This window comes from Panicum virgatum, chromosome 1N (genome assembly GCF_016808335.1).
Source record: "Panicum virgatum strain AP13 chromosome 1N, P.virgatum_v5, whole genome shotgun sequence".
Lineage (NCBI taxonomy): Eukaryota > Viridiplantae > Streptophyta > Magnoliopsida > Poales > Poaceae > Panicum > Panicum virgatum.
In genome coordinates, this window is record NC_053145.1 from 120,935 (window position 1) to 181,882 (window position 60,948).

At 45.8% G+C, this 60,948-nt stretch overlaps 7 protein-coding genes and 2 pseudogenes across 18 annotated transcripts; 5 read left to right on the top strand and 4 right to left on the bottom strand.

Annotated features, from left to right (window-relative positions):
• Positions 1–14,767: 14,767 nt before the first annotated feature.
• Positions 14,768–20,646, top strand: LOC120654330 (ABC transporter E family member 2-like). 8 transcript variants are annotated; one of them, XM_039931831.1, is made up of 14 exons: positions 14,768–15,107; positions 15,287–15,372; positions 16,154–16,251; positions 16,320–16,437; positions 16,524–16,613; positions 16,794–17,104; positions 17,197–17,392; positions 17,481–17,660; positions 18,386–18,485; positions 18,593–18,655; positions 19,098–19,343; positions 19,484–20,022; positions 20,115–20,243; positions 20,341–20,646. In XM_039931831.1, the coding sequence occupies exons 1-11, from the start codon at positions 15,005–15,007 to the stop codon at positions 19,118–19,120; spliced, it is 1,368 nt and encodes a 455-aa protein (XP_039787765.1). In that variant the 5' UTR covers positions 14,768–15,004; the 3' UTR covers positions 19,121–19,343; positions 19,484–20,022; positions 20,115–20,243; positions 20,341–20,646. The 8 variants fall into 8 exon arrangements, with proteins under 8 accessions (XP_039787765.1, XP_039787767.1, XP_039787766.1 ...); XM_039931829.1 differs by having other exon boundaries at positions 14,774–15,107; positions 19,105–19,343; XM_039931830.1 differs by having other exon boundaries at positions 14,774–15,107; positions 19,147–19,343.
• Positions 20,647–21,295: 649 nt separating this feature from the next.
• On the top strand, positions 21,296–23,242 carry LOC120654332. Of its 3 annotated transcripts, none has more exons than XM_039931840.1 (4): positions 21,296–21,441; positions 21,531–21,833; positions 21,915–22,785; positions 22,856–23,242. In XM_039931840.1, the coding sequence occupies exons 2-4, from the start codon at positions 21,561–21,563 to the stop codon at positions 23,008–23,010; spliced, it is 1,299 nt and encodes a 432-aa protein (XP_039787774.1). In that variant the 5' UTR covers positions 21,296–21,441; positions 21,531–21,560; the 3' UTR covers positions 23,011–23,242. The 3 variants fall into 3 exon arrangements, with proteins under 3 accessions (XP_039787774.1, XP_039787773.1, XP_039787775.1); XM_039931841.1 differs by having other exon boundaries at positions 21,364–21,833; positions 21,915–22,505; positions 22,615–22,785; XM_039931839.1 differs by having other exon boundaries at positions 21,352–21,833.
• Positions 23,243–23,295: 53 nt separating this feature from the next.
• On the bottom strand, positions 23,296–29,916 carry LOC120654331 (protein disulfide isomerase-like 1-4). Of its 3 annotated transcripts, none has more exons than XM_039931837.1 (11): positions 29,151–29,913; positions 28,509–28,674; positions 28,288–28,406; positions 28,102–28,182; positions 27,805–27,891; positions 27,642–27,716; positions 26,403–26,471; positions 26,236–26,316; positions 25,835–25,969; positions 23,785–23,841; positions 23,296–23,661 (listed from the first exon to the last, which is right to left on the bottom strand). In XM_039931837.1, exons 1-11 carry the CDS (start codon positions 29,805–29,807, stop codon positions 23,494–23,496), a joined length of 1,695 nt encoding a protein of 564 aa, XP_039787771.1. In that variant the 5' UTR covers positions 29,808–29,913; the 3' UTR covers positions 23,296–23,493. The 3 variants fall into 3 exon arrangements, with proteins under 3 accessions (XP_039787771.1, XP_039787770.1, XP_039787772.1); XM_039931836.1 differs by lacking the exon at positions 23,296–23,661 and adding an exon at positions 24,278–24,599 and having other exon boundaries at positions 23,810–23,940; positions 29,151–29,916; XM_039931838.1 differs by lacking the exons at positions 23,296–23,661; positions 23,785–23,841 and adding exons at positions 24,252–24,447; positions 24,518–24,599 and having other exon boundaries at positions 29,151–29,915.
• Positions 29,917–30,445: 529 nt separating this feature from the next.
• Positions 30,446–34,232, top strand: LOC120654333 (FAM10 family protein At4g22670-like). The gene is made up of 11 exons (XM_039931842.1): positions 30,446–30,662; positions 30,755–30,815; positions 31,153–31,323; positions 31,411–31,498; positions 31,594–31,674; positions 31,795–31,859; positions 32,041–32,181; positions 32,497–32,613; positions 32,703–32,912; positions 33,020–33,077; positions 33,575–34,232. The coding sequence occupies exons 1-11, from the start codon at positions 30,553–30,555 to the stop codon at positions 33,670–33,672; spliced, it is 1,200 nt and encodes a 399-aa protein (XP_039787776.1). The 5' UTR covers positions 30,446–30,552; the 3' UTR covers positions 33,673–34,232.
• Positions 34,233–35,189: 957 nt separating this feature from the next.
• On the top strand, positions 35,190–36,017 carry LOC120654337 (annotated as a pseudogene).
• A 235-nt stretch (positions 36,018–36,252) lies between these two features.
• LOC120654336 lies at positions 36,253–37,809 on the top strand (annotated as a pseudogene).
• On the bottom strand, positions 37,777–39,436 carry LOC120654334 (CLK4-associating serine/arginine rich protein-like). The gene has a single exon (XM_039931843.1). It carries the CDS (start codon positions 39,047–39,049, stop codon positions 37,982–37,984), a length of 1,068 nt encoding a protein of 355 aa, XP_039787777.1. The 5' UTR covers positions 39,050–39,436; the 3' UTR covers positions 37,777–37,981.
• Positions 39,437–52,368: 12,932 nt separating this feature from the next.
• Positions 52,369–53,093, bottom strand: LOC120653886 (transcriptional regulator SUPERMAN-like). Its single transcript, XM_039931565.1, has one exon. The coding sequence runs from the start codon at positions 53,025–53,027 to the stop codon at positions 52,539–52,541; it is 489 nt and encodes a 162-aa protein (XP_039787499.1). The 5' UTR covers positions 53,028–53,093; the 3' UTR covers positions 52,369–52,538.
• A 1,869-nt stretch (positions 53,094–54,962) lies between these two features.
• LOC120654338 (amino acid transporter AVT1C-like) lies at positions 54,963–60,344 on the bottom strand. The gene is made up of 12 exons (XM_039931844.1): positions 59,884–60,344; positions 59,440–59,783; positions 58,362–58,576; positions 58,208–58,231; positions 57,070–57,250; positions 56,706–56,925; positions 56,493–56,628; positions 56,283–56,302; positions 55,906–56,048; positions 55,679–55,722; positions 55,528–55,590; positions 54,963–55,327 (listed from the first exon to the last, which is right to left on the bottom strand). The coding sequence occupies exons 1-12, from the start codon at positions 60,123–60,125 to the stop codon at positions 55,232–55,234; spliced, it is 1,728 nt and encodes a 575-aa protein (XP_039787778.1). The 5' UTR covers positions 60,126–60,344; the 3' UTR covers positions 54,963–55,231.
• Between the last annotated feature and the right edge of the window lie 604 nt (positions 60,345–60,948).

Genomic DNA, 60,948 nt, shown 5'->3' on the forward strand with positions numbered 1-60,948 from the left:
CGGCGGTGGAGGAGGTGGAGGCTGAGTGTGAGCCTGCTGAAGTGCCTGAACAGTGTTGTTCAGGGTAGCCATCATCTGCATCTGGAGCTGGAAGTACTGCTCCGGGGTCAAAGGCGGAGGCATCGGGATCCCAGTACACTGGTTGTTCTGCCCCTGGTTGTTCTGCCCCTGCTGGTCAACTACGAGGCACCCAGTACAACTTGTACTCAACAAGTATAACACAAACTATGAGGCTCTAAGGTTGGCTGACTCAACTGCATTAGCTTTTAATCTTGGCAAAATTTTATTAAAGCTATTTACTACAAGTGGATGAATTACCATAAACCCAGTTACATAGTAATTAATCAAAATTAATTAAGAACTACTGAGAACCAAACCGAACCAAGCCAAGGTAACCCCGAGAGGCACCCCCCCTCATCGGAAGGAGATAACCCCACTAATCAAAAGGAGGATCTGGGCCGCTCATGACCGTGAGCACGGCTAGTATACCAGTTTTACACTCTGCAGAGGTTGCACATCTTTACCCACAAGTCGTGAGCTACGCCAGTTGTTCATCACACTTCCTTAGGTGAGATGGCTAGCGACTCACTACGAGGCCTTTACAAAGAATCTCGTTGGTAAGGAGTAACCGCGAGGGTGGATCGGCGACTATGGAGCAGGTCTAGTGGGTGTCAAGACACGAAGCACAGACGAAGCCACTCAGCACGAGGGCCATAGAAGCTTACCGCCCCTACCCCGCAGGTAAGTTACTCCATACCAAAAAGATCTAATAATTACGCCAAGTCTATCCCATTCTAGCCTTGTGGTAGCGCTGTTGTCCCAGGTTGTCGCTCTATGAACCGGTCCTTATGGAGAGTGGCCAACCAAGCACTAAGCACCGTGCTGGCCCCCTAAACCATGTTTCTAACAAAACATATTTTAACGAGACGTGAGCCACCCAAGCACGAAGCACAGAGGGTCACTCCCAGAATTAAGTTGCATAAACCATTAATCAAATTAATTAAAAAGGACCATTATGTGTTATAGCGCGGCACCTAGCACAACTAACCAAAATGCAACCCAAAGGATATATAAAGGATATAAAGTGGCTAGGAAATCCTTATAGGCATACAGTATTAAAATGCAGTATGAAAATGTATTTAAAAGTGATAGGTTGTTCATGTTATACTTGCCTTCCTCGTACTGCTCCGGCTGCTGCTCAAACTGCTCAGAAGACGGCTGCTCCGGGTAGTGGTACTGGGGCTCCTCAGATGGATCAGGGTCTACTCACGAACACATGGCCAAAACAATGCACAACAATAAGCATACAAGCAAATACTAGCAAAAGCTAAGAAACAATACATCAATACATAAAAACAGCACACTAAACAAGTCTAACACTATTCTACGCATCACAACGATCGCGTGGATATGAAGAACGCCTAAAACGGAGCTAAAACGCATAATCTAGGCTAAAACAAGATCCAGGGGCCTATTTGTATGAAAACTGGAGTTCCAGGTTGTTTCTGGGCAAAACCGAGGACTAAAACATAATTAAAGGTTAGATACAAGGGCTAGCATGCAAAATCAGCGGGCCTGGACGGTGGGTACTATTTCCAGGAAGTTCAGGGGGCTGCGTGCTAAAAACAGGACTTGGTTGGAATTATTTTTGAACGCGCAGGGACTGCGGGTTGAATCTAGTAAACTCCAGGGACTCTTTAGAAAAAATGCCTGGCCGAACCGGTATGGGTGACTATCGGCCGTTGGATCTAGATCTAAGGGTTTGGATCAAAGGGGTAAGTGAATCTAATCTCAGCCGCGCGTCTCGGATCGGACGGCTGAGGTCGAACGCGACCGACGGCGGCGGCGGGACTCGCCGGGATTCTTCTCCCGCGGCGGGGGATCGCCGGCGTAAGCCGAATCCGGCATTCTCGGGCTCTATTTGGCACGCTGTCTGGTCTAGGATGGACTACGCGTCGTGCGTAGTCCACCTGGGGTCTTTTTGGACCTCGGGAAGGCCCGGAGTGGAGAGGGCAAGGGCAACAGCGGCCCTGCGCACGGCGGCGCTACGCCGAACATCGTTCTGGGCTAGGGAAAGGCCTACGTGCCGTGTTAACAGTGCAAAAAGGGGTAGGGGGATGGGGACGTGGCTCACCGAGCTCGGAAAAGGACGGGGAAGCGGCGCAGGGAAGTCGTCGGCGAAGTCCGGCGGTGGAACTCGACGTGGTTGTTGCGGGCAGGTCGATGCGGGCGATCTCCGGCTACTGGTCCCCTCGGTTCGGCGAGTGGTGCTGCTGCGAAGGAGTTACGGAGTTCAGGGCGGCCGGAGTACCAAAGGCGGCGAGAGATTTCAACGGCGAAGGTGCTCACCGGTGGCGGGTCGGAGTGGAATTACGGCGCTGCACCGGTCGAGGTCGAGCAAGGAGGCTCCGGGGAGTTTCCAGGCGTCGAGGCGGAGCTATCGCGCTGCTTGGCCGGGGCTCTGGTGCAACGGGGCAGCGTGGCCGCGGCGACGCAGAGGAGCGGCGGCGCAGAGGAGCAGCGCGGGGCGGAGCTGGTGGAGGCGGCTGCTAGGGTTCGCGACGGCGGAATGGGAGAAGGAGAGGGCATGGGGCTCCTATTTGTAGGGCGGCTTGTTGCCTTGGCGTGCGCGCCCGAGATTGGAGAGCCGGCGAGATTGCGGCCGGGGATCTCGGGCGGAGGCCGGTGCGTGAGCGGCGGATGCGGGAAGAGGGAGAAGGGGCCGACAGGCGGGCCCGGGCTGCAGCGAGAGGAGAGGGGCGATGCGCGGGCGGTGAGCGACGGTTGGCTGACGGGTGGGCCGGGTTGGAGAGGTGGCGAGCGGGCCATGCGCGGCGACGCGGGCTGAGCGGGGAGAGCGGGGTGCACACGGGGGTGCTGGGCCGGAGGCTGGGCCGCGCGTGAGCGGCGAAGCGAGCTGGGCTACGCGTGGGGTAAGTGGGCCGAGCAGAGGGAGTGGGAGAGGGAAGCCGGGTTGGGCCATTTTGGGCTGAGGACTGGGCTGGGTTGCTTTGGGTTTTGGGTTTCCTAATCCTTTTCTATTTCTATTTCCTTAACTACTAACTCAAACTAAATTGAATTCAAACAAATTTGAATCCAAAAATTATTCACTCAAACAAATAAAGAAATGCTCCAGCATGATGCAACAACAAAATTAAACCTATGATAAAATTTTAATTACTTAAGGGACAAAATTAGATTAAATGCTAATCTAAACACAATAAATCTTAGAAATTTAAATAAAGCCAATTAAATTTATTATTAAATGCTGAAATTTAAATTAGGGTGTTACAATCTTGTTGATCCTGTCTCTGCCCTGAGATGTTTCTCTATGATGTGGGGTGCGCGTTTTACCCTAGGGATGGGTACTTGCCGGCTTGTGCTTCTTGAAGGCTGTTGAAGCCTTTGCTGGGATGCGGTAGTTGGAAGAAAGGTTGTAAGCCTCTATTTCCTCGTGCTCCTTTCTCCTTGAGATGATGACGTTGTGTGCATCACGACCGACATTGATCATGTTGCGGAGGTCGCAGTTGGAGAAGTCGTAGTTGTCACCTTGCTGCTCCTGCTGGCTGTTGGCGAGACGTTGACGCCTGAACGCCTTCTTCTGGTTAAGCAGGCGACGACGCTCGTAAAGATCTTCTGCTGGGTGCTGCTCTTCCAGTTGTACAGTGACTGTCACTGCTGGAGGTGGTGCGGGCGAATCTTGTTTGGTAGTAGCTTGGGCTTCTGTGATCGCGGGCGGGGTAGTCTCCATGTTGTCGGAGAGATACTCGTCGTAATCATCAAAATTGTAGTCGTCAAGTTTGACACGCTCCGTGGCGCCATCCTTAGGTTCGTGGACTTCGGAGATGCGAACCATGAGGATTTCACGGAAAAGATCTTGAACTTCTTGGTCTTGTTTGCTCGTGGACGGGTCTAGTGGAGTGCTCTGCTGGAAGGGTAGATCTGTTGGCTGAGAGCCGGAGGCATTAGGATCTTGTGTCTCCTTCAGGCGCACTGTTCGTCCATACGGCGTTGCATATATGATCAAGTTTTGGGAGGGGCTCCTAATCGGACTTGGGAATTCTAGTCGAGTTGGACTCGACTTGTTTGCTGTACTGGATTAGGTCATCCAACTCATCCTCTGAGTTGGAAGAGTACTTGGAATCGGAGTCGGTTAGGCCACCGATTTTTGAATATGTGTGCTTTGGGTGAGCAAGAAGCGGGATGCCCATCTCTACGCGGAGGGCGTTCTTGTTCATCCAATGTAGCCATGATTGGGTGGGAGTTATCCCTTCAGGCTCCTTGATCCAGGGTTTGTCAAAGATTGACTTGTTGGATTGTTCTGGAGCTTTGGCTTTTCCCTCTTTGAGTTTGGCCAGTTCCCAAAGGGCGTCAGCATGCTGGGGTGGATTGGCCATAGCGTCCATGAACAAGTTGATGTTATCTGACCTGTCTTTGAGATCATCGAATGGTTCAAAGTTGTCGAGGCTATTCATGAATTGATCAAAGTCTTGATCAAATGGGGACTCGGCTGATTCAGGAGTCCGAACGTGAGCAGGTTTCGGTGAAGCGTTCTGAGGTATCCTGGAGGAACACGGTCCCATCCGAACAAGCTGGGGGTTTGTCTTTCCAAATCCCCCACAGATTCCTCCTCCCGGTTTCTGCTTCGTATTCTGCAGAGTGCCTTCATCCATCTTAATGCAGTCGGCGAGCTTGGAATCTACTCGATCGATCCCTGAGAGTATGTCGCCTGCCCGTTCCTGTGGTGGGTTTAATACTTCTGGGTTCTGCTGAGACTTGGATGAGCTGAGAGCTGATTCTGCAAGTTTGATGCATCCCTTTATTGATCGTGAGACTCGATCTATCCCATCGAGTAGTTCTGAGTTGTTGATCTTGGGGCGTTTGATTGTCTTGAGATTAGTCACATATTTTCCGAGGGTTTCGGAAAAGTGATGTTTTTCGGAGTCAGAGTTTGTGTCGAACTCGACTGACCCAAGAGTTCGAGTTGGAGTTGACACGTTTTCTGGGTTATCCGAATTGAGTTCAAGTAGAACTCTTTTCCCTTCGAGATCTCAATTTTCGCAGATGTCAATGGGTTGGGAAGTGATTTTCGGTTTAGGCGAGTTGGGCGTGTCAAGGTGGCTGGAGAAGCCGCCCGATCCGTCAGCCGTGCATGCCAAGGAAATGAAAACAAGGGTTGTGCCCTCAGGCACGTTGTTGGCGTCGCTTGATCCGGCCATCGAATTCGCTGATGAACTCGCCGAATCCCCTACTTGGCGCGCCAGCTGTCGGTGTTTACCGCCAAGCCTGCTCAGTGATACCCTTAGCGATAAGGTTTGTAGGTAGGGATCGACTGCTCTAGAACTCGATGGTGCAAGGAACACAAAGATTTAGACAGGTTCAGACCGCGAGTTGCATAATACCCAACGTCCTGTTTGGTGGTTTGTATTGCCTTAGGTGTTGATTATGTTTTGAGGGGGTCCCTGCCCGCCCTTACATATCCGAGGGGACAGGGTTACATGGAAAGTCCTAGCAGAGTACAGTTGGAGTCCTACTACAACACGATCGGATAGTTTCCTTTGTACTGCAGCCAGCTCTACACCTATTTGGGTAGTTACAAGAGAGGTAAGACATATCCATGAACTATCCCTTACTCTAGAACATTCTATGCCTATAAACAGTCCTGCTGCCCCGGGTCTGACAGTATTTGCCTACTGGAAAGTATTGAAATGCTCCTAGTGTTTGATGTATTTGTCTACTAGGAAGTAATGAAATGCTTCTAATAATTGATATAATTCTCTATAGGAAAGTATTGTAAATGCTTCTACTATTTGATCAAATACCTATTGCAAAGTACTGAAATGCTTATGATGATGTGAAAAAGAATGAGCCAACCATTTCAAACCAAACTGAAGCTCCATACCTGAAACCCAAACTAATAGTGTCGCCCCTTCCAGGCTGATGGCCAGGTGTTGATCAGGACCCGCTCCCCAGCCGAGACCACGAGTCTAACGATGATGATGTTGTATTGTCCATGGAGAAGAACTACTACAATAAACTTAACTGAGGCGTGCAAAATCTATTTTCTGAGGCATTCAAAGCAAACACCTCAGACCTATTGTCAGTGTTAATCGAGCATTTAATGAGACGGTTACATAACCACCTCTGTTAATGCCGATTAACAGAGGCGGTTGGGTTACAGAGAATGCCTCTGTTAATGATAGATTAACAGAGGCGTTCGCATTATGATGACCGCCTCTATTAATGTGCATTTACAGAGGCATTCGCTTTATGATGACTACCTTTGTTAATATTTTCGCAAATTAAAAAACTCATTTCATTTGTGATTTGAATTAGAAAGAAATACAAAATTTGAATTTTAAATACATACAAAAATCAAATCAGTAGACATGCGTATAAAGGATAAAAACATATATTACATTCATTCATATGAATATCCACGATCGATGCATGCATGTCACAAAGTTCATATTACATTCACATAGTTCATAATTCACTCATAACACAAGTTTACAAAAATCAAAATAGATCTAGTACCTTGTAGTCTTTCATTTTGAGCTCGGTTCTCTAGTTCTGTAGACTCTTGTACTTCGGCTCCGTTGCGAGCTCGCTCTCGTGATTAAAGACTTTCCCATCAACAGAACAACATTCGTCAGTAACAAACTTACAAATGTCAGATATTGTATATTTGATGATTGTCGTGTCCACCTTTTGTCTTCTCCACCATCCCGTAGATTTTTTGAGTTGCCGCCAGCTGCAGCTGTACTCTCTGCGACGCCTGAGGTAGTCACAAGCATAGTATCCACACAGAACTGACCCTTCAGGTTGCTTGGCGCACTACATGCATGTAACACATAGTCATTGTTTCATGGCTGGCAAAGAGTCTCTGCTATGAATTGTTTCATGGCTGGCAGTTGAGCTTCATCGATGACCTTTTGTGTGATGAAGTTGAAGAAGTAATCGAGCCGTGTGACGACCATCTTCACGAACTCTGGACCGATAGCCCTAATTGCAATTGGTAGGAACACCGTGAGCATGACGTGGCAGTCATGTGCGTTGAAGCTGGTTAGTGTGAGGTCCTTCATCGGGACCAGACTCTTGATGTTGGAAGAGAAACCGGTCGGCACCTTCACAGCCCTAAGCCACTGGCACACGGCTCTCTACTCATCTGTCGTGAGGTTGTAGCTCGCGCCCGGAAGGTCCACTTTCCCGCTTTGATGAAATTTGTTCTCGACCGAACAAGACCAAAACAACTTGGAGCTTGTACAATGACAGGCCCCATCCTTGCTGGAATGGCACAATCATTTCTTTATGCCATTAATATCGGTGATGTCCCTATCTACAATATCTTCATCATGGCAGGTATATTAAGATTAATTACAACAATTTGGCTTATGCTGGTTCTTTCTGTTTTGGCTTACAATTTAATTGGTGCAATGTCATTGTAATAACCTGGTTGATGTACAAGTTTGTTTTGGAAATACAGTTTGCAGTATCATGAATTTGCAACTGATTTTAATTTATTATTATGCAGAGTGTGGAGGAGGAAGAATGTCGGAGGGCATTTGATTCTGTTGTGGGCATTTACAATTATTCTTTTGACCATAAAAATAATATAGAAGAGGTTGGGTTGATAATAAGTGAGTTGCTGAATGCTCTTATTTAAACTTTCTGGAATTCCTTTTGACTTGTGTTGGCATTTGCAATTGAGGTGATGTTATTATTACCATCATCTGCTTTTGATTCAGCAGGCCAGCTTACTATTTTCTTTCACATAAAACATTGCTTAATGCCTGCCAATTGCTGAAGTAAATTCTTATTAATTACAATTTATGCGTGGCTAGGCTAACTCTGAAGCACATGAATGCAGGACTACAAAAGGAATGCTTTTCTGGAGGCTGACCTGCATTGTTCAAATAAAGTACAAAACATGGAATCAAAGCTTCGAGTAGTCATCCAGATGCAAAGTTAGATGATGTAGTCAGGGTAAGGCAATGTAAGCTTTGCTGCAGTAATTAATTGTCAAGAACCTTATCCATCATTATTGCTTATGGTAACGTCCATGTTTGATTGACTGCATCTCCTTGATGGCCTGCTCACGTAGTGTTAGCACATGTAACCTCTGTCACCATTCCATGGAGATCATGTTACAGACTATTATGTTTTGACATAATATACTAGTGTACTTATGAGAAACAAAGTAATTTTTTAAAAAAAACTTAACAACACAGGGGAGAAGATGTTCCTTGGGCTATCTTAAGAGAGGGGAGTTCCAAATCTTTAAGGGCATAACCTACTAGCACGAGCATGGATGTGCCTACCTCTCTGACAAGAGGCTCTGCCAAGCTAGTGTATATACAAGATAAAAATAATTTACATATACAACATGAGGCCTAGTAATTTTGGTATACTTTCAAAGTGTGTTATGTCATCTCCTGAGTTTTTTTCAGATTAATGCCATTGATTATTATATGTTTTTTCAACAGTCTGAGTAATTAAATGTTACTAATTCGTTGTTTGCACTGCTAATTCAATCCATATTTCTATCTCACTTGTTGCATAAATATGCAAGCATGCAACATGTGTATTCTACTTGCCACCTTTTACTGTGTTTAAAAAATATATCTTTCACACCTATGATGTTCCATATACACAATACACTATTTAATCCTTGATTGATGGGCATTACATCTTGATACTTTTCCATGCATTGTTTACAGGAATTCAGGGAGGAACTCAGAGAAGGCCATGAAGCCCACGAGTGGATATCTTATCTGAAAAAGACATTGCCAATGTTATTTGCTTCACTTGGTAAGGGAGAGATTGTGACAAGATACATATTCTAGGATGCAGTTGTGTGTGGTCGTTCAATTCTTATCAAGAGCAATTTTTAAAATTTTCATTATTCATGGAGCCTCTAAAGCTAGAGGGCTAGAGGAGGTGATTAGTTGGCTACACAAGGAGAAGAGCCGGCTAGAGGAGGAGATTAGTTGGCTAAGGAGAATAATAATGCATCTCAGAATCTAAGGTTTCCAACTTAAAACTTTTTTACACACTACAAATAGCCACTAATACTTTGTCTTGAATTTTATGTTATGGAAGGGTCTAATATTAACTATAATAATATGAAGGTATTAAAGTCAGATCACCTGGAGTGTAAACAATCTTGAATATGGTATGTTTGTGATCCCAAGACATCTTTGATTTTGTTGTTTGTATTTATTGCATATTATAAACATGATATGATTATTTGAACAGATAGCCAATATCCTACTTTGGAGTGTAAGTTCAAAGACCTAAAAATAAGATATGAGGAGGAGGCAAATGAACGAAAAGATTTAAACAACAAGCTTACAGATGTGAAAGGTCTGTTCTCTATTTTTTTTCATTGCGCATAATTTCACTGTAGGTGTGATGGTAATAAAACTAATATTAATTTGTATGTTGATTAGGTAACATAAGAGTTTTTTATCGGTGCCTACCACTTAATGAAGAAGAAATAGCTGCAGGATATTTATACTCTATTGATTTTTCAAAAGATGGAGAAATTATTGTTAAAGGAAAATCATACTAATTTGATTTTGTCTTCAGCCCTCAAGAAAACCAAGGTATTTACTATACAAATGGTAGAAGTAATTCTTGTGTTTACTGCCTCTACTAGTAGTATAGAATTTTTTACTAGCTATGGACATATGTAAGTTGCTTCTTTATTTTCTTAGACAGTAAGGTAGACTGCAGTTTGTTAGACAACTAATAGTAGGAACCAATTTTGATTTTGCTAGTGTACAGCTGCTAGGAATACCAGGTTGGTTTGCAAACCATGTACTGCTATGTATGTTTTACCGCAGCACGGATTAGCAAGTCAGTTCTAGGAAATTGCTAGGAAGCCACTAGGGTTGTTTCAACAGGAGATTTGACTACAAGTCAAGGTCTTCACTTAGATAATTTCTAGGAAAGCCACTAGGGATGTTGTAACAGTAGTTAGGCCATAGCTATTGACTTACTCCAGCCTCAAGTAGTATAGAACACAGCCTACTAGAGTCTTGTACTGTAGGTGTATTTGGTCGGTACTAGTTGGGGTACCAGCTTGTGTGTGTATATTTTCTATGCCAAGGCAATAGAAGAAAGTAGTCTTTGGTTTGTGACAATTGAGACACTCTTTTCTTTAGTAGCAAGCCTAGCACTCACCCCTCTCTCTTGCTCTTTCCTATCCAACACTATCTCCTTTCATCTACCATGCTCATGGATGAATGTCATGGCAGGGAAGGGGAGGGGGTCTCTATTTATAGGCCAAGGAGGACCATGATATTAAGACAAGTGTCTTCTTTCTAGAGAGTTTCTAAATATTCTAATATTTTTTATTTTTATTTGTTACTAATTTTAGAGTGTTTCATGGAAAATATCTCCTTCTTGCATGGTGGAGAATATTCTAGAAGATTGCCTTGCTCTTTTCAACATTACCAAATTAGTTGTCGGGTAATTAGGGTACATAAAAGGATACATCTCTCACATAATTTCTTACTCCCTTCATACCTAAATTAGTTGTCGTTTAGGACAGAATTGTGCTTACCAAGAAGTGATTAATTAGGGTAGAGTTTTCCCTGTTTACCCTTATTAAATAGGTTGTCGGCTACAAAAGTAACGATGAAGTTTCATAGCTCTATTGGCTAGCGTAGGGAGTTGAAAGCTATTGCATCGTTGGTACGACCTCGACCCCTCCTATTGCGACTTTTTTTGTTTGATTTAGTCGCAGAAGGAGGGGTCGAGGTCGAACCAACAACGCAAATGCTTTCAACTCCATACTCTAGCCACTAGAGCTATGAAACTTCATCATTACTTCTTACCTGACAACCTATTTAATAATAGTAAACAGGGAAAACTCTACCCTAATTAATCACTCCTTGGTAAGCACAATCCTGTCCTAAATGACAAATAATTTAGGTATGGGGGGAGTATTTCCTTGTGAGTATACCAAAACCAAGAAAGAAATTTTGAATTTCTCTGTGTGTTCATGAATTTCCATGTGAGTGTTTACTCAACCGACAAAGAAAATCTTAATTTCCATGTGTGTTCGTAATTTTCCATGAGAGTTTTACACAACCTACAGGTAAGAGTGAATTTTCCTGTGTGTTAGGTTATTTCCCTGTGAGTGTTTCGTCAACAATCCCAAGCGAGTTGGGGTAGGCTAGAGATGAAACCCAAAAGACACAAAGGTCACGGTTCAGGCACATTGATAGCTAGTCTCCAAGTGCTCCTATCCAAAGCTAACTCCTCAGAGATATTCCAATCTTTAAGGTCTCTCTTAACTGACTCGTCCCAAGTCAATTTAGGTCTACCTCTACCCCTCTTTACCTTATCGACACGTTTTAGCACCCTACTACGCACCGGCACCTCCGGAGGCCTCCTTTGTACATGTCCAAACCATCTCAACTAATGTTGGGTAAGTTTCTCCTCAATTGGTGCCACCCCTACCCTTTCCTGAATAACTTCGTTCCGGACTCTATCCCTCCTTGTGTGCCCGCAAAACCACCACAACATCCGCATCTCTGCTACACTCAGTTGTTGGACATGTTGCCTTTTTGTAGGCCAACATTCAGCACCGTATAAGATCGCCGGGCGAATTGCTGTCCTATAGAACTTACCTTTTAGCTTTTATGGCACCCTCCTGTCACAGAGGACACCAGAAGCTTGACGCCATTTCAACCAGCCAGCTGAAATTCTATGCCTAACATCTTCATCAATGTCGCCATCCTTTTGTAGCATCGAACCTAAATACCGAAAAGTGTCCTTCTAGGCCACCACTTGCTCATCGAGACTAACATCACCACCCTCATGCCTAAATGTGCTGAAATCGCACATCATGTACTCGGTCTTGGTCCTACTAAGTCTGAACTCTTTTGACTCTAACGTGCGTCACCACAGCTCTAACTTCCTATTAACCCCTGCTCTACTCTTGCCAACTAGCACAACATCGTCAGCAAAGAGCATATACCAAGGGATATCATCTTGTATGTCCCTTGTGATCTCATCCATCACCAAAACAAATAAATAAGGGCTCAATGCTGACCCCTGATGTAGGCCTATGTTAATAGGAAAGTCAGTGGTGTCGCCACCACATGTCCGGACAAACGTCATCACATTCTTGTACATATCTTTGATGAGGGTAATGTACTGAGTTGGGACTTTGTGCTTCTGTAAGGCCCACCACATGACATTTCTTGGTACTTTGTCATACGCCTTCTCGAGGTCAATAAAGATCATGTGCAAGTCCTTCTTCTGCTCCCTATATCTCTCCATCAATTGTCGCATCAAGAAAATCGCCTCCATGGTCGACCTTCCAGGCATGAACTCAAACTGGTTTTGGGTCACACTTGTCACTCTTCTTAAGCGGTGCTCGATAACCCTCTCCCAGAGCTTCATCGTATGGCTATCAGCTTAATCCCACGGTAGTTAGTACAACTCTGAACATCTCCCTTGTTTTTGAAGATCAGTACTAATATACTTCTTCTCCATTCTTCGGGCATCTTGTTTGACCGAAAAATGAGGTTAAAAAGCTTAGTTAACCATACTATCGCTCTGTCACCTAGACATCTCCACACCTCAATGGGGATACCATGAGGGCCCATCGCTTTACCACCCTTCATCCTCTTCAAAGCCTCCCCGGTCTCTGCCTCCTGAAATCTCCTCACAAAATATCTGTTGGTATCGTCAAAAGAGTCATCTAGCTCAAAGGTAGTGCCCTTATTCTCCCCATTAAACAGCTTGTCGAAGTACTCTCGCCATCTGCACTTGATCTCGTCATCCTTCACTAGAAGTCGATCTGTCCCATTCTTGATGCATTTGATTTGGTTGATATCCCTAGTCTTCCCCTCGCGGATCCTAGCCATCCTATAAATGTCATTCTCCCCTTCCTTCGTGCCTAGTCGCTGATATAGGTCATCATACGCCTTACTCTTTGCTACACTCACAGCTTGCTTTGCAGTCCTTTTCGCTAATTTATAGCCCTCGATGTTGGCTGCACTCTTGTCAAGGTGGAGGCGGTTGAAACATTTCTTCTTCTCCTTAATAGCCCTTTGCACCTCGTCATTCCACCACCAGGTGTCTTTCCCTTCCTGTTTGCCTCCACTACTCACGCCGAGCACCTCTAAGGCCACCTTCCGGACACATCTCGCCATCTTTAGCCACATGTCGTCAGCATCTTCTCCTTCTTCCCAAGACCCCTCACCTAGCATCCTCTCCTTAAACGTTTTAGTCGCTTCCCCTCTAAGCTTCCACCACTTCGTTCTCACTTGGCACGTTTGTCCCGGTGGACATGTACCCGAAAATGAAAGTCCGCCACCACAAGCTTGTGTTGAGAGACAACACACTTCCCAGGTATCACCCTACTATCTAAGCAATCCCGTCTATCCTCCCTCCTAGGAAGGATAAAGTCGATCTGGCTCGAGTTTTGTCCACTATGAAAGTTCACAAGATGGAATTCTCCCTTCCTAAAAAGGGTATTCGCTATCAACAAGTCGTAGGCCAACGTGAAGTTCAAAACATCCTCCCCCTCTTGACTCTTGCTACCATACCCAAAACCCCCGTGCACCTGCTCGAACCCTATATTAGTCGCACCCACATGGCCGTTGAGATCTCCTCCTATGAGGAGTTTTTCGCTGATAGGCACGGTACTGACCATACTATTTAGATCTTCCCAGAACTGCTTCTTGGTGCTCTCACTAAGGCCTACCTGAGGGGCATAGGCACTGATCACATTCACAGCCGAATATCCAACTACCATTCGGACCACGATAATCCAGTCGCCTCGCCTTCTAACATCTACGACTCCATCCTTAAGGCTCCTATCGATCAGGATACCGACACCATTCCTACCCGATGTTTCCCATGTGTACCAAAGCTTGAATCCAGTATCATCAACCTCATTCGCCTTCTAACCCTTCCATTTAGTCTCCTGAACACATAGAATATTTACACACCTCCTAATTGCTACATCAACTAGCTCTCGCAACTTACCCGTTAGGGACCCTACGTTCCAGCTACCTATACGAATCTTAGTTGGCTCGGCTAGCTTCCTTACCCTTTGCACCCGTCGAGGGAAGTGCGAAGACCCTTGCTCATCTATCACTGCACCCGGGCGTAGATGTAGCGCGCCACTCAGGTGACGACCCGACCCTTGCTCATTATCATCGTACCCAGCTCACGATACGACACGCCATTGGGGGGTGGCGACCCGGCCCTTGCCCATTTAGCACCACACACGGGTTCCGATGTGGCGCGTCGCTAAGAGAATTACGCCCCCAACGAGTTTCTTATGGGTTTCATATCTATTAGAGTGGCTATTTTTTACGCTGGTTCGTCAAACCTACCGCAACCCTCCTCGTTACCGGGCTTGGGACCGGCTATGTTGAAACGACTCAAGAAAGTCTTCCAGTCAATACAGACGGAGTTTTCATGTGAATGTTTCGTCAACCGACAAAAAAAATGAAATTTTCATTTGGGCTTCTGAAAAAACGCTCAAGCAAATTCAGCACACACACAAAAATAACGGTTTCCAGTATTGAAATATTATAAAGTAATGCAATTATTATTGAATCGATTGGGATTACCTTCAATCGGCATTAGCTTATATATAGACTAGAAAAGTCGTACTCCTTCTAAATCGGTTTACATAAAATTTCTAATACAAATCTAAATCTGCTCGGATTACAACCGGGCAGATCGGTTTGTCTCGGCTCAATTTTAACCGTCAACAAAGAGGATTCTTTGGGAACGGAGGAGGTCGGGAGGCATTAAATCCCCTAAATCCCCCGCGATCCCTCCCAGTCGGATCGATCGGGCGGCCGCGAGACCGGGCGACTCGCACAGGAATCGGGAGGATTATGTGTATAGACATACTAGGTGGCTTGACCTAAATAATTTAGAAAGAGGGCTTGACGTAAAGCGTTTACATCCCCGTGGCCAATCCATCCCGTCGTCCCCGTCTCTGGTCTGCCCCTCGCCGGAGATGGTGCAGAGGTTGAGCCGCGTCGCGGTTGTAGAGGAGGACAGATGCAAGCCTAAAAAGTGTGGACAGGAGTGCAAACGAAACTGCCCCGTCGTGAAGATCGGTAAGCTCCAGCGCTTATTTCTCTTGAAACTTGAAAGTGTAGTGAACAGTGTAGCAGGCATGTCCTGAATTGTTGGATCGTTTGATTCGGTGAATAAAAATACGGCCACCTTTTCTCTAAAAAGGGTTTTCTGGCATGAAACTGCATCCTCACGAATTGTATGGTTTGTTTCTTTGCAGGGAAGCATTGCATCGAAGTCGGTCCAAAGTCCAAGTCTGCACTCATCTCTGAAGAACTGTGCATAGGCTGTGGTATTTGCGTCAAGGTACTATTATATTGATCCACAATCTCCCAATCTCCCATCGTAATTCATCAGCAAATCAAGGGACTTTGGGCGGGTTGCAAGTTTCGCTTCGCTGTGTGGTAGAAAGTGCATCATCAGATTTGTGGTCGACATAGGGTTTTTTCTGATTGGTGGAAACTATTGCGAACCTCCCTGGCGTTCCCTTATAGTGTTTCATCTGATCTCTCTTGGTTGTACCTCAATGTTGGTCAGTTCATGCTAATTGGGTGAATAATCTTGGTTTGTTCTGACTTCTGAGTTCTATCTATGGATATATTATGAGTTCTAGATTAAGATTTGTTGATTTGATTTAAGTACTTGTTGGTGCTGAAATGTTGATTAATTTATTAAGTACATTTGATTATTCATAATATCTTTGAGTCATATGGAATTGAGAAGTCTATTGATTCTCTGTGGCTGAATATTGTCCTTTTTTTTGTTAGTCTTCGGTTTAGTTCAATAGTTATTAATTCTGTGAACACCTCTTAATTTCATACCATACTTAGACAGTATGATAGTGCTGAACTTTGTCCCAATTGCAATTTATGACTCTGGAATGCTTGAATTAGGTTCTTATATGTTGTGATTTTGTATTTCATTCATAGGCAAATCTTTTTGTGGCTCTCTTATTTTCTATTGCACTTGCTAGTTTGGGATCGGCCATCAGCTTTTATGCTTACAACTTCAAATGTTGTAGTTCTTTACAATGTGTGGCCACAAAATCCTACAATAAATCTTCTCACTCTATCTGTCCTTTCTTCAGAAGTGCCCCTTTGGTGCCATTACCATCATCAACCTTCCAAAGGATTTGGACAGAGATACCACCCATCGCTTTGGCCCAAACAGCTTCAAATTGCACAGGTTCTCACCTTTCATCCCAAGAGCCCTAGTCTTTTCCAGGACTATTACTGATTCACATCTTCTTGCAGGCTGCCTGTCCCGAGACCTGGTCAAGTTTTGGGCCTTGTTGGGATAAATGGAATTGGAAAGTCCACAGCACTTAACATCTTAGCTGGAGCGATCAAGCCTAACTTGGGAAGATTCAATGTAATATCCTACCTGCCTTCACTTTCTTGTATCAGTTGCACAAATATGTCTATTTAGCTCTACATTTTTGCCTTCTTCCTTGGCAGAATCCACCTGATTGGCACGAAATCCTTGCATACTTCCATGGGTCTGAACTTCAGAATTACTTCAAGCGTATGGTCGAGAATAACCTCAAGGTGTGTGTTTCTTACTCAAATTTTTCCGGTCTTCACCCTTCATGAAGGGTTTGTTTTGTCGTTTTCTGCACTGGAAAACTGCTGGAATACATGCAAACATGCATTTTTTTTCTCTATCAGTCCACCTATGCTTTTAGCCAATAGTATGTTTCTCACCCCCTTGTGCTCCCCTCTCTACAGCCAATCATGAAGCCTCAGGTTGAGATAATACATAAAAACCGGAATTCTTGTCGAGGAATTGTAGGCCAACTACTTGATCGGAAGGATGAGAGGGGTACGAAAGATCAGCTGTGCAACGAACTTCAATTGAGTGAAATTATTGACCGAGAAGTAGCCAAACTTTCCGGTGGTGAGCTTCAAAGAGTTGGAATAGCAGCCGCTGCCCTACAAAGTGCGGAAATTTACATGTTTGATGAGCCATCAAGTTATCTTGATGTTAGGCAGAGGCTAAATGCTGCAAGAGTAATAAAGTCCCTGCTTAGAACAAACAGGTATGGATACCTCTTATCATGATTAACCCCCTGAGTCTTGACTGAAAACTCAAGGAACTTAGCATATCTTACCTCCCTGATTTTCTTTCCAGCTATGTCATCGTGGTGGAACATGACTTGAGTGTCTTAGATTACATGTCTGACTATGTTTGCTGTTTATATGGAAAACCTGGAGCATATGGCGTTGTTACACTGCCATTTTCGGTTCGAGAAGGTGTCAATATTTTCTTGGCTGGATTTATTCCAACAGAAAACCTTCGGTTCCGAGATGAATCTCTTACTTTCAAGGTGAGCTAACATCTACACATAGGATCTAAGATCCTTTTTCAGTTCTGAAACTTTATTCTTATATGTCATGTTTGTGTTGTCCTTTTAGATTGTGGATGCCCAGGAAGATGCTGAGATCAAGACATATCAGCAGTACAAGTACCCTACCATGAGCAAAACAATTGGTAACTTTAAACTCACTGTCGTGGAAGGTGAATTCACTGATTCTCAGATTGTTGTGATGCTTGGTGAGAACGGGACAGGGAAGACCACATTCATCAGGATGCTAGTAGATCTCTCTCCACCCTTTCCTCCACCTCCCTTGTCTCTCACTCTTGTGCTTAAAATGATACAAATGGATGCTCTGCACTCTAGATTTATCTACTATTATACAAGGTGGAATAAATACGGACGGTGTCTTGTGTTATCTCTGCCACCTCTAGAAATTACAGCTAAGCTTGCTAATATTGTTCAGATTCCAAATAATTAATCCTGAATCAGAGTAGTTACTGGTTATTACTATATTACATGCATGTTTTGTTAGGCCCTTCAATTACTGACGTCTGTTATATGGCTTGCTTATAGTATTGGTATGCACCATGTTCGGCCTGCCATGTCATCAATTTTATAGATCGACTTGTCAAAAATTGCTTTTCACTTTGACAATGTGAATCCAGTGGTGCTGGATGACGTAATGGTGTTCATTGTTCGTTGACAAAGCTGACATTGGTTTAATGTAACTTAATTTTCTCTTCTATATTTTCCAGGGGTCTAAAATCTTGTTACAATATTGCTAACAGCTCTCTTAATGATGTGTGAATGTTGTTTTGTTAGGAAATTATAGGAGTTTTACTTTTCTTGCAGATGACAACAAAAGTTTCTTCTGATATATCTTTATTCTTTTCTTTAACTTTGTAAGAAATTAATTTGGACATACACTATTATCAATCTAATTTGCACTCAATAGAGGGGGCTTTTGGTATCCTATGTTCACTGTTTGTTACGTCTCGACAGGCTGGGGTGGAGAAGCCAGACACTGTGGATGGAGTTGATATTGAAGTTCCTGAATTTTATGTCTCCTACAAGCCACAGAAGATTGCGTTAACATACCCGGGTACAGTGAGGCAATTTCTTCATGAGAAAATACGGGATTCATACACTCACCCTCAGTTTGTGTCCGATGTCATGAAGCCACTAAAAATGGAGCAACTCATTGACCAGGAAGTTCTGCATTTATCATGTGGACAGCAACAGAGGGTAGCAATATGTGTTTGTCTCGGAAAGGTATTTTCTACTTTTACCTCAATTTCACTTTAGTAGGTCTATGAAATTGGATACTATGTACAGGAATTTACTATATAATGCATTCATGCTCCATTGTTTCTAAAAGATCCATGGTATGTAATTTTTGCATGTTCAGCATACCAATTTTTGCATGCTCTATTGTTTCTTAAAGATCCATACTGTTTATGTTACTGTACATGTTACCCCTATTTAAATGCTAGCACATAATATATGATTTGGATACTTATATGCGTGACTCGCGACCCATTTGTACATCTCGCAGCTTGAGTAAAAGCACCTGATCCTTCGCACTTCTATATATCTTTTCAATCATATGCTAGTGTTGAAATATTCAGACTAAGAATCTGTGCTAGTATTTACTCAGACTAGGGATGAAAATGCTATCAGCTTATGGACACTAAACTTTAAATTGTTTTTCTAGCCTGCAGATATTTACCTGATTGATGAACAAAGTGCATCTCTTGATGCAGAGCAGCGTATTGTTGCCTCAAAGGTTATCAAAAGATTTGTCCTGCATGCAAATAAAACTGCATTTATTGTTGAACATGATTTCATCATGGCAACCTACTTAGCTGACAAGGTTATCGTCTATGAGGGACAGCCTGCTATTGACTGTACTGCCAATTCACCTCAGTCTTTGCTATCTGGGATGAATAAATTCTTATCAGTAAGTGCTGCCATCATCCTTAGCAAGTTATCACCAAGTTATATACTTTGATAATACCGACTCAAGTTAGATACTTATTTACTACATCTTTTGTTTCCCTGCACTAATTTTCTCACTTTTGGTAATTGTCTTTTTGTCAGCATCTGGACATTACTTTTAGAAGAGACCCGACCAACTTCAGGCCACGAATAAACAAATTGGAATCTGCAAAAGACAGGGAACAGAAGTCTGTAGGATCGTACTATTATCTCTGACACGGGCATAATGGTTGATATATTGCTACCACTGTATAGCACTGTACCTATGGTGCTTGTAGTTGAGGGAACTAAAGTGGATTTGGCCATGGGGGCTGAGAGGAACGGGATGGAAGCGATGTTTGGACAATTGCAGGGAACAAGGCAGCACGCACTGAATTGGAGCAAGGGAAAGGATGGGCACTTGTTGTCTGGGCCAAGACTTGAACTGGTCTGGAGCAGAACAAGTAAGATAGGTCAACCCAGACAAGAGTGGAAGCATGGTAACCTCTTATGGAATCCACTGAAAGGATTTGGAGGAAGTGCAGGAACTACTGAGTGGTTGGATCAGATCAAGGATTCCACACTAGCAGCAGTAGTACCAACCTTTAGAACACCCCCTCGTTTGGTATTTGGATTACATGATGGTGCAGAGCATTCTGTTGGTAGGGATTCTAACTACTGTTAAGCATTATTATCTACATTAGGTGAAGCCTTGTTGAAAACAATGCTCCTTTGTCAACTTCTGGGCGGGCAGGTCTTCAGCCACAGCCATTGCAGAATGATAAGTCTGGTGCTCTCAAGGGCGAGGCCACACCAGAAGCTGTGGTCCCAACAACCTTTAGGACGCCTCCTTGTTTGCATGATGGCAAGGAGCGCCCTGCTGGTAAGAAGTCCAACCAATTACTGTTAAGCATTACCATCATTAGTTGTTTAAGCCCTGCTGAGGTCATATCTTCCGCTACTTTATCAATTTTGTGAAGGATTTGTACCTCAGCGATTATTGGACAAATGGAAACTAGGAGATCGACTACTGTCACATGAGCTAAGGGGTGGGTGGCGCAGGATCCGTTTGTTGCTGGTTGTTTAGACTTGTATTTGGCTTATGGAATGCTTGTGAACTCTGAGACTGTTTTATGTACTATATGGGTAGTTTGTGCGCCAGGTTTTTTGTCCCATAGATTGTATTCTAGATTGAATACAAACAGTGGGTTTTCCTGGCACCTTGAACCCGCAATTTATTCTCTATGTTGAACTTAGTAGTTAAATAAAACAATCTAGTTGTTTTATATGGCTTGTGCATTTGTTTTGTTTTGGGAGTGGTCAGGTTCAAATGATGATGGCTCATGAGTGAAAACGGCTCTGGATGAAAACGAAAAAGTCCATGTTTGTTAGAAATGAATGTAGAGAAAGGATTGCACCCGTCCTTGGTTAGGGGATGTGTTTAGCTCCGTTATTATTTCACTGTAATACCGTCATTTAACTTTGTCCGTCAAAAAATTTGTAGTAAGATCTGTGTTGGAAATAGCATCAGCTGCCCTTTTTGGATGAAGCATCATCTAGATTTCGCTCTTCAATCTGTGACAAGTTAAATCCGACCAATATAGGGGTTACAGTGGCGCAAGTCAGATGGGCAGCCACGAAGCAACAGCAACGTGACTCCAAATGACTACCACTGGCGCGGAAGAAATATCAAGGAAAATTAATGCTGGCTCCTGCTATGACTTACGAATAGTTTCAAATATATTTCCCAACTTCCCAAGGCAGGCAGAAAATGGGTAACAATTCGTGAGGACTGCAACTGTGATCGAGGTGGTGGTTGTAGATAGCAGGTCAGTCATCGCATCAGTCGCGTGCCAACTCGCTGTCAAAATAAACACGGCCTCTGAACTGGTGAGCAGGGAGGGCTACTCGTTTCTCCCTTTCCCACCTCACCATTCAGTCCAATCAGCTTCAGTAATTACTAGTGTGGTGTGGATCACAGTCCGATCCGTCGCTACCAAACAGCAACGCGTGACACGCCACAGTTAACCAACCATGGAAGCTGCAGAAAGCAAGCAAGCAAGCAGCAGCCGTCGCCGGAGGTTGCCTGTCGATTCCATTTCTTCTCTGCAACATCAACTCCACGTTTGGCTTTCCATCGATTTGCTTTTTCTCTCTCGCGCGCGCGCAGGGGCCGGGCATTAGCAGCTCTACTCTGCCAATGGAAGACGCGGAGCTTCCGATCCAACATGGCGGCACGCTATCTGCTGAGGACCAAAAGAAGCCACTGTCCGTGACGAGCTGCCTGCTGCCAGCATGCAGCCTGAGATCCACAGCAGCGGTTGCCCCTGCTGCTCATGCTGAAAGCCAAGCCGCCGGCGATCTCTGCATCCGGTCATTGTCCTTCTCCAAGCTCTTGAGCTTCAGAATGGCCAGGGCGCCGTCATCACTGTCCACCTCGGAGTACATTGATCAAATTGATCCTGAAACTCCAGTAAGCACCCAAGACCCTAGCAGCTAGCTGTTCTCTTCTCCACCGCCGCCTAACCCAATCTCTTTCCTGATGATCGCCAAGGGTAACAGCAGCACCACCAAGGAGGAGGAGGAGAAGCTGAAGCAGATATGCCGCTCCCAGTCCGTGCCTACGAGCGGCAGGCTGTTCAAGGTGGCAAAAGGGTTGAGGAGAGTAGCGGACTCCAGCTCCCTCGGCCCTGCCCCGGCTGGAGTGTTCCGCCTCAGATTGGTGCCACTTGTTCCTCAAACGGAGGCAAGCGCCACTGCTGCAGCCGGGGAGGAGGAAGCGTCGGCAGAAGACATTGCGGCGGAGGAAGCGGTGTGCCGCATCTGCATGGTGGCGCTGTCGGAAGAGGCGGTGCTCAAGCTGGAGTGCTGCTGCAAGGGTGAACTGGCCCTGGCGCACAGGGGATGCGCCATCAAGTGGTTCAGCATCAAGGGCAACGGCACCTGCGACGTCTGCAGCCAGGAGGTGCTCAACCTCCCCGTCACCCTGCGCCGCCTCCATCACCATCCATCCATTCAGGCTCAGCATCAAGCCGATCCCACCACCACGGCCACCAGCAGCCGTCGCTACAGAGTGTGGCACGGCACACCGATCCTCGTGATTATCAGCATGCTCGCCTACTTCTGCTTCCTGGAACAGCTGCTGGTTGCTTGCTTGCTGCACCTTCGTTCTCTCCGTTTACCTGGCCATTGCATAATCCTGTCAAGTGTTCTACCAGATCCAACTAATGAACCTCCCAACTACATACATCCAGGTCGGCGACCATGGGACCGCGGCTCTGGCCATCTCTTTACCCTTCGCCTGCGCCCTCGGCCTCTTCTCCTCTCTCACCACAACAAAGATGGTGTCCAGGAGATATGTGTGGATCTACTCTGCAGTGCAGTTCCTCTTCATTGTGCTCTTCACCCACCTCTTCTACAGATACGTAAGATCCTCTCTGTGGTCACCCAAACATCAATCACATCTCATCAAACAAGCTTATCTTACTGAACCAGGTGCGGATGCAAGCTGTGATCGCCATCATCCTGTCCACCTTCGCCGGCTTCAGCATGGCCATCTGCACCAACTCTGTCCTCCTCCAGATTCTCAGATGGAGGGCCAGGCATGTGGCATCGCCAACCACAACCACAACTGGAGAAGGAGGTCATAGTTCCAGGGAACCACCGTCAGCAGACCTTGAGATTGCTTTGCCTCCTTCGTAGCTCGCTTCACTACCATCCAATCCTCTCCAGTTTAGTTCAGTCCAGCACCAGCTCCCCCTCCAGCTAGCTGTGTTTGTATATAGCTTCATCCTTTGTTTGCTGAGACCTTCTTGTATGCATGAACCGTCCTTTCTGGCTTTCTATCATTCTATGGTACTAATCCGTGACAGTGAGCATCCACATCCCTCTTTTCCCAAAACTGAAACAAAAGTAAATACATCAAAACAAACATATAAAGGAAAGGATTTGCTTTTTATTCAATTGTATTGTATCCCGAATTGTTCCCGTCTGAATTGTCCAAGCCCTCAACCTGACCACTTTCTACTTGATTGATAACTTCTCCTATTCCCTCCTCCAGAAAGGGAAGATTGCAGAGGAGGATCCACCTCAAAACTAACAGCCAGCACTAAGTTGCGTGGTACTTTAATGCCCTACAATTCGTCCTTCAGATTTGTACCCGAGCTCATCGCACCCTCTGTCTGAGTGCTCCCGGTTCTCGCCGTTGATGATTGTTGGCGCTTCAACTTGAAAGGGATGCTAGCATACTTCTTGATGAATTTGTACATCTCTACAACGGTCCGGTCCCCCTCAAAAGTGATCTGAAAAGTATAATAAAAACAAAATAACACACTGAATCAGTCAATGTTCATATCTTAGGAGACACAACACCATACACTTTCTTGTTGCCTGGTCAATTAATACCCAGTTCAGGAAGCACTTACAGGTTCAAAGCTTTTCTTCCCTGCTGGATAGAATAGAATCGTGGGGTATCCATCAGGCTGTAACAGGAAGCACGTGTCAATTCTGTATCATGAAAACTAATGCATATGGGAAATCAGTTAATCAAATTACCATGCATGGACATTCAAGAAGACAACCTAATGAAACTTACTCAGCATCGGCTGAGATGGTTTGGACATGTCCAACGAAGGCCTCCTGAGGCACCGGTGCGTAATGGGGTTCTTGAGCGGGTCGATAATGTAAAGAGGGGTAGAGGTAGACCTAAACTGACGTGGGATGAGTTGGTTAAGAGAGACCTTAAGGATTGGAATATCTCTAAAGATATAGCTTTGGATAGGAGCGCTTGGAGACTAGCTATCAATGTGCCTGAACCTTGAACTTATTTCTTTCGGGTTTCATCTCTAGCCTACCCCAACTTGCTTGGGAAAAAAGGCTATGTTGTTGTTGTTGTTGTTGGACATTCAAGAAGACAACCTAATGAAACTATAGCAAAAATTATCTGCAATAAGAGCCTTGCTTAAAGGTTCACCGTATGCGTTCGCTGTCTTTCTGCAGGAGCAGAGTCTGGCGGAATGTTGCCTGCCAAGTCGCCTTTAGTTCCTAACACCTGACGAGATGGTCGATCGCTGCGCAAAGGGCTTGTGCTATAATTGTGGTGAGAAGTTTTTATCAGGGCACAGGTGCAAGATGCTATTCCGCATCGTGCTCGAGTACCTTGACGACGGTGGCCGTTACGAGTCCGACGAGGGAACCTGAGTTCAAGCTTCGCTATCCAGCTTTCAAGCTCGAGGACAAGCTGTTTCGCAAGGGAGGGAGAGATGTCATGCTCAGTTACGTGTGGACGAGGCCAGCACCAATCCTAGTTCAAGTCGAGCATGTAGTGGAGTTTGAGTCGTTTGAGTCTTACGTGAGAAACCATAGATTGGTTTAGAGATAGGAGTTTTGAGTCTTACTGAGAAACCTGTGTTTGTTAAGAAATTTGGATAGGATCTTGAGTTGGAGTTAAGGAGTCTGTACGGGGGCTATATAATGCTCCTAAGCTATTCATGTTAACCAAGAAAGAATTTACCCCCAACATATCCCGAGCCTCATCTTTGGGAGCGACGCAACACGGTGCCGCCCAAGTTCAAGCGTCCAGGTCAGCGACCTCCATCTACCCACTACTACAATCTACGACCTAGAAACTACCCATCCACGGCCCGCTGTGACAATGTATGGAGGGGCAAGTGAAGCAGATACGTTGCATCACAGGTCTTAATACATAGTGCCAACACGACGACAAGTTTCTCTCACAAGCATTGAATCAAAAAAATCGAAGTGCATGAGCTTCCCCAAATATTGCTTGGAAGTAGATAGTAAATACACTATGACATGCATGCAGCAGCAGACCAAGCTCAAATCCATATTCTTTTGTGCACCATAAGAGAGAGCAACTTTGAGCAAAAAAAGAGTGGCAAATGTAACTTTCATTTGTCTGACAACTCCAGTGTACACACATAGGTTTCATGACTACTGATGGGATAGCCAACAAAGTTTGTATACTGCAACGCCTCCCAAATTTAATGCTTCCACTGTTCTTTTCTTTTATTGCATGCAAACGAATCCATGCAGTACAAGACAAAGTGTGAATCAATATGTTCAGAATGTTTCAGTTGCCTATAGATATTTTCATCACAAATATGTTTCCAGTATTACAATTTTTATGAATCCTAGTCGCATGACAACAACACGACAGCTATAAATCCTAGTAACATAAGTTACAAAAATGTAAAGGTCAAAGCCACATCTCAGATACCGTATAAGGTTTTAAAAACGTTAAATAAAAAGGAGGAAAGCCATAGCCATTTTAGGAAAATTGATTATAGGAGCGCTTGGAGACTAGCTATCAATGTGCCTGAACCTTGAACTTATTTCTTTCGGGTTTCATCTCTAGCCTACCCCAACTTGCTTGGAAAAAAAGGCTATGTTGTTGTTGTTGTTGTTGTTGATGATGGTCAGCCAAAATCAACCAACAAAGGCAGTAATACATACCTTGGCACGTGGATGCTCATTGCTAGTTCCATCCATTTTGGCTATCACAAGGGAGTCGATGCCACGTAGATGCTTAGCTAGTTTGTTGTAAGTAGGCTCCAGAGATTGACAATGGCCACACCACGGTGCATATATCTGCATCCAGAATGGCACATCATTATGGACGACAAATAAGTCTACTTTCTTAAAGACATGATTGCATGATGTCCCCTCCTTGAGGCATAACTATGAGTTTGCACTCCTTTTTTCCATGTCAAACTGTTGCCCCTGGTTAATAAGCAAAGTATGGGATAATGGTGCGAAGTTTTTTTTTAAAGGAAATTCATAATTGGCCCTCAAACCAGGGGTTGGGGGGGGCCTGCAAAATACCCCTTTCTTAAACGTCTGAAACAAGAACATACCTCCAGAAGGATATCTTTCGATTCATCCAAAACTATCAGATCCAGATTCTTCCCAACAACAATTTTGATATCACCATCATTCTGTATGGCAACACAATGTCGAATGTCTAAGTGAAGTATTCTGAGTGTAGAAAGGGGATATCAGATAATTCTCAAGACTCACTCACAGATTCAGGTACTGGTTCAGACTTGTAGAATGGTGTGAGCTTGTCTTCCAAGAAACTTTCAGCAAAGTCCTGTGCAAGAGCCGAAAAAAAATTGGAGGTACTAAATAGATGGGGTTTCTTAAAGAAATTTCGCCAAAATGTCAACAGTAGACTGAACAAAAAAGAAATTATCGTACAGTGAAGTGGTAATTTTGATATAAGGCATATTGCAATCTGTTTATCAGAGTATTTTGAAGCATTGCATATAATATAACACTAAAAGAAAAGTGCAAAAAATGCACCATTCTTTTTTTTGAACGAACTAAAAAAATGCACCATTCTTAAACATGTACCAGCCTATGACTAAAAGAAAAGTGTAAAAAATGCCCCATCCTCAAACTGGACTAGCCTATCTAAGGGAGAGGGCCATGCTGGTGTGCCATATAGGCAGGTACATGTTCTATGCTAGAAATAGATAGCTCAGTCGATTAGCACACTCTTCACTCTTCAATGGACTGCCAAGTCTTCAAAATTAATATGGATTCATATGTAATAGGGTATCAAATGTCGCATGCTTCTTAAAGTGCACTACAGACTACCTACTCCCTTCCTCCGTCCCACTCGATTTACTCCCTCAAACTATTCAGTTGGTCCAATCTGCCCCCTAATGAGATTTGTCTTTTTTGTTTCTCCATGTATACGTTGAGTTTTAAGCTTAAACTTTGTGAATGGATGGAGAACATGATGCGTTATGTTAAAAAAATACATTGAGAACTTTACATGGTTATTTTCATAGGTTAGGAATGTTTAATATAAAATTTATCCTAATGATACAAAGTTGCATGAAAGTTACCGCGAAAAATTATTAAAATATTTTTCTAACATTGGATATCATGTTATAAGTCACCTTGTAAAATTTGAACTTAAAACTCAACTTGTAAACGGAGAAACAAAAAAGAGAAATCCCATTATGTGGTAGATTGAACCAATTGAAATAGTTTAAGGAAGTAAATCGAGTCCGAATTTGCTCGGGGGGGTTAAGCGGACAAAGTGATTTGGTGAGGGTAGTAAAATGGACTTTTTCCTTTTATCAATGGAAAAACACATGGAAAGAAAAGACTAAAGTCAAGTAATGGTTAATGAAACACACAAGTCAGCTTCAGATTAGTAGCATAACCAACATTCTCTGTTAACCATTGGCGATAGTTGAATTCTTAATTCTCATATGGTGCGGAACTATGGGCATATTTCAGCAATTACCTTAATGGAGTCCAGTGACACTTCACCATCAAGGAAAAATTTCCTAGCATCTTCATTCCCAGTGTAAGCAAGAACCTGCAGAGGCGTGCAAACGGAATTTACCAAATGGTAACACAAATACATGAAGTGAAAGCCAATGATGCCAAAAACAACGAGGCCTTACAGTGGTCTCTTGTCCAGTAATACCAAAGTAGTTGGCAACTGGTTCACCTACTTCCTCATTGTCTCGCTCCACAAAGATAAATAATAGCTGCACGTCAACACACTCATCAGTTTAGTACACAGTTTAGTACAACACACAAACACCAAGAAGTAACCAAGAGCAAAAAAAGAAGTAGCACAAGGAAAACAACTGATGAGTAGGATATGAATTTGAACATAGAACATGGAACAAAGAAGAAAAGGATTGATAAGGATAGGAAGTTCAAACAAAATTGGATGGGTCAACAGAAAGAATTACCTTTCCCTTGAATGACTTTGCTGCTTCCTTAAAGATGGGCAGAAATTTCGAGGACTTATTTGCAACAGCAAATAGTAAAATCTGATTTGTAAAATAATACAGAGCCTCAGCAAAGGAATAGCACATGGATTAAAAAATATGTTAGAATGAATAAAAAGGGATCCTATTGTAGTCAACATAACATGCCTGCTTCTTGATTGAATTGCCAAAAATTGAAGGGGAAGTTTCCTGAGTTAGCGTAGTAACCAAAGGAAGCTTGTTTGCAGACACAAAATCGGCAATCACTGATGCTTTAAACTCCCCATCTGCATGAAAACATTGGATTAAGACTCTTAACACCTGCACAAAAATTGGAAGAGAAGGCTGGTACCGAAATCTAGAACAACTTAGAGATGAAGACAACCTACCAAAGAAGGTCAACTTCTCCTCCTCCTTCTTCAGCAATACTACGCATGGGCGCTTTGCTTCTGGGTCAATGTGGAAAAGCTTAGCAACATCAGGACTTGAAGTCTGATAAAAGTTGATGCTATCTTCCAGCCTTGAAGCAGCCGCAAGCTCATCACTTTGAGCACCCTGTAGAATTTGAAAAGATGGCAGCAGAGTTAAAATAGGGCCCAAGGTCTAAGCATGCATTTCTCTTGCAAGTCATGTTCAACCATCACCCTTGATCCGGAGCTATGGGAGTAGAACATTTTTTTTTAGATAAAGAGTAGAACATGTAATCCTAACTTGCAGCCATAGAAGGTGTTAAAAAGAATAGCATAAGAAAAATAGCTTTGATGCCTTTCATGTTTGGAATGTGTTGTGTAGCTAATGGACCACGTCGATTTGAAAGGGGGGGGGAGGAGGTTTTATATTCGAAAATCTAACTAGTAACTTAGTAAGAGGTACTCTACCCTCCATTGGCTCCTCAACGTGTAGGAACTTTGAATGCGACAGTAGCATTTGACCAGGTTGAATTGGGCAGAAATTAGTATAGATAACTGGCTAGAGGAGAAATAATCAGTCTAGAAATGAATGAATAGAAGAGAGTGCGTGTGTTTTCGTACAGATAGCGAGTCGAGGAAGGCAAGGACGGCCTTGTCATCCCCTGTGAGTATCCTCTCGGCCTGGTCGACGGCGGTGATGTTTTGCACCCCCGGGCCGAGCTTCTTGTTGATCCACTCGACGATGGCATCCTTGGTCCTGGCGCCGTTGTAGTCCTTGGGGACGCCGTCGATGAAGAAGAGGATGGTGGGGAATCCCTGGACGTCGTACTTGTGGGCGAGGTCCGTGTCCTCGGTGGCGTCGACCTTGGAGAGGGCGAGGTGGCTCTGGCTGTGGTGGGCCGCAAGGTGGGACGCGGCGGCGGCGTAGTCCGGGGCGAGCTCCTGGCAGTGGCCGCACCAGGGGGCGTAGAACTCGACCAGGACGTGGCGGGTGGCGGCGAGGAAGGAGGAGAAGTTGGCGGCGGTGAGGACGACGACGTGGGTCTCGTCGATCTGCGGCTGCTGGTCCGGGAGGTCCTGGTCCTCGAAGAGGTCGTCGTAGTCGCCGTCGTCGTCGCCGTCAGGGTCGTTGCCGGGGATGTCACCAGCGTTGTCGATGAGGTACTGGAGGTCCTCCTCCTCGTCCTTGCTGCTGCTGGTGGCGGCGCGGGTGGAGGGGTAGGCGGCGGCGGCGAAGAGGAGGAGCAGGAGGAGAGCGGCGAGAGATCGAGGGGCCATGGCGGGCCGTCCTCTCCCCAGGCAGGCAAGTAGAGATCAGGAAAGGGGAGGAGAGATCCACCAGGGGAGGTAGGCGGACGGGATCCCCGATGGATTGAGGTAGGGCGCTGTTTGGTTGTGTGCAGCATAAGCATTACAAAAATTTTGAACAATAATTAAAGGTATTAAATAAGTCAATTTACAAAATTAACTCCACAATTTTACGCTACTTTCCGAGACGAACCCAATAAAACCTCTGACCGCACGATTAGACGATGGTTACTGTATCATCACTGTAGCCAATCATCGATTAATTACTATCATTAGATTCGTCGTGAAAAATTACACCCATCCGTGAAAAAATTTTGCAAATAAACTTTGTTTAGTACTCTATACATGTGAGATTCTTTTCTCGAAAATTGTGTGTGCTACTCATGCTAATCAACCAAGGCCTAGGAGTCGAGTCGAGCGAGTTCCCTGCCGTCGCCATCGCCGTCGCCGGCGTGTCAGGGCCTCATCGGTCAACTCGTCATCATGCCTGTCACGTGACCGACCGACCGACTCCTCAGCCCAGCCCAGAGCGCCACTGGCCCATCAGAGCCCATAACCGGCCCACGGACTGCCCAGTCAGTAACTGGCTGAAGGCACTAGAAGATGAGGAGCCGAGGAGGCAGAGGCAGCCGAGCACGAGCAAGGCAGGGAAGGCCGTCCCAATCCCCTCAAAACCCTAGCGAGCGAGCAGCAAGGGAAGCGGAGGAGGAAGGCGATGGATGCCTCCAAGGCCCGCGAGCTCCGGGAGTTCGTGGAGGCGTGCAAGAAGGACCCTTCTCTCCTCGCCGACCCCAACCTCGCCTTCTTCAGGGACTACCTCGAAAGGTCTGCAGCTTCCCTCCCTCCTCCGGTTCCTTCGATCTGTGTGCCCCGCGTCCATCTCATCTTATGCCTTTCCTCCCTTTTATCTTTTGCAGTTTGGGAGCCAAAATCCCCGCCGCCTCCGCCGCCAAGGCCGCCTCCTTCGACAAGCCCAAGGTAATATTACCCATCCGTTTCTGCGACTGCTATCACCCCATGTCTGATTCCACGCCGCATATAAACCCTAGGCATACCGCCTCCGGTCCTTCTTTTCTTTTTACGAAACGAGAATATAAATGAAATCTGCAGCCTCTCCTTTTAGTTGTAGTTTTGCTGGCAGAGGTAAAGAATTTTCATCATTGCAAACAAAGTGCGTTGTTTTTTTAATGGCACTTCAGGTGGAATTACTCTGTGCCTGTCGCACCGCACATATGGCTCTTGCCAATGCACTTTCCTTGTGCTCGCGTCCCAAGGCCCCTTCTTTAGTCCATGCTGGTTAATATGCACACTGCAGAGATCTTCCATGGACGACATTGATGATGATGATGACGACGATGACGATGAAGATCTGGATATGAGGGATGCCACTCCTGAGCCAGACGAGCTCGATGAAGAGATTGTTGAGTCTGATCTTGAGCTTGAAGGAGACACTGTACAATCTGACCATGATGACCCACCACAGAAGGTAGAATTCTCATGCCACCAGCGTCCTTTCCCTCTGTTGGATCCTCAGCCACAAAGGAGATGTGTTAATCCATGTTTGCTGTGGCAGATGGGAGATCCTTCAGTTGAGGTAACTGAGGAAAATCGTGATGCCTCTCAAGAAGCAAAAGGGAAGGCTATGGAGGCTATGTCAGAAGGTACTTTTGTTTTCTCCCACATTGATGTTTTTCTTGGCTCAACACCTGGACATGTTTGATTCTCCAATCCGCCGTTGCTGGTCTTATCATCACAGGAAAACTCGATGAGGCTATTGAACATCTTACCAACGCAATAGTGCTGAATCCGCTCTCAGCAATCATGTATGGTACTAGAGGTAAGCGGCAGACATTTTATGCTCCATACATATCAAATGCTAGCGCCTATCGGCCTATGCATGATGACTTACTCATGTGACAACTACTAATCCTGTTTTGGAATTCTTATGTTTATCCAGCATCTGTGTTTATAAAAATGAAGAAACCAGCTGCTGCCATTCGTGATGCAAATGCTGCTCTAGAGGTGATTTGCTTTATCTCATCAGTGTATTTCATTTTTCTTGCTCAAGCAACTGCTAGGTTGCACATGCTTAGGAGATTGAAAGAGGCATGATTGAGACCTAAAAAGTTAAAGCATTTACTCTTGTTAAAGATACTGGACGTGACACACCTAACATGCCATTGTATTTTCTTCTTCTGCCCAGATTAACCCAGACTCCGCGAAAGGATATAAAACACGTGGAATGGCTTATGCCATGCTTGGCAAATGGGAGGAAGCTGCTCGTGACTTGCACACAGCATCTAACATGGATTACGATGAGGAGATCAATGCTGTGCTCAAGAAGGTGATTATTTCTCTTGTTGGAATATATAAGTCCATGGTGGGTCCCTCAACAGTTCATTTTGTCTCATGTTAACCCCAACTGGACCATTTAGTATGGTACCTCAACTACCAATACTGCTCAATTTTTACCCCTGATCATGTTTTCAAAGGCTAGCTTGAAGGACGTGACTTGAAAACCACTAAAGTCGGGCTCTGGGATCAAAAAGCAAACTGTATTGATAGTTCGGGTGCCAAAAATGGATTTTTCTTAGAGCTAGGTTCTTTATTTAAATGACAATATTACAAGCTCATTATTTTGTATTTTGTAATTTTGAAGGTGGAACCCAATGCACACAAGATAGTCGAGCATCGCAGGAAGTACGAGAGGCTGAGAAAAGTGAGGGAGGAAAAGAGGGCTGAGCGTGATCGGTTTCGTCGACACGCAGAGGCACAGGTAACTCACACTAAGGCAGGCCTTCAGGTATTTACTTCTGAAAGCTACTGCGTGCATCTGAACTAATGCCTTGTGTATTACTTTACCAGGCTGCTTATGAAAAAGCCAAGAGGAAGGAAGAATCGTCAAGCCGCTCATCAGGAGGCTTTCCTGGAGGGATGCCTGGTGGAGGTTTCCCTGGGGGAATGCCTGGAGGAGCTTTCCCTGGAGGGATGCCCGGGGGTTTCCCTGGAGGTGCCATGCCAGGGGCGTTCCCTGGGGGTGGTCCTGGTAATGTCGATATGAGTAAAATCCTGAATGTAAGTGCTTAACAGCTTACTGATTTTCATGCTAATGTTGATTGACAATCAGCTTTTGGTGGCACATAAACCTTTGTTCTGCAATGATCTGCTTCTTTGTATACCAGGACCCTGACCTGATGGCGGCATTCAGTGACCCAGAGGTCATGGCTGCTCTACAGGATGGTATGTTTCTGGCTTCCCGCACAAATCTTGTGATGCTAGTTTACCATTCAAGTTTGGCTTGTTATTTTCTTTGGTATCAAAATAGATTAGTTGTCTTGGTCAATTCTGGTGTTAAATACTTATTTTAGCTATACAACAACATAATATATAGTGCTAGCGAGGGCTATTGGTAGTGCAAGTCAATGATGGATTTGGTTGTGACTTGAGAAGAATTTGTTATGGACAGTCTTGTTCTACTTGTATACAGTACTAGTTAGTGACAGTGGCTTGTGTTCATAGCAATTGTAATCCTTGACAGTCCAAGGTAGTTCTAAAAGTTAGGATAATGGTTCCCATTCAAGCGCAAGTAGATATTAGCTAGCAAAGCATGTCCAGATGAAATCAAGCTTGCAGCAGTATGTATTACATGAAGTGGGTCAGGCCCCTGTTTTCCTTGGTTATAGAATCTGCATGCAAGCTCAGTGATTTGACTCGGTGTTTTTAATCTTTGGTTGCAGTGATGAACAATCCTGCCAACTTTGCCAAGCACCAAGCGAATCCCAAGGTGGGCCCTATCATAGCAAAGATGATGGCCAAGTTCAGTGGGTCCCAGTGAAGGTTGTGTGCCAGTCAGGTTTTGTGGGCAGCAAGCAAAAGTTCCTTGGACAGTCAACAGGTATTCTCTTTTTGTGCATCTGGGTGTGTTTAGCTTGTGATGAAGAACATGAGTGTTTTTTTTTCTGGGCATCTGATCTGGAGGTGTGTTGAGCTTGTGATGAAAAACACTAGTGGGCTCGGTGGGGATACTAGCTCATTCACTTCTGTTAGTGCCTATGCCTACGACTAGCAGAGATACAGGAATGATTTCACAGGTGGTATTACGGTTATGTCTCGTTGTGCACTTGTGCTGAGTTATGGTATGTTTATGCGCTGGTGGTGAATTGAAGGCGGTGTGATTCATGATCGTATGCTTGGAACGAACGTGGTTGATGAAGAATGTAATGGCGGATCCAGAAAGCTGTTGCCATCCTTTTCCTTTGGTATCCAGTTCCCATGGGAGAAAGCAGCAACGAAGGAGAAAGCAAATCTAGTTCATCGATGGATGTCTATAGTAGATGGGACCGGAGTAAAGGGGGTGAATGTTCCGGATGGATTCCACTAGCTTTTTTTCTCGCCTGTATGTGCGTGCGCTTTAATTTGCCTTTTATCTTTTTCTCCTGCGCATTGCATGCTATCCCTGCACGATCCGCATAGTAAGCATGTTCGACAAATTACTCGTTCTCTCCCTAATACTAAAAAAATTATGTTTTGGTGATGGAGATGCTCTAGCAAATTACCAATCCAATCTTCATTAAGTTATGTTTTGGTGATGAAGATGCTCTAGTAAATTACCAATCCAATCTCCATTAAGTTTTGGTAATCACCAAAACATACCTCCCTCTCCCTTGAATCCTACCTCTATCCTATTTTTGATGATTGCATTTTGATAGGCTGTTGTAGTAACTATTATCTAAAACATAAAATTAGTTATTGGTAACGGCGAGAGAGTATGTTTTGGGTATGGGGTATAAATAATATGTTGGAGATGCTTTAACAATTCAATTACACACATGGAATCCAACTTTCCTTTTGGAAAAAAGAAGATAGGGACTTGATCTTCTCGTTGTTGTACTATGTGTTGTTACTTGTTAGCAGCTGCTAACACTAATGGTCCTGATCATCGAATAGTCCATATGCATCACCATGTTGACTACCGTGTGCGATGTAACTGCTTTTATTATATCTGATCATCCGTGTATCACTCATAGGGTGCACGTTCCATCTTTTTTTTGGGTCATTGGGTCGACTCAAAACTTGATAAAATGAACTAGAATGGTATGCTACGTAATTAGTTTGGAAGAGAAAATGAAATAAAATGAGAAATCCAAAAACACCGATGGGTACCCACTTGCATCCCTACTCATACATGCCACTGCAACTTTAGGCAGCATCATCTCTAGCTTTTCAAAAAAAAACTTTAGGCAGCATCTCATCTCGTCGTCCCTGGGTCCACTTACGGCACCACATCAGCTCTATTCTTTCTCCCCGGGTGCCTGCTACGGCAGATGACTCTATGTCTCTGATCACGGGTGATCCAGGGACTGCTCCAGGTCCACCTCCTCCTCCGGGAAGCACCGTCGCCGTTGCCGGGTGCTCATCGCCACCTCGTCGACCGTATTAGCGTCGCTTGCCCTCATCCTGTGGCTCACCCTCCGCCCTTCCAGCCCGCGCTTCTCCCTGCTCGCTGCCACGGCCACGGTACACGACGGCGACGCCTCCGCCACCATCGTCGTGGACGCCGCCCTCACCGCCCACAACCCCAACGCCCACGCCACAGCCCTCTACGGCCAGCTCCGGGCGAGCGCCTCCTACGCCGGCGTGCCCCTCGGCGCTGCTGCCGCCGCTGGAGCAGCCGGACCAGGGCGACGCGGTGCTGTCGGCCCTGCTCACGTCGTCGACCTCTCGGAGGCCGGCTCCTGGCGGGCGGGCTCTGCTGAGGGTGCGCATCGAGGGGCAGCTCCGGTGGAAGGTGGCGTCCTGGGTGTCCGGCAGGCATGGGCTCACCGTGGACTGCGTCGCCGCCGTGGTGCCGTCGTCGGCAGGTGAAGGGAAGCAGCAGCAAGCAGGGTCATCATCATCCCAATGCGCCACCCAAGTCGTATGATTAATTAGCTATCGATGTGATTGCAATCTTTAATTTAATCTGCATGCACACTAGTCTACTCTCAGGTGTATACCTCAGGACTTATATATCTTGAAATACACCGAGAAATATGTATACGTTATGTATGTGATATAATGCATGCTTGTGTGTGTGTGTGTGTGTGTGTGTGTGTGTGTGTGTGTGTGTGTGTGTGTGTGTGTGTGTGTGTGTGTGTGTGTGTACTTATTCGTATGGACGCTTTACCAAAAATCTCTGCTGTACTGAACCCTGGAGGATGTGGTGGTCGGTGATGACTCATGAGCTAGGCTTCTTGTTGGTGGCACGGCACGTGCTGCTGCTGCATGAAACCAACGTTCAGCTAGAAGGTCAGTACGCCCATCCACCGATCAGCCTTGCTTCTCTGGCTGCTACCTACCAGTCAGAGTGAGACTGTCTGTTCAGACAAGCAATCAGTTAGCTGCAGCTGCAGCCTGCCCGCAGCAACTCGACCCTCCTCTGTATAAAGTCGATCCATCAATCGATGTATGTAATCTATCTCAGCAACACACAAACCATGGCCATGGAGTCGACGCTGCAGCTGCCGGCGCGCGTGGAGGCGCTCAGCCTCAGCGGCCTCTCCGCCATCCCGCCCGAGTACGTCCGCCCCGCCGACGAGCGAGCCGACCTCGGAGACGCCTTCGGCGACGACCACACCGTGCCGCGGATCCCCGTCGTCGACATCTCCCCCTTCCTCGCCGACAAGCATCATGAGGAGTGCGTCGAGGCCGTGCGCGCCGCCGCCGCCGACTGGGGCGTCATGCATCGCCGGCCACGGCATCCCCGGCGACCTCATGGACCGCCTGCGCGCCGCCGGCGCCGCCTTCTTCGCCCTCCCCATCCACGCCAAGGAGGCCTACGCCAACGACCCCGCCGCCGGCCGCCTCCAGGGCTACGGCAGCCGCCTCGCCACCAACGCCAGCGGGCAGCGCGAGTGGGAGGACTACCTCTTCCACCTCCTGCACCCCGACGCCCTCGCCGACCACGCACTCTGGCAGTCTGGCCCGCCCACCCGCCGGACTACGTCGCCGCCACGCGCGAGTTCGGCCGCCGCATCCGGGAGGTGGCCTCGGCGCTGCTCGCCATCCTCTCCACGGGGCTCCTCGGCCCGGCCGCGCGGACGCGCTGGAGAAGGAGCTCACCGGCGCCGACGACCTCCGGCTGCAGCTCAAGATCAACTACTACCCGCGGTGCCCGCAGCCGGAGCTGGCCGTGGGCGTGGAGGCCCACACGGACGTCAGCGCGCTCTCCTTCATCCTCCACAACGGCGTGCCGGGCCTGCAGGTGCGCCACGCCGGCCGCTGGGTCACGGCGCGCGACGAGCCGGGCACCATCATCGTGCAACCAACAAACAGCTAAGCTAAAGTAGGAACAAACTCACTTAGAAGGCCTCAAGGGGGGCAGGTTGCAATATATAGAGGATGGTGCCACAACCGAAATTCCACACCCAACTACTAGAATCCGTACATATTCAAATGGTATTCACCAGTATACATGGCAACTTTACCCAAAAGCTCAGTTACATTTAGATCTGGTCAAAAATTCAAAATACCTGAGTGAAAATACAGTGGATTGCTGGTGAGCACGCATGTTCGTAATAGTCTAAATTTAGAAGAGAACAATTTAACATGGAAGACCATCATTTCAGGACCCCAATCAGAAAGCAACCTACAAGCTCAAAAACAGAAACAGCCAACCTAAAGTAGGAACAAACTCACTTAGAAGGCCTCAGGGGGGGTGTGGAGGTTGACAACCAAAATTCCTCACCCAATTACAAGAATCCGTACACTCAAAGCCGGGTACTATTTCCATTATCTAAAAAAAACAAGAATCCGTACATATTCAATTGGTCTTCACCAGTATAAATGCCAACTTTACCCAAAAGCTCAGGTCAAACTACCTGAGTGAAAATACGCATCTCAGCTCCAAGACTCCATTGACAGTCAGCTGCAAGCAGCTCAAGTATGGAATCACTCGGTATTAATAGTTCAACTACATCACATAGCTTCATCATTAGCCATGGCAGATTGACAGCGAGGAATGAACAATGCAATTTATTCTGCCTTCAACATACACAGTAGAAAAAGAATGAGGAGATATTATCAGCTTACCGTGCTAGTTTACAATCTTGTGGTACTTTATATTAGTTACTGATTCAACTACAATATAGCAGCTCCAGCACTTGTCATTGTCGATTTCTTTGGGCAGCAAAGAAACCGGAAGCAAACCTGCTCTGGTTCTTGTGCGACGTGCTCCTGGTGGTGGTGCTGCTGCTGCTTCTGCTTCTGAAAGGCGTGAGACCAGCATCTACAACTCTGGTAGGTGAAGAATAGTGAACGCTGCGGCTGCGGCTGCGGCTGCGGCGAAGCCAGCGGAGCCTGTCCTTGAGCCGAGGCCGGCAACGGTGGACATGAGCATGTCCAACAGAATCACCGGGGAGTGATATCTCAGAGGAGTCCATGCCATTCCCAGCTGAAGACACGGAGCGGCTGCCGTTGAGGCGAATACCTTGGGACTGCGACGAGGACGACCTTGCGATGGTGCCACTGCCGGGTTGGAGGGCATACCTTGATCTGGAGGACTCGGAGAAGGACCTGCTGAGCAGATGCCCGGCAGGGTTGGCGAGGAGGCCCTTGATTGCCCACAATTGGTTCCACCTGAGGCTCCCCGTCCTCCTCTCGACCATGGCGACAGAAGTAGCAGCGGCGTCGTTGGGGTAGGGATTAGCAGCAGGCGCCACACCAGCAGCAGGAGCCGCTGCTGCTGCTGCCGCCGCGGAGGTGGTGGAGGAGGCATCAAGCGACTGGCGGGAGGGAATGCAGGAGGAGTGGTTGGCGTCGCAGCAGGCGATCCATTCGCTGCAGGAGTGACGAAGGGATCGCTTGCGCTGCAGGTGAGGCGGCGGATCTTGGCCATCGCCGCCACTGGTGGACGGCGCGGCGTTGGTGTCCTCCGCCCGCTCCTCTCCTTGGTCCTCTAGCTGGAAGAGGCGAAGGAGCGTGGTCCGCTCCGCCCGCCCTGTCCTCCTCCCCGCTGCCTCTGTGGAGCAAGGAGGCGGCGGCTCCTCCAGGTCGTCCTGGTGGAGGGGAAGGGAAGGAGGAGGCTGGGATGGGGAGGCCACACCAATCAGATTGGTAGCGTGGAGCCGGTCGAGGAGGCAGGCGGAGCAGAAGCCAGTGAAGGACGGCTGCGACGGGTGCTTGGGGCACCTCCTCCCCGACGCAGCATCGCCGTCGCCGACGCCATTGCCCATCCGGGTGGGATTGGGTGCCTAGAGTAGCGAGAACGCAAATTGGGGGCTCGAATCGGGGATCCCAGGCTGCCCGAGAGAGGTTTGACCGGGAGAGGTTAGGGTTTTGACCGCCGATGCTGATCTGTTGGAGTTGGAGGGCTGGGGGCAGTGGGGGGGAGCACGCACGAGGAAGAAGACGAAGAGATAGCCGTTGGGGTCGCTCCGGCCCTCCTCCTCCGTTGGATCTGGGTACAAGGATAAGCGTCGGGATCAAATCACCCTGCCTGCCACGACCCAAAAAACATGTTTGGTATATATCTGCATAAATAGAAGATTTGCCAACGGGAGAATAACTTGCCATTTTGAAACATTTTTGTGTTTTCTTCTACGGAAAACAAGTTAGTTTTAGCACAATTATAGTTATATAGTATGTGGATCATCTCTAGCACCTCATTATGTTATTTCTGCCAGCTCTCAAAAAAAAAAACGGTGAGAACCGGGGTTCGTTTCCAAAGCCGGCACTTCACTGCCAGAAGTTAGAAATTTTGAGCCTTAAAATGAGCAAAAAAACATAGAAATTTTTAAGAATTGCAATTTTATCGGAAATTTTCTATGTAGCCCTTGAATAAAATATTGCATCTAGGGGTGAAAAGTGGGATGTGAAATTCCTATAGCGACCAACACAGTTTTTCGTATTATGCTAGCGTTTTCGACTGTTTCTTTTTTAAGAAAAATATAAAAATATATCATTTATATTTAATTTATTATATTTTTCACCGTATTTTATTTTGTTAACTTTATAAATACGGAAAAAATTTCGAGCCGACCGCTACCGTTTCCGTATTGTAATACCGATTCCGACCGTTTTTATCCCTGATTGCATCATATGAAATTGATTAGGATTCATTTGGGATGCATGAATCCATAGAAAATTTGGATGAAAACTGAGGTGAGGTTGGAGGTAGCTGAAGTTATAGATCTTTGCATGCCCTCAGGCTGACATGTACATACGTGTGTGGTAGTACTTCTAGTACACCAATGAAATGATAGCGCGACGACATTGTCATGGATGTGTTGCATAAAATCAAGAGGGTTTTGAATAAAGCCTTCACAAATCAATGATAACATAAGGAATTGGACGAATGTATACTAGTAGCAGAGGATCGAAAGGTGTCCTTGGAGATGAATTGCTGGCATGGGTCCACTTGTCGGATCTTTCTTCAATTAACCCTCCCCTTCTTCATCTATTGTGCTTGACCCGTCCATGGTGACAAGCTCCTCGTCATCCTCCCACCTGCATCCCCGGGCATCCTGCCTCGCCCCGCCCGCCCGGCTGTAGACCTCACCATCGGACGTCACCATGCCTCACCAGTTCAGGGAGGAACTTTTTTTTTCCAAAAAGCCATTATATAACCTTTAAATATTTATATATATTTTTTGTGTCTTCATACTTTTGCAAATAACCCCCTATAGTTGTTTTAAGTTACAGTAATGCAGTCAAGCCCTAACATGTGGGCCTCACCATGTGCCAACAAGGCAAAACCACTCAGCAAAATGACTTAGGGGGAAGATTAAATGGTTTTGGGTAGCTCAGGATGTAGAACATCTGGGTTTGTAGATGAGGGTGTGAAATAGACGACCAAGCAAATGTTAAGGGGGTTATGTGTCACAGCCCTGGAAAAAAAAAAGGGAAAGAAAAAAAAAATCGCGCCCGGGCCCACCTGTCAGCCTCTCCCTTCCTTTCCTCTGTTTTGCTCGCGCCGCGCGGCACGCGTCGCCACGCCGCCGGCGTCGATCCTCGTTCCACGCGTCGACGATCCTCGATCCGCGCGCGTTCTTATCCGTGCTGAGCCGCCCCTCCCCTTATCCGCGCTCGCCCGGCTCCCGTTCCCCGCCTCAAACCCTAACCCTAGCCGCCATTGCCGCCGCCGCAAGCTCCGAGCTCCGCCGGCCGCCGCGATTCGCTGCCGCCGGTGAAGCCCTCCACGATTTAGCTCGCGCGTCACCTAGACCTCCCCATCCTCGATCGATTTGAGCCTTGACCCGGCCTCTTTCCCCTCCCTACAGGGCCGGCGACGAGCACCTCGGTCCGCCGCCGCCTCTGTCCGTCGCGCCGCCCCTCCGCCGCCGCTTCTCGCCCGCATCACCGCCGGTGAGGCTCGCCTACTCCTCCTCTTCCCCATGCGCGCCGCCCCTGGTCTGCTCCGCCCTGCCTCGCCGCACCGGCTTGCGCCGCCGCCGCCGTCACCGCGCGCGTGCGCGCGCACGCCGCGCCGCGCGACGTCGTGGCCGCGCCCACGCCGCGGTCAAGGCCGCAGCCTACCTTGACCCGGCCTGGGGTGGGTCGCTGGCCCGTGGGACCCACCTGTCGGCCTCTGGCTGATGGGTGTGGCCTGATCCGGGTGTACCTAGCGAATTAGCTAGGGTTCCTTTAGGTTTTATTTTCCTGCAAGCTTGCAAAATCCATAGAAAATCATGTATAGCTCCAAAAATTATGAAACTTATTTTGTTGGATTCCTCTAGCTGAGATCTACTTAGGAAAAATACTGTTTTGCATGTTACTTTGCTGTATATTGATCTATAGTTTTATCTTGCAAAAGTGAGTTTATTGCTTAGTTATTTGTATACTGCTTGAAAAATGTCAAACCAAATTTTGTTAGACTCCTTGTGAGGTGTAGTTTTCAGTGGTGCAGCTTGTTCACATGATTCCTTGCTGTTTGTTAGGGTTTCATTTCGATTTTGTGCTTACTGTCCAAAAGGTGGTTTAGTATAGAACTTTTTACTGGAAAGTGATAAAATAGCAAAACCAGTTTTGTTAGCTTTGTGTTGCTGCCTAGTTTCAAAGATAATTTTCTTGGATTTGTCTAGTTTAGTTCGCATTCCTTTTCTGTTTTATCTTGCTTAGAATAGCTGAAAACGGTTTTATTTATGGTTAATTCTAGGAAAATGCTTTTTCTGCAAGACCAATTTTCATGAGTTCTTTGCTTTGTTCTCTGCATGCTCAAATTGTTTCATGATTTATGCATGTTGTTAAGATCATTTCTTAATTCTTGCATCGCATTCATGCATTTTAGTGACCGGACCGTCGGAGAACGAACCCGTGGAACCCGCCGAGTCCGTGGAGCCCGAACCCGGAGTCCCGTTCGTGGTCGAGTCTGAAGTTAACCCAGGCAAGCAGCTAAGCATATTCCTTGCACCTATTTAATCTGATTTAGTTTAGTTATATCACCGGGTAATGTTGGGTAATATATATTATGTATGTATTGCATTCTTGTACCTGCTTCCATGCATTACCTTTCCTTGATTTGTCATCCATATCCTTGGCACTAGTTAGATAGTTAATCACTTAACTTGACTAGATGCTTAGCCCTGCTTAGAATACTTCTTTTGCTCACTAGATAGGAACAGTTTGGAGGATCACACTTACCGATAATCCTTGATCGCACTGTTTCGGTTGGGTTGTTAAGAGGTTGGTAGTATCGAGGTTTGAGCAGAATAGTAGGGCCTAGTGAATGGAGTCACATGGGTATAGTCTGCTTGGATCGTTTAAGGACCGCTCGTGGATGACGTCGGCTTTGAGCACCTTTTCGTGCTACCACATATCCAATATAATGGAACGGATAAGCCAATTACCTTCCTTGACTTGGTCATTGATGTACAGTCCTAGATACGTGGCCAAGGGCTATGCAGAGAGGCTTAGAGGTGTCCCCGGGTGGACCTGCGAGTAGGAAAGTTTAGAGATGTCCCCGGTGGAAACTAAGTCTCTACGCGTAAGCTAGGTGTGAAGATTTCAATGATTGAGCCATGTTGGGAACGGTTGACGCGAGTACCCTCTTATCCAACTTTAGCGGGTTGGGTGAGTCGCATGGTCCTTGCGTCGTGTGGGTAAAGTAGTACACCCTTGCAAGGTTATAATCAATTCGAATTGCCGCGCTCTCGGTTATGAGCAAGCTCTTTGTCCGTTGAACTCTTCGTAGAAAGTTTCGGTTATGTTGGAAATGGTTGATGGCATCTCTGTGCCTCATTATTTTGTATACTCTTAATGTACTAAAATTGTTTAGGGGTTTGGGCAACATTAATCAATTCTGATAGGTGAAGGTATAGAGAGCTAATGCTTTGCAATAATTACTTAACCTTAAAGCTTTTAATTGAGCCAATGCATGGTCCTTGCTTATTTAATCGCGTAAGTCTTGCGGAGTACCTTTTGTACTCAGGGTGCTTTCTAAACCTAGATGCAGGTGAACCCGAAGTGGTGTTCGGCCACTTCTACCCCGCTGATCCGAATGCGGGGGACGAGTAGGTCGTGGTGGTTGTAATGATGTCCTTGAGCAAGGCGTCATTACTTTAGTAAGTCCTTATCGTATCTGAGCTTCGTGAGAGTATGTAAATGCAATAAACTTTATGTTTCTGTTAAATATGACTCGCATGAGCCCAAGGCTTGTAAGGTGAAGTTTGAAACCCACCTATGTTGAACTTGTAATTAAGCTGTGAACTCTGGTTTGTATAAAACTGCTCTTTGTGGTTTATTTGGCAATGTATTCGATTGTAAACGGTATGTGCATATGCTGAATCCTGGGCGTATGTTGGAGCGCATACCGGGACTACCGGATTTGATATTATTTTGGATGAATGACGTGTCGGTTATTCGTGTCTCTAGATGTGGGATAACACGTGGCACGCACTCTGGCAAGCACGTGTTAACTCTCATCTGGATGATAATGACCGGCGGTTCGTTTAAAATAGTATCAAATTGGGCGGTTCTCACAGCGGGTATCAGAGCTGAGTTTCCATGAAGTGAACCTAAAATTTGGCTTAGTGGGTTGAGAGTCAAATAAAATTTGATTACTTGCACTAATGTTTACTTTTGCTAAAACTTTGAACTTAAGGCCGATTGCTATCCTTCTTCCTTCGTCTTAGAGCTAATTCTCCTTTACTGCTTCACTTGTTTAATTAAGATGTGCTTAACCCCTCTGGTCTTCATGAGTAGCGAGAGCGTAGGAAAACCCTTTCACCCTCTGGAAACCTTTTAAGCCTTTCACCGGGGTTGAGAAGGTGAGAATCACCCATTGTCCTGAGCGCTAGTAGGAGGGTTGTAGCGCTGCTGGGCAATGCGGTTGTTTCGGGTCGTAAGTGAGTGCTAGAACGTTAAGGCGTGCTCTCGATGTGAGGAGACGTCATATTGCATTCATACCTCGCATGCATGCATACTTTCTTTTGGTTTTCAAACCTGCATTTATCCAATCTAGTGTGTCGTGATTTAGATTTCGTTGAACTCGTTCTTGCTAATCTTAGTGGGCCAAATCTATTCTTTTTCTTAGATATGTTGTTCCGGTGTTGATCGTGTGTTAGATTTTTATCTACACATTATCTTTCCACCCTGCCTTTGAGTATCATTCTCTATCTTTCATTCCTGACCGCTAACCGTTTTGTTTACTAATAGGATGGTGTTGCGTTCAGGAAATGAAAGGGATGGTGCTAGTGGTTCGGGTGGCAATAACCACCGCAACAACGAGGATCCCCTTCCTAATCCTCCAGTTCACCCAAATCTCGCGGACGTCCTGGCCCGGCAAACTGAACTCATGGCGCACTTAGTCAATCAGTTGGGCAATGCCGGCAATAATGGTCCAAGAGCTGAGCCTCAAGTGAACAGGTTCGGGGATTTCTTCCGCACCAATCCTCCCATCTTCCGTGGCTCCAAGGATCCTCTGGATGCGGATTTCTGGCTCAATGTCATTGAAGAGAAGCTTGGTCTTATTGAATGTGAGCCACATGAGAAGGTACTCTTTGCTGCTCATCAACTGCATGATGCCCCTGGGGTTTGGTGGCGGAACTTCAAGGCATCTCACCCTGCCAACTACCGCTTCACATGGGAGGAGTTCCGCACAGCTTTTCGCTCCTTCCATATTCCCAAGGATATCATGGACATCAAGAAGAAGGAGTTTCTGAATCTCACTCAAGGAGGTCGTGATGTGATGGCCTATATCAATGCCTTCAACACTCTCTCCCAATATGCACCTGAAGAAGTGGCCACCGATGCCAAAAAGCAAGAACGCCTGTATGATGGGTTCTCTGCAGAGTTACAGGACAAGCTCTCCACTACCAAGTTTGAGGATTTCAATGACTTGGTGAATATTGCTATCAGAGCTGAGCACAAGATGAAGAATCTTGAGGCAAAGAACAAGCGTCCTGCTCCTACCTCTGCGGGCAGTAGCTCCTCACGTCCACGTCTGGGGCCTTCTCCTTTTCCACCTCGGGCGCCGGGTGCTCAAGCTCCACGTCCTATGTGGATTGTGCGTCACCCTCAACCTCCTCAAGGACAAGCTCCTAGGCCGGTTAGTGCTTATTGGAACAACCCAGGTGTGACCGCAAAGGGTCCGTGCTTCAATTGTGGTGGCCTCGGCCACATCTCTAGGGATTGCCCCTCTCCGAGGCGTGGTGGTGCCTTCAATGCACCTAGGCCCAATACTCCTCTGCCTCAAGCACAGCGTCAAGAAGCTAAGCCACCACAGGCTCCTAAGCGTGGTCGTCTCAACTACACCACCGCTGAAGAAGTTCCGGAGGATGCTGAAGTACTAATGGGTACGCTCCTAATCAACTCTCACCTTGCAAGTGTTCTTTTCGATTCTGGAGCAACTCTTTCATTCATCAACAAGAAATTTGTGCTGCATAGTAAACTTGAGATACAAAACCTACAAGTGCCATATCATATAGAATCACCAGGTGGGGAAATTATTGCTAGAAACTTTGTGGATAAGGTTCCAATTCTCATTGAGGGAGCCACTTTTCGTGCTAATCTTCTTATCCTAGACAAGATGGGCTTAGATGTGATTCTTGGGATGAATTGGTTGGGTAAGCATGACGGAGTTATCAAATGTGGGCCCCGCACCATTGATCTTTTGCACCCTTCTGGGAGTAGAGTTTTACTGTCTCTTGCCAAGGTGGAATCTTGTTTATATGCCTTGGCGAGTACCATAGCCACGGCGTTGGAAAATATTCCCGTGGTTTGTGAGTATCCGGATGTCTTTCCAGAAGAATTACCGGGTATGCCTCCTGATCGTGAGGTGGAGTTCGTCATAGAGCTCAAGCCCGGAACAGCTCCCATCTCTAGACAGCCTTACCGAATGCCTCCCAATGAGTTGAAAGAATTGAAGAAACAACTCAAGACTTTATTGGATAAGGGTTTCATTCGTCCGAGCTCCTCTCCTTGGGGATGCCCAGCTCTTTTTGTGAAGAAGAAAGATGATAGTTTACGGTTGTGTGTTGATTACCGTCCGTTAAACGAAGTCACTGTCAAGAACAAATATCCTCTTCCACGGATGGATATCTTGTTTGATCAACTCTTTGGAGCTCGTTATTTTTCTAAGATTGATTTAAGGTTGGGTTATCATCAAATCAAGATTCGAATGGAAGACATTCCGAAAACGGCTTTCTCTACTAGATATGGTCTCTATGAATTCACTGTCATGTCTTTCGGCCTCACCAATGCACCGGCTTATTTTATGTATCTGATGAATAGCATCTTCATGGAGGAACTGGATGTCTTTGTGATCATCTTCATTGATGATATTCTCATTTATTCTAAGACCAAAGAAGATCATGCTCGTCATATTTATATTGTCCTCCAAAAGCTTAGAGATCATCATCTTTATGCCAAGTTTAGCAAATGTGAGTTTTGGCTTGAAGAAGTATCTTTTCTTGGTCATGTCCTCTCCAAGGATGGTATTGCTGTAGATCCTAGTAAGGTGCAAGATGTTCTGGATTGGAAGCAACCACAGAATGTTCATGAGATTCGGAGTTTTCTGGGACTTGCGGGATATTACCGCCGGTTCATAGAGAACTTCTCTAAAATTACGAAGCCTATGACCGAGTTATTGAAAAATGGGGTCAAGTTTGAGTGGTCCCCAGCCTGTGAAGAAGCCTTTCAAACCTTTAAGGATCGTCTCACTACTGCTCCAGTTCTTGCTCAGCCAGATATTTCCAAGAGTTTTGATGTTTATTGCGATGCTTCTCGCATCGGTCTTGGCTGTGTTCTTATGCAAGAAGGCCGAGTGGTGGCCTATGCTTCTCGTCAACTCAAGTGTCATGAAGAAATTTATCCTACCCATGATTTAGAGCTTGCGGCTGTTGTCCATGCTCTAAAGATATGGCGTCATTATCTGCTTGGTAATCATTGCAACATCTATACTGATCACAAGAGTCTCAAGTACATTTTCACTCAATCTGATCTCAATATGAGGCAACGTCGATGGCTTGAATTAATCAAGGACTATGACATTGAAGTGCATTATCATCCCGGTAAGGCGAATGTCGTCGCCGATGCACTAAGCCGAAAGGCTCAATGCAACTGCTTGACCATAGCTCCTCCTGTGCATACTCTCTGTGATGATCTTCGGAAACTTGGAATTTCTATGGCCAAAGAAGGCTATCTTGCTACTCTTACAGTCAGATCCGATCTTTATGATCAAATTAAGGAAGTCCAAAAGAAGAATAAAGGTATGGCTCGAATTCGGGAATTAATGAATAAGGGCAAAGCTCGATGCTTCTCTACAGATGATCAAGGGGTTCTATTCTTTGGGAAGCGTATTGTGGTGCCTAAGGATCATAACCTCAGGAGAATTATCCTTGATGAAGCCCATAGTTCTCAATTCTCCATTCATCCGGGCAGTACCAAAATGTATCAAGATCTCAAGCAAAGATTTTGGTGGACTCGCATGAAGCGAGAAATTGCTCGGTACGTCTCTGAGTGCGATGTTTGCCAAAGGGTTAAAGCCGAGCATCTTAAACCAGCTGGTACTCTTCAGCCCTTGCCTATCCCATCATGGAAGTGGGAAGAAATTGGAATGGATTTCATCACCGGGTTACCCAGGTCTTCTCAAGGGTATGATTCTATCTGGGTAATTGTAGATCGATTGACAAAGTCGGCTCATTTCCTTCCAGTCAAGACCACTTATCAAATTAAGCAATATGCGGAACTGTATCTCACTCGGATTGTATGTCTTCATGGTGTTCCTAAGAAAATTGTCTCTGATCGCGGTCCTCAGTTTGTTGCTCACTTTTGGAGAAATCTTCATGAAGCCATGGGGACTGAACTCACCTATAGTACTGCTTATCATCCTCAGACCGACGGTCAAGCCGAGAGGGTCAATCAAATTCTAGAAGATATGTTGCGAGCTTGTGCTCTTATATATGAGAAGAAATGGGTTACTTGCTTGCCATTTGCAGAGTTTTCTTACAACAATAGTTATCAAGTAAGTATCAAAATGTCACCTTTTGAAGCTCTCTATGGAAGACGGTGTAGAACTCCGATCAACTGGTCCGAATCTGGAGAAAGACCTTTCTTTGGTCCAGATTTGGTGAAAGATGCTGAGGATCAAGTCAGAATTATCCGTGAGAATCTTCGCATTGCTCAATCTCGTCAAAAGAGTTATGCTGATCGTCGTCGCCGAGAACTACATCTCAAGATTGGTGATTATGTCTATCTTAAGGTTTCTCCATTTAAGGGCACTCGCCGTTTTCAAGTCAGAGGAAAATTAGCGCCACGCTATGTCGGACCTTTTCGGATTATCAAGAAAGTTGGAGCAGTGGCTTATCAATTGGAACTTCCTCAATCACTCTCCGCCGTGCATAATGTTTTTCACGTCTCTCAGTTGAAGAAATGTCATCGCGTTCCAGCTGACGCCGTCGACCTTGAGTCACTTGATCTTCAACCGGGTCTTACTTACGAAGAACACCCAATCGCCATTCTTGACCGAGATGAAAGAAAGGTGAAGCGTAACCTGGTGAAGTTTGTAAAGATCCAATGGAGCAACCACTCCGAAGACGAAGCCACTTGGGAGCGCGAAGATCGAGTACGTCAAGAATATCCGGAATTCTTTTCTGATGAGTAAGTTTTCTCTCAACCACCCCCACTTTCTTAGTGAAGTTTATTTTCTGGATACTGTTATATGTGTACACAGTCACCATCAAGAAAACCCTAGGGTTGTATCACACCACATCATCCTTGCCTTTGTGCATCATCTCTTAGATGATTATCTTGTCTAGGTGAATATGGCCTCAACCTAGTCCGAGTTTTATCCTTCCCCTCTTGTCTACCTAAATCTCGGGACGAGATTTTCTTAAGGGGGGGAGAGTTGTCACAGCCCTGGAAAAAAAAAGGGAAAGAAAAAAAAAATCGCGCCCGGGCCCACCTGTCAGCCTCTCCCTTCCTTTCCTCTGTTTTGCTCGCGCCGCGCGGCACGCGTCGCCACGCCGCCGGCGTCGATCCTCGTTCCACGCGTCGACGATCCTCGATCCGCGCGCGTTCTTATCCGTGCTGAGCCGCCCCTCCCCTTATCCGCGCTCGCCCGGCTCCCGTTCCCCGCCTCAAACCCTAACCCTAGCCGCCATTGCCGCCGCCGCAAGCTCCGAGCTCCGCCGGCCGCCGCGATTCGCTGCCGCCGGTGAAGCCCTCCACGATTTAGCTCGCGCGTCACCTAGACCTCCCCATCCTCGATCGATTTGAGCCTTGACCCGGCCTCTTTCCCCTCCCTACAGGGCCGGCGACGAGCACCTCGGTCCGCCGCCGCCTCTGTCCGTCGCGCCGCCCCTCCGCCGCCGCTTCTCGCCCGCATCACCGCCGGTGAGGCTCGCCTACTCCTCCTCTTCCCCATGCGCGCCGCCCCTGGTCTGCTCCGCCCTGCCTCGCCGCACCGGCTTGCGCCGCCGCCGCCGTCACCGCGCGCGTGCGCGCGCACGCCGCGCCGCGCGACGTCGTGGCCGCGCCCACGCCGCGGTCAAGGCCGCAGCCTACCTTGACCCGGCCTGGGGTGGGTCGCTGGCCCGTGGGACCCACCTGTCGGCCTCTGGCTGACGGGTGTGGCCTGATCCGGGTGTACCTAGCGAATTAGCTAGGGTTCCTTTAGGTTTTATTTTCCTGCAAGCTTGCAAAATCCATAGAAAATCATGTATAGCTCCAAAAATTATGAAAATTATTTTGTTGGATTCCTCTAGCTGAGATCTACTTAGGAAAAATACTGTTTTGCATGTTACTTTGCTGTATATTGATCTATAGTTTTATCTTGCAAAAGTGAGTTTATTGCTTAGTTATTTGTATACTGCTTGAAAAATGTCAAACCAAATTTTGTTAGACTCCTTGTGAGGTGTAGTTTTCAGTGGTGCAGCTTGTTCACATGATTCCTTGCTGTTTGTTAGGGTTTCATTTCGATTTTGTGCTTGCTGTCCAAAAGGTGGTTTAGTATAGAACTTTTTACTGGAAAGTGATAAAATAGCAAAACCAGTTTTGTTAGCTTTGTGTTGCTGCCTAGTTTCAAAGATAATTTTCTTGGATTTGTCTAGTTTAGTTCGCATTCCTTTTCTGTTTTATCTTGCTTAGAATAGCTGAAAACGGTTTTATTTATGGTTAATTCTAGGAAAATGCTTTTTCTGCAAGACCAATTTTCATGAGTTCTTTGCTTTGTTCTCTGCATGCTCAAATTGTTTCATGATTTATGCATGTTGTTAAGATCATTTCTTAATTCTTGCATCGCATTCATGCATTTTAGTGACCGGACCGTCGGAGAACGAACCCGTGGAACCCGCCGAGTCCGTGGAGCCCGAACCCGGAGTCCCGTTCGTGGTCGAGTCTGAAGTTAACCCAGGCAAGCAGCTAAGCATATTCCTTGCACCTATTTAATCTGATTTAGTTTAGTTATATCACCGGGTAATGTTGGGTAATATATATTATGTATGTATTGCATTCTTGTACCTGCTTCCATGCATTACCTTTCCTTGATTTGTCATCCATATCCTTGGCACTAGTTAGATAGTTAATCACTTAACTTGACTAGATGCTTAGCCCTGCTTAGAATACTTCTTTTGCTCACTAGATAGGAACAGTTTGGAGGATCACACTTACCGATAATCCTTGATCGCACTGTTTCGGTTGGGTTGTTAAGAGGTTGGTAGTATCGAGGTTTGAGCAGAATAGTAGGGCCTAGTGAATGGAGTCACATGGGTATAGTCTGCTTGGATCGTTTAAGGACCGTTCGTGGATGACGTCGGCTTTGAGCACCTTTTCGTGCTACCACATATCCAATATAATGGAACGGATAAGCCAATTACCTTCCTTGACTTGGTCATTGATGTACAGTCCTAGATACGTGGCCAAGGGCTATGCAGAGAGGCTTAGAGGTGTCCCCGGGTGGACCTGCGAGTAGGAAAGTTTAGAGATGTCCCCGGTGGAAACTAAGTCTCTACGCGTAAGCTAGGTGTGAAGATTTCAATGATTGAGCCATGTTGGGAACGGTTGACGCGAGTACCCTCTTATCCAACTTTAGCGGGTTGGGTGAGTCGCATGGTCCTTGCGTCGTGTGGGTAAAGTAGTACACCCTTGCAAGGTTATAATCAATTCGAATTGCCGCGCTCTCGGTTATGAGCAAGCTCTTTGTCCGTTGAACTCTTCGTAGAAAGTTTCGGTTATGTTGGAAATGGTTGATGGCATCTCTGTGCCTCATTATTTTGTATACTCTTAATGTACTAAAATTGTTTAGGGGTTTGGGCAACATTAATCAATTCTGATAGGTGAAGGTATAGAGAGCTAATGCTTTGCAATAATTACTTAACCTTAAAGCTTTTAATTGAGCCAATGTATGGTCCTTGCTTATTTAATCGCGTAAGTCTTGCGGAGTACCTTTTGTACTCAGGGTGCTTTCTAAACCTAGATGCAGGTGAACCCGAAGTGGTGTTCGGCCACTTCTACCCCGCTGATCCGAATGCGGGGGACGAGTAGGTCGTGGTGGTTGTAATGATGTCCTTGAGCAAGGCGTCATTACTTTAGTAAGTCCTTATCGTATCTGAGCTTCGTGAGAGTATGTAAATGCAATAAACTTTATGTTTCTGTTAAATATGACTCGCATGAGCCCAAGGCTTGTAAGGTGAAGTTTGAAACCCACCTATGTTGAACTTGTAATTAAGCTGTGAACTCTGGTTTGTATAAAACTGCTCTTTGTGGTTTATTTGGCAATGTATTCGATTGTAAACGGTATGTGCATATGCTGAATCCTGGGCGTATGTTGGAGCGCATACCGGGACTACCGGATTTGATATTATTTTGGATAAATGACGTGTCGGTTATTCGTGTCTCTAGATGTGGGATAACACGTGGCACGCACTCTGGCAAGCACGTGTTAACTCTCATCTGGATGATAATGACCGGCGGTTCGTTTAAAATAGTATCAAATTGGGCGGTTCTCACAGCGGGTATCAGAGCGGGTATCACAGCGGGTATCAGCGGGTATCATAGCTAGATAAAGTTTTATACATACATGAACAAAGTGAGATGCATGCATGCTCCTTGCACTGCGTGGGCTAACTAACCCCTAGCAAGCCATCTAGCAGGTTACAATTACATTACTAGAGAACTAGCTAATAAATTAATACGGTACGGTACAAGTAAAACTAATTAAAATAGCAAGCATGCATATATACATTCATCCATGCATGCATCCTGATCGCATAAATCTGATGAAGCAAGCTAAGAGGCGCCGAGCCTAAGCTCAAGGTCCAGACCGCCGTCGTCCTCCTCCGGACCGCCGCCTGGAGTGATTGGAGTCGCAGTAGTGCTGCAGCTGCGAACCACTCCAACACCCAGCTGCAAGCTCACCTCCGCAATTGATGTGCTGGTGGCGGGGCGATGGCGATGGTCGTACTGCGGCGGCGGCGGCGGCGGCGGATAGTTGAGTTTGGGAATCACCGCCGCCGCCGGTGCCCTGCTAGAGCGGCAAGCGACCGGAGGAGGAGGAGGGAGAGGAGGGAAGCCGTGCCTGAGCCTGGCCCTGTCCCTCCTGTGGACATTCATGTGGCCCCCGAGGGCCTGCGCCGACCTGAACTCCCTCTTGCAGAAGCTGCAGGGGTAGGATCTCGGCGGCCAAGTGAAGCTGCTGGTGCTGCTGGCTATGAAGCCGCAGCTGGTGTAGCTCCATGGCTGCTTCTGCTGCTGCTGCTTATTGCTCTCCCTCTCCATGGCTGCTAGCTAGCTTGGTGGGTGCTGGTGGTATTGTGAGTGATGAGAAACGAATGAAATTTGTACTGCAGTTTTGCTGGTCTGCTTGCTCTGGTGGTTTCGTGCATATAATATAGATCATTCATTCGTCAGAGATCCATGACTTGTTACGCACTGATCGAGCAGCAGTGCTATCATGGCGTTGTTGGACCTGCATTGACTGGACTACTGGTGGGTCTCTCTCTCTCTCTCTCTCTCTCTCTCTCTCTCTCTCTCTCTCTCTCTCCACAGTACACAGATCGACACAGGCAGGCAGAGTGCGAGGGAGTCCGGGCCGGGATCGAGCAGACGACGGCACTGTAGACAAGCAGAGCGATCATGCATTCATTCATGCAGCAGTTGCAAGATCACTGTTCTGACCGGATCATGTTTCGTTCATCCTCGGTATCCTCGACTCTCGTTTGTCAAAGGCGTGAGCAGTGGAAATCTAATCTTTCCCTGGATAACAAACTGCAGCAGCTGCTAGCTCTGCTCGAGCTCGACCGATGCGTGAAGACGAATGGTCATCCCGATTCTCAAATAGTGGAACTGATGATCCGGTCAAACCTTGCACTGACATATCTGTGGTCGATCGTCAAAGATTGATGGCACAGCCAAGATTCCGTGAGGGCAGGATCACCCCATTGCCGGCAATTCTTGATTGACGTATAGGAGCAACGCGTGCAGAGGCTTTTCATTTCCTCCCGGGCGGCCGACGTGACGTCCAGCAGCAGCCAAAGCAACTGAAACCCAAACCTGGCCATGGAGGTATGGGACAACCATGCACCCAAAATGTGTGTGTGTGTGGTGTTCGTGTGCCAGCAGTAGTACTCATGTAGTTTGGCTGCTGGCTGGACTTTTCGCACCTCCGATCCTGAAGCATGCATGACCAGCTTGGTTATGGACTTCTAGCTAGCTCTATGGAGCTATTCAACTATTTTGAAGATTTCGTGTTGAATTCGAAGAAAACTAATGATCTGTTAGTGGCATTCGACTAGAGTTTTCAAGAAAACTAATAATTCCTTAGTGATGTTCATGTTCTATGGGATCAAATCCGAGTGCGTGGTTTGTTGCCAGAGATCCCGCGGTCCTTTTTCCTCCTAGAATTTTCTCTAGGTGCTAGGCTAGCATCAATGCACAATTTTATTCCACGGTTACTAAGATTGTAAATTTAGTAACTATAACTATGTTGACTGGATTTCATAGAAACAAAACTCCTCTCTCATTCCATGAAAAACCCTCCCTCACCTCTCTTCATAATAACACTGCTAAATCAGTAAAATTGCTGATGTGGCATGTTATAAGTTGTCGCGCCACGCGCCATGGCTAGTGAGGATGGGTTTGGTTTGGGAGGGATTGCTCTGTCTACAACATAGGTCCATCGACCATCGGTATACTATTATGCGTATGTCCACATAGTTATTTATCACTTTGAATATATTATATGCTAATTCTAAGATACTTAAGTGATATATATGAAAATTTATAAAAGCATATATCCCTACTTTTTAATATATTATGATTATACCTTAATACTAGTATATATATAAAAATAAGTATGTTCATATATATACTCTATAGATGGTCACATACCCAACATATATACCATCATAGATGTTCAATGTTCTAGTATGATCACATACTCTATATACATACTTTTCGTTGGGTTAAATACGTCCTACATCATGAGATACACATATGAGAGTAGCTACAAGCGAGTGTAGAAAGGATTTTTCTTATATATATAAGGCACGAATATACTTGTACTTGCTACGGACAAATATTGTTTAAGTATTGAATACATATAGTTGCCCGCATATTAATTTGTAGGGGTCTACATGATCAAGATGTGAACAGATAGCTGATCCAACTCGCATACGCAATATACGGGATGGACCAGGTCCACATGTCGATGACTAAAAAAGAAAAACACCGAATGAACTTAATCTTTTGCATGCCAATTCTTAAAACACTGTCGTTATTTATGCATCATACAATCTAAAAGCCTTGCTACATATTTGTTGGTCCACCCAGATGCAAGCATTGACATGTCACAAATTTATTACACATCAGCTTTACTATAAATTGCTGGGCAAAATTTTGTTTTGTATGTGCTTCGCTCGTATGTATCGCGCGCGCATGAGATTGTATATGGAGGATGACAGGAACAACTGCATCGTGTACACTCAGGTGTAGTTCTGGATTATCCTGGACAGGGACGAGTATGTCCCCACACACGCGCAGGAAACCCCGACCACGATGATGAATGAGCAAGCTGCTACCTGTGAATCAAAACAGATCTGATTTTTATACATACCTGAGGAGGGACTTGCATTATTGGATTAGTGTCTTATTCTACCCTACCCTGTTTCAAAGCAAATCATATTCATGTCCTCTACTTGATTTTTATGCTACTTCACTAAGGATACAGACAGTTCTGCTCATATCATCATGAAATGGTAACATTTGCATATGCTCGTACCTGGTGCCAAGTCGCCTTTCTCTTAAGGATTGCCAAAAAGCACGCGCAGGGTAGAATATAGGTCTACAATGAAAAAGAATTTTAGCCTCACCGATTGATGAGTAAGGAATCATTTAAACATCTCTTGAGTTAACATATACAGATCCCTTACCACAAGCATCGTGAGCAACGAACCAACCAAGGCCATCACGAGTCCTGTCAAAGCTCAAAAAACAGAGGTTAGTTTTTTAAAAGAGATACCCCAAGGGAGACCCCTGAAGTTTAAGGTGCCAATGGCCTTTGCCACTGTGCCATGAGCTCCTTAGCAACAGAGGTTAGTTACCAAAGAAGGGTACAGATTGAGCCTTATGGTACTACCAAATATGTCCATGAACTTACCAAAGAAGGGTACAGAAAGAGCAATGAGGAGGGTTGACACCACCAGGGCTGATCTAACCATGATTATGTTTGAGTACTTCTGTTGATTTGGTGGCAGCAACTCCTCCAAACTCATAGCCAGGGGGATTATGGTTAATGCATATGTGGTTATTCGTTAAGGGCAACTATAGTTTGAGAACATAATAAAGCATGTATCATATCGTCAAAATAAAAAAACATGTATTTTGGAGAATCCTTGTTTTGATCTATAGCTAAATATATATGCCTAAAAGAATGCTCTGAAAATATACTGAGCAAACAGTTACAGAAACACACTTCCTCCGCTCCATTTTGCAACTACACCACTTTCAATAAAATAATTGACACACCAAGGATATTTGGTTATTGGATTTGCCACCTGCAATAAAAATTGAGAGGTGGTATTATTGTCAGGGTTCAGCAAGATGGTATCAAACGTTTCAATAAAAAAGCTCAAATCCGAATATCAGATAAAAAGGACCTAATATCCCGTACACTAAGCATACCAAAGGTTTAAGGACTTTTGACTTTTTATACAGGGAATTTATGGTTTAGACAGCAATAATTACCGTGGTCCAAACAGCAACCTTTGAAACCAATAAATTATCTGGCAAGTTGAGTGTGAACTGGGACTTTGTGGCTTCACCAAACATTTTGTATCCCATCACTGCAGCACCAGCAAACAAAATGGTAGAAAGCCCAATGCTGACAAGAAAATAAACCAAATATGAGTGCTACATTTCAGAAAAAAAAAGGACATGGGATATCAATAAGCTAATTACCAAGTGAAAAGGATTGAAGGGAACTGGTTGCGATTCTTCAGAGAAGAATAGATATTTGGAAACACCCCATGCCCTGAGTAGCAATAACCATACAATCCAATTGCAATAGGGATTCCAGGGAGGTTCAGTGCAGTTCCTTTGTTCTCAAAGCCAACATTGTCAACAGCACCTACCCAGAACAGGCAGATGACTCCAAGGATTGATGCAATGACACCTCCAGCTACAGACACATCAATGTTATGAGGAGCAACATGTGGTACATAGAGAAGGTAGAGTGCATATCTGAAATAAATGCAGAGCATACACACTGACTGTGTGGCATGCGATAGCCAAACCAAATGCAAAGCAACATGCAAACAGGTACCTGAAAGATAGCTCAGGCAGCTAAGGTCACGGAGCCAAGTGGTCGGCATGACTATGATGGTAGTCAAGATTGCAAAAAATACATGGGAGTTCAGTGTCAAGTTCCCAATGGTCAGGTGTGCACTGGGGAATAATTTTGATAAATTGTCGCTCTCCAATATCAGATACTCGATGCAACAGGCCTGCACAAAAGATTTGGACTGTTAGTCTTCAGAAAGCGAAAAACACTATGCTTTAGGTGCAACCTCCATAACACCCTAAACATGTTCTGTGTAATCTATTTTACTGAAAGAATAAAAAGTTTCAGGTGTGCGAACTGTGAACACCATTGTGCCCTTCAGAGGCTGGTCCCAACTTATTATGTCAGTACTACATTGCATGGTCTTAAATAGTGTCTAAGAGGTCTGTCCCTGGAACTGTAAAAAAGGGTCAAGAGTTTGGCATTGTTTTGGTTCTTGTCTAACCCTAGCATTTGAACTTGAATTATAACAGCATGTAAACTAGCATGAATATAACCTAATCCTCATGTTGAACCAGGCTGATCTTTTTGTTTTTTGTGAAGGGATTTCTTATTTATTTTTCCATGTGGTGTGGTAGCCTTAGTGTTCATGCTTGCATTGGATAATTCTGATCTATGAATCACCGATACTTCAAAATGGGTGCCGTACCCGTATCCGATACGGCCCGATACGGCGATACGCCCCGATACGCGTATCGGAAAGTATCGAGAAATTATGATTTAAAAATAAAAGATTTAATTTCCGATACTTCTCGATACTCCGTCCGATACTTTTGGGCCAATAACACCTCATTTGAAAGAGCATCGGGAGCCCATCAACGTAGGCCCATCAAGATTGAACTAATCATTTAGCTATTTCTGGTTGAACTTCAACATTTACTACGTATGCTGGCCCTTTGAAAAAGTAATTTTTATTATCTATTTTGTTCTCAAGAATTATTTGGCAATTTACGTTTCCAAAAATATATATACTTGCCGTATCGGCGTATCCTTATTTTTTGAAAATCGCCGTATCACCGTATCGCCATACCCATACCCGTACCCGTACCCGTATCGGCGTATCGCGTATCGGTGATACTTAGATTCTGATTGAGATAGATGGTTGGCAATAAGCACTTACATATAGTTCCACATACAGGATTATCTGCAACAGGGAAGCCACAAACAAGGAAAAAGGTAAATTAGCACAATAAACATTCCTCAACTGCACAGCATATTGAAAATGCGCAGAAATTGAATGAAAGCCATTATTTATAATCTGAATGATGTCATACCGAGATAAGTATACGGCCGGTGGTGCCAAAGGCGGCATGGCCAATATCTGGGTATGTCTCAAGGCCCTCCTTGCTGTCCAGGCAACGGCGCAGGAGCACACCAGTATACCATGCTAGAACAGCAAATAAATAGAGTATCACCAGTCCAACCCAGCCACCTTGTTTGATGGCATAAGGCGTTGATAGGATTCCCACTCCACATAGAACATTTATTCCTGTATAAAAGCATTGTACGAACTCAACGAAAAGAACAAGAGGAATGTCTCATTCAGAGGTGCAGGACATATCTATTGCAGAATTCAGGAATCAGGATAGATATGCATTTGTTACCAAAAAATTCAAACAACAAGAAGGCCTTTGAGTCCCAAGTGAATTGGGTTAGGGTGGAGGTGAAACCCAGCATGAACCATCACCAGAAAGAAATAGCCCAAATAAACTATTGGATATAAAGTACAAAATGGCATTATTATTGATAAAAGACCGACCAAACTTTTAGCCTAGACATTTCAAAAAAAAGTTAATCTACAGCTCATTTTTTGAGGAAACAACCGACAAGTCTTGATGCTTTGCACTTAGGACCATGAACCACGCGGCTAAGTAGAGCTGATGCCAACATATGCTGAACTAAGCAATTGTTTAGGTGATGCTTCAGTACTTAATATAAAACGAAATGGTACAGAATGCAGGTCGAGTTTTTTCAGAATGTGAAGTCTCGACTATCTGAAAATATTTGACCTTTCAAACCAAACAGTGTGATGGCAGTCTAGATCGATCCTTCAAAATTGCGCGGATTTCTCTCTCTCTCTAAAAAAAGATAATAATAATGGCAGGGCCTTTAACTTGTGCATGTGTAAGCTACGGGCACATCAGAAGCTAGCTATCAGGAAAATAATACACCGAGTATAAACGTTTGGATGCAGCATCAGTACATTCGTTTGGTCTGTGGGAACTGTGACTAGGTTCAGTAAATCAAGTACGGAACGATGGCACATCACAAGAATAATTCTGTGACTACGATGCTAGGTTCAGAAAACAGTGGAAGGATAATGATAAATAAATTTAGTATATAGGTGCTCACCGTTGACCACTGCCTGGGTGTAAGAGCATTTTTGATAAGGAGACACCTCATGAGCAACTAGCAGTGGCTTTTGATCCTCAGGGATTTGTTGCAAGGACGGTTTCCTCGAGGGCAGAAGGTAGTGGGAACTCTTTTGCGTTTCTTCCTGTTGCTGCTGCTGCTGCTGCTGGCGGTCATCACTTGTGGTGGGGCGCAGGAGTGGCTTGACAAGATTAGAGATGATTTCAGGGGTTTTACCCCGAAAAGAGTTGGTGATGAAGGAGTTGGAGAGCCTGCTTAGAGTTGGGGTCCCTAAGAAGCTGAGATTTGGTGACTGCACGCTACTAAGGATGTCGATGGATTGCCTGTCAAAAGGAGAGTGCGTGATTGAAGTGGCGTAATACCATACCAAGAAAGAAAGCAGGGAGGGTAACAGTAGAGTAGAAGCAAGGAAAGATTGCGGACCTGTAGCTCTGCGGCCATTGCTGGGTGTAGGAGGAGGCGGTGGGCGGGAGGCGCGGGGTGGCGCAGGGGGAGGACGAGTCGGAGCCGGAGCCGGGGTCGGAGTCGGAGCCGGAGCCATCCTCGTGGCGTCTTGATCTTCTTCTTCTTGTGGCGGCGGCGGACGGTTGGGATTGGGGGTGGTCGTCGTCGTCGTCGTCGTCGCTCTCGATGATGAGGCTGCGCTCCGACACCGAGCTCCTCATCTTGGCTCTGCTGCCTGCGTTGGTTGTGCTCTGACTGATGCCCCTCGTCGTCTGCGACGGCGACTGCGACTGCGTGGGCACCACTCCTCCCCGGAAGGAGAAGCGCTGGCTGTTAAAATAACGGCAGCGGCAGGCTGGGCTGGGCTACCGCGTCCACCTCACCACCCCACTTGGAGCTGAAGCTGCTGTCCGTTCCAATTCCATTCACGGGGGGCAGGCCAAGACTGCGACCTTCGCGCGATCTGATCTGATCTGATATAATAGTACTCTGATCTGATTCTTCCGCCCCATCGCATCCCTGAACAAAAATATGCATCCGGCTGGGCTGGATCTGAAAGGTGAGGTCGGCCATTGCAGTCAGATTCAGATTTTCTTCTTCTTCTTCTTCTAGTAGTCTACTAAGTAGATCCAAATTGGGGAGGGTGTGGGAATTTGTCTTTCTTGCTTGGCTTGGAAAATGGCAAGGTAGCAAGCACATGGCATGCATTCATTCAGCAGCAGCAACCAAATCATACATAAGTATTTCCATGGATGCATGCATTCTGACTACTGGGCCGGATTTCCTACCTAGGCCGCACTGGGCTTTGGGTGCTCCAGGAGGCCTGTCGGGCGGGCATATTATCAGTTTCATCGTTGTAAATAGGAGGACCCGGGCGGCCCGGCGTGCCTACAGGCCCAGCACATGGCATTCCAACACTCAAAAACTTTTTTGACTACAGTATCTTTTTTGTTTTACAAACTTGGTATAAATATTCATTCATGAAATACATTTCTTTTGAAAGAAAAACCTTCTCATATCGCTTTCAAAAATAGCTACCAAATA

Excerpts from the sequence above, each read along its gene's own strand:
- LOC120654338 (XM_039931844.1), bottom strand. The coding sequence starts at position 60,125 with ATGAGGAGCTCGGTGTCGGAGCGCAGCCTCATCATCGAGAGCGACGAC. Across the intron at positions 55,723-55,905 it reads TCTTTCTGTACCCTTCTTTG|GACTCGTGATGGCCTTGGTT; the intron begins GTAAGTTCATGG and ends GAGCTTTGACAG. Across the intron at positions 55,591-55,678 it reads CGTTGCTCACGATGCTTGTG|ACCTATATTCTACCCTGCGC; the intron begins GTAAGGGATCTG and ends TTTTCATTGTAG.
- LOC120654331 (XM_039931836.1), bottom strand. The coding sequence starts at position 29,807 with ATGGCCCCTCGATCTCTCGCCGCTCTCCTCCTGCTCCTCCTCTTCGCC. Across the intron at positions 28,675-29,150 it reads CCTTCCTCGACTCGCTATCT|GGTGCTCAAAGTGATGAGCT; the intron begins GTACGAAAACAC and ends CAAATTCTACAG. Across the intron at positions 26,472-27,641 it reads TGTCACTGGACTCCATTAAG|GACTTTGCTGAAAGTTTCTT; the intron begins GTAATTGCTGAA and ends GCTCTTGCACAG.
- LOC120654334 (XM_039931843.1), bottom strand. The coding sequence starts at position 39,049 with ATGGGCAATGGCGTCGGCGACGGCGATGCTGCGTCGGGGAGGAGGTGC.
- LOC120654332 (XM_039931840.1), top strand. The coding sequence starts at position 21,561 with ATGGAAGACGCGGAGCTTCCGATCCAACATGGCGGCACGCTATCTGCT. Across the intron at positions 21,834-21,914 it reads AAATTGATCCTGAAACTCCA|GGTAACAGCAGCACCACCAA; the intron begins GTAAGCACCCAA and ends ATGATCGCCAAG. Across the intron at positions 22,786-22,855 it reads CCCACCTCTTCTACAGATAC|GTGCGGATGCAAGCTGTGAT; the intron begins GTAAGATCCTCT and ends TTACTGAACCAG.
- LOC120654333 (XM_039931842.1), top strand. The coding sequence starts at position 30,553 with ATGGATGCCTCCAAGGCCCGCGAGCTCCGGGAGTTCGTGGAGGCGTGC. Across the intron at positions 30,816-31,152 it reads CCTCCTTCGACAAGCCCAAG|AGATCTTCCATGGACGACAT; the intron begins GTAATATTACCC and ends TGCACACTGCAG. Across the intron at positions 31,499-31,593 it reads TATGGAGGCTATGTCAGAAG|GAAAACTCGATGAGGCTATT; the intron begins GTACTTTTGTTT and ends TTATCATCACAG.
- LOC120654330 (XM_039931827.1), top strand. The coding sequence starts at position 15,005 with ATGGTGCAGAGGTTGAGCCGCGTCGCGGTTGTAGAGGAGGACAGATGC. Across the intron at positions 15,108-15,286 it reads CTGCCCCGTCGTGAAGATCG|GGAAGCATTGCATCGAAGTC; the intron begins GTAAGCTCCAGC and ends GTTTCTTTGCAG. Across the intron at positions 16,614-16,793 it reads TGGTCGAGAATAACCTCAAG|CCAATCATGAAGCCTCAGGT; the intron begins GTGTGTGTTTCT and ends CCCTCTCTACAG.
- LOC120653886 (XM_039931565.1), bottom strand. The coding sequence starts at position 53,027 with ATGGAGAGGGAGAGCAATAAGCAGCAGCAGCAGAAGCAGCCATGGAGC.